Below are 72,089 nucleotides of genomic sequence, written 5' to 3' on the forward strand. Positions count from 1 at the left end.
GTTTGGATTGACCAGGACTCATTGTTAGCCATGGCTAAAATATAACTAGCTATAAAATTAGTCAACTAGTTGTTAGCCCTTACCTATTTGGATCCTCTGCTAAAAAATAGCTCATAGACAAAATTACCCTCCCTCCTAACTTTTCTCTCACCCGACTAGAGAGAGAATAGAGGATAGAGATGACTTATATATATATATATATATATATATATATATATATATATATATATATATATATATATATATATATATATATATATATATATATATATATATATTTGTAACACTTTTAGCCTTTGTTAGCTAGGTTTAAAGGACTAATGAACTAACAACTAGTTGAGACTTTGAATTAACTTTAGCTCACTCATTAGTCCTTATGTTTGGATCCTTAACGACAAGTTTACCAACTACGTACAGTTGTTGGCCCATGGGATTCAAACAGAATGTTCATTTTTACTTTGCTTAGGCCCTACTTAACGTATTCCTCATTGGACGAAGAATGCTCAATATCTCACGCGCGCTAATGTGCATGCCATGGATCGGATACTCTAGCTCGATTATACTGTACTCCTATCTATTATTATTCTAGTATGCACACGACCAATCACTGTTCATACCCGGCCAGCGAGGCGTTTGGGTGAAGTTTGAGATTTTGGCTACTGTAGCACTTTCGTTTTTATTTGGCAATTAGTATTCAATCATGGACTAATTAGGCTCAAAACGTTCGTCTCGCGATTTTCAACCAAACTGTGCAATTAGTTTTTTTTGTCTACATTTAATGCTCCATGCACGTATCGCATGGAGTACTAAATATAGACGAAAAAAACTAATTGCACAGTTCTCGGCGAAATCACGAGACGAATCTTTTAAGTCTAATTAGTCTATGAAAAGCCTTAAGTGCTACAGTAACCCACATGTGCTAATGCCCGATTAATTAGTATCATTAGATTCGTCTCGCAGTTTCCTGATGGGTTCTGTAATTTATTTTTTTATTAGTATCTAAAAACCCCTCCTGACATCCTTCCGACATATCCGATGTGACACCAAAAAATTTTCACCTCTCCAACTAAACACATCCTAAACATGGCCTGATTGGTAGCCCCCTAGAACAACGAAACGGCCTATCCGTCTGGCCCCGGGTCTGTCGGTCTGATGCATCGCTACTCCACACAGATAATATATTTATATATCATTGTTTATACTAGTCTGCTAGCTATCTCAATTACTGTACTCCTACCTAGTATCTGACCAATCACTGTTCAGAGTCGGCCCCCAACTTCAATTCCATCTGATGAAGGGGGTGTATGTTTAGAGCTACTAAATGATTTAGTTACTTTTAGTAACTCCAGAGTTACTGAAGAGAACTAAAGTCCTTTTAGTAGCTTTTAGTCATAGCGTTTGGTTAAAAAGTTATTAAAGTGACTAAAAGCTACTAAATTTAATAGCTACTAGATAAACCAAATAAGCCCGAAGATCAGCACACATGCATGACCTGGAGCTGTGTGCCTGCTGACAGATACTATTCCATCGGTAAAAATGCAGAATACAACTCAAAACTGGACTCTGCATGCATGGTTGCTTGCAGGTTACAATGGCGGTCGGCTAAAATTTAGCTTGTGCTCCGCATGATCCTTTTAATTTGCTGATGATGACGAAAAAAGGTCAACGGCAGGCAACACGCGAGCCTGCTCAGATGGACAGCACCCAACTGAGAGCTGCTTTGCTTTCCAGCCAGGCTACTTGACTTTAGTGGATATGAGGTTGATGCGCCATGGTGGTAGCCCTAGTCAAAAAATAATTGACACATTCATTCAATTTGCATAGTTTTCAATGCACCGCACCTCGTCTTTACTGTTAGGCCTTGTTCAGTTCTCCAAACTCCCAACTTTGACACTATGCAAAAAGAAGATTTTCCATCACATCAAACTTGCGGTACATGTGTGGAGTACTAAATGTAGATGAAATCAAAAACTAATTGCACAGTTTGGTTGAACTTTGCGAGACGAATTTTTGGAGTCTAATTAATCAATATTTGGACAATAATTCACAAATAAAAACGAAATTGCTACAGTGGTTGCTACAGTGTTTAGCGTCGCATCGCGCTGTGCAGACGCCGAGTCGGCCGCGAACTAAACGCGGCCTTAATATATTCTAGAATCTATGGCGCCTTGGATGGTCAGATTACAATGACTCTATTTGGCAAACAAAGGACACTCCAAACCCGTGCCTGGTTTGATCCGGTGGGGATGGTCCACAGGCTGGCTGTTGGCGTTCGTAAGCACGTTGCTTGATTTGACTGGTTTGATTCGTGACTTGGCTTTTTTTGGCGCATGAAATTCGTCACCAGGTCTGCTCCAATTTTCAGCAGGATGTACCGGTCCCTGTTGCCTGCTTTACCTGCACTGTAGGGACGGCGACGGACGGCCAAATTAACGCACGATACTCCTACCTTAATCTTGTCTTTGATACATTCACCAAGCCACGTTTAGTTTGTGTTGCCATTGCTCTCTTTTTTCTTGTGCGGCGCCGGCGCCCGGCATGGCATCACTCACTGACGCCCAAATAAAATACTCCCCCTTACCAAAAAAAACACACACACTTGATGTTTTAGTTTTATCCTAAGTTTTTTTTAAAGCTTGACTAAATTTATAGAGAAGATATCAATACTTATGACACAAATATGTATGCGATGAAAATATATCCATGCATGGCAAATCCAATATTGGTTATTTGGTAATATAAAGCTAATGTTTATTTTGTATAAGCTTGGTCAAATAAATCATAGATAGTTTGACATTAAATCTTTTCAGGACAGAGGGAGTAGCATGTTGCCTTTTTTCCTATTTTGTTTTGGAATGGTTATATACATAATGCATAGTTCAACTTAATTTGCATGATAAAGGGAATGCCTTTCTTAATTAACCACATGCACTTGAAGACCAAATAGTTGCTGAAAAGATCTCTATAGCCACCAGGCATGGATCTCTAGAAGCTTATGATGACTTTTTTCTTCCGTGTAAAAATCGAGTTGATTGCTTGGCCGGCACTGCAAGCATATGAAAAATGAAAATTGGATTGATTGAGAGTTGTTTGCTTGCTGTTTCGACCGAATTTCTTCCTCTGCATGCATATATGCGGACGGTCTGTCTGCTTTATTTGTGCGCGCATATTTGGCTCGTGGAGAAGGAAGAAAATTAAGGAGGAATGGCAGAACGAAGGGAATGAACAAGAAATTAATTGAGAAGTAGAAAATTGTGTACCTACGGTTTTCAATCCCCCACCAGGCCACCACCACGACGACTATCTGTCTCGGCGAGATCCGATCGAGCTTTCGTGGCAAATGGGGCACGCGCGCACTTTATTATTACCTCTAATTTGTCCGAGTCCCTTGCACGCACGCACGTACGGCCCAACTAACCAAGTCTCTAGGGACGTGCTGGCGACTGGCCGTCGACGGCCGTTTCCGCGCGCCCCTAGACAGCCTTCCCCATGTTCGCTAATTTGTCCTGTCCTATATGCGCATCGCGCTATCGTCGTGGCCGTACGACTCGCTCGCAATCCGTCACGTCCGCCTCGATTCGACTCCCCCATCCCCGCACCCCGCATTCATCCGTTCGCCCAGCCCCGAAGGCGTACCCCCGTCCCGTCGTGCCCCTGACCGTCGGCCCCTAGCGTGCCACGCGCCACGTTCGCCGCCCATCGGCTCGCCGCGCCCCATTTCCCGGCCCCCGTGCCGTGCCACCATCACTCCCCCGTACCCCTGACTCTTCGAACAGCATGAAACACGTGCAAAACATAAAACACTTGAATGCAACGTACGTCTGAAAATAGATGAAACATCTGGAATATACAATTGCAATATATATGTAAAAACATATGCAATATTCAGACATAACACTTGTAACTTGCAACATGAAAACACTTGTTGTAACTGAAGACCGGAACAAATGAAACATTTCGAACATACTATTGCAACATATGCAACATCCAAATCAAAACACTTGCAACATATGTCTGGAACAGATGAACATTTTGAACAAACTCCTGCGACATGTCTCTGAAAAACTTGCAACATGTGCAACATCCACGATCCACTTTTGCAACATCCATATGAAACAAATGCAACGTATATCTGAAACGTCTGAAACACTTGAAACATATATTTGCAACATAGAGGGGGGAGCCTGTGCCGATCAATTCCGGCTGTCAGAGTGGGAGCTGGTGGCGAGTGGTGGCGCGCGAGTGCCACTAGCATTCAGCAACAGCGGTGCGCGCGAGCAACACTGCCACCTGCGCCACCAGCACCAGGCTTGGGTCGGCTGGGCGGCGCGCGTGACGGGGCGCGAGTGAGCAGTGATGGATGGGGCTGCACGGCAGCAGCGAGGGAAGTGCACGTCCGCGTCTAGGACGGACTGTCATGAGACGCTGCGACAGGGGAGGAGGAAGCGGAAGGAATAAGGATGGGTGTTTTTTTTAATAAACTCGTGAACAGAGTGAGCTATGGGGTAAAAACGCAAGCAACCAGGTCCGACGATTTACCCGTGTCGGATGTAAGAGGCGTAGCGTAACGGAAGCCTCCATCTCATCTCTCGATGACTTTTTTTTTACGCGTACGTCGTTCGTCGGGCAACTAGTAGGCAGGCGCAGACGACGTGCGCGTCGTCGGGCTTTGGATCGGTGCCCTGCGGCCTGCGTCTGCGCGCGTGCCGCCGCCGCCGCCGAGCCCAAAATGCCGAAATGATCCACCGATCGAACGCGTCGTGCCGCGCCGTCTGAAATCGAAATAATCCCTTTCGACGACGGGACACGACCTTCCACGCAGAATCCAGGCACGGGATCCCGCGGTGTTTGGTAGAAAGATAGCACAAAGCTAGGAGAGCTAACGCGCGCGGCCGGCCGGAGCCCGGAGATCGAGTGCTGGCTCTGGCTGCCTGGCCTGTTTGCCTGCCTGGGATGTGAATGCGTACACGTTCGCGGTCCATCCGCATGCATGCACAGATGCAGAGATGGATATGGATGATAGATTTACGAAAGGAGGCCGACAAGAACAAGACGAGGGAGGGCTGGTGCAGTGCTTAATTAGGGGCTGTTCGGTTCCTACAGGAAAATTTTAGTCCCTGTCCCATCGGATGTTTGACACATGCATGGAGTATTAAATATAGATAAAAAAAAACTAATTGCATAGATTGTGACTAATTTACGAGACGAATTTTTTAAACCTAATTAGCCCATGATTTGATAATGTGGCGCTACAGTAATATATGTGCTAATGATGGATTAATTAGGCTTAATAAATTTGTCTCGTAAATTAGTCTCCATCTGTGTAATTAGTTTTATAATTAACTCATATTTAGTTCTTCTAAATAGCATCCGAACGTCCGATGTAATATGGACTAAAACTTAATCCGTGGAACCAAATACTCCTTTAACCTGCTGGATGGGGAAGAAGGAACAGCATCTAGGCCGGCTTCTGTTCTGATATCGTAGTCATGTAATAGCTGGGCCGTTATGTTTGCTGCTTTTTCAGAACCTTTGTGTTTGTCAGGTTTCTGTTCTCCAGGGGTTGAAGCGTGCTGCTTTTGCTTTTGAGTTGGAACTGGTAACCCCCCAGTATGTACGAACGACCCTGCTGAAAAAAGAAGCTGAAATACTGTTTCGACTAATTTATCGTGAGAGAAAATACTGTTCCAACTAAAAAAACCAGCTGAAAAAGACGGATCGAAGCAAACGGGGATATGGATGAATCCGTGTGCCTGTGTGTTGTGTCGTTGTCTCGGCCGCCAGCGTGCTAGCACACGTACAGTATCTGAATATAAGATCCTGCAGCCTGCATGCATGCACGCGGCGATTACTGTCCGTATAGCTGCTGCGTGTTAGCACACGCAGTGAGTGTGAGTGGTTGTGTTTAGTTTCTTGATGTGACACTTGTCACACGCTCACGTACGTGCTAATGATGACACTGTCACACCTAATATAGTTAGGGCGTCCCAGCGGCATGAGTAAATAAATCGTCAGCTGAGGTGGAGGCTTAAAACAATAAACAAAAGGAAAAAACCGAGAGCGCAGGCACACCACGATCAGAGGTGTGAGAGGATGCTTCCTTAGGTAACGTGCGAGACTGGCGAGTGTCTCGGCGCTAGCGTTTTACTCTCTCCACTCACGGACCAATAGAAACTCGATCATCTCTCTGCTAGTGATTTCAGGACTGTTGGGGACGCCCTTAGAGCAAGTATAATAGTAGACTGTAAGCAGACTAAATGCTGAGGTGGAGGAGAGAGGAGAAGCGGGCTGTAAGCTTACAGTCGGTTTGGGCACAAGAACCAAGAAAGTCTGTGAGAGAGACAAGTGGGCCATGTATTAACTGTAAAGAGCTAACTATTATATGAGTGGGCTGAGAGAAGGCTACAAGAAACCTTACAGCCAGTAAGCCGACTGTATTATTAGCCTTGCTCTTATATAGCACGAGTAGAATGTTAGTGCCAGCACATGCTGTTAGGGTGTTTGAGCTATAGCTTTTAGGCTTTTGGTTCAAAAACTGGTTTTCTCACTATTGGCAATCAGTTTTTGACTTTTGTGTGTAATAAATTTTTAGTTTCTCATCGAACCAAAAGCCAGAGTTACCTTTGAACGTTTTGTCAGCTTTTAGTTCATTTTCTTATAAGCAAACTTTCGAGCTTTTCAAAAGCTAGCTCGACATTTAATTGTTTGTTTCATTTTCTGGCTGACTGAAGCTACCAAAAAATGGAAAGAAACATGCCCTTATATTCTATCCATCCACTACTGCTTCTCTTCATCTTCTATTATCCTTTTTGAACACTCCACTGAGTTTATTATATACATTATTTTGTATTTTGCCATGCTAGGTAAGAGTAATTTCTGTCTCTTTACTAGTACTATGTTTGTCAAAAAAGAATGCAATTTTAGATTTGATCAAAACTAAATCATTTTAAGTTTGACTAAGTTTACAAAAATAGTATCAACATAGAGAACTTTGAATAGATATACTGTGAAAATTTGTTTTATGACTAATCTAATGGTACCTATTTAATAGATAAATATTAGTATATTTTTTAATATCAATTTGGTAAAAAAAACTTGACATACTAAGATGCTGTTTCGTTTGGCCCTAGGACCGGCAACGACTATGTAATGGGCCGGAAACCAGTGCTATCCGTTACCATGCAACTGAAACCGCGATTTGTTTTGTTGGCACCTCGAAATGGTTTCTGTTTGCCTAAGCAGCGTACGTATGCTGGATGGAGATCAGAAGCCTTTATCGGCAAGGATACGGGAGAGAAGTTGGAGACCTAGAGTCGTCGGTGCATAGGACTCCAAACTCGCGAGAAGGAGTCGCTCGCTCCTGCACACCCTAATCGGATAACACCCCGGTAGTTGAGTGGTAATCGCATTGCACTTCCACCTATCCGATCCCTCCATTATCGATTCCGGCTTAGTCTAACCATATATAAAGTTACCTGATTCGATGACGGTGAGAAACATTGTGGGGGGGGGGGGGGGGGGGGGGGGGCAAAAACACCGAACCAAATAGCTCCTAACGGCATGCGTAGTGGTGGATCGACTCACCGAGGCCACGCATGCCCATATGTAGGATGCAACTGAGTCGATTCCATTTAATCTCCAGTGGTATACGACTCTTCTTGTGGGTCAACCAAGTTAAAAAAAACATTTCACTCCCTGAGAAGGACACTCGCGTGACGACCTTCATTCCCTTCCTCCTCCTCTTCTTGCGGCAAGAAGGTTATTTTATTTGGTATGAATCGGCTCATGTTTGGTGGTTGGTTCATGACACACTGCATGTATCGGTCTACTTTAGCGTTCTTTGAATCAACCTATGCCAAATAAAATAATCTCATGAGTCGCTTTAAAAATGCCACCGGAGAAACCCTAAGTACACTGATCTCACATGGGCATATGTGCCGCAGTGGATTCCGATTGATGCAAAGGATTCAAATACACGCATTGCAGCCTCCCATCTCGGTACAGAGAACACAGAATAGATATATTTAGGTATTCAGCGGAGGCCATATACACCTCTCTCTCTCTCTCTCTCTCTCTCTCTCTCTCTCTCTCTCTCTATATATATATATATATATATATAACCTATAATACGACGAATCAGTGCAGGTAAACTAAAAGGTGAGCAAGTATCTTATCATGTTGTAAAGCATGCATGCATTGACACGCCCAAGAAGGGATCTGCTTGCCGAGCTGGCTGTTCAATTTGTCGTCCATATCCCACTGTATTGCCCCGTGATTTCGTTGCGTCGTCGTCAATAAAAGAACTCGTGACGGCCGCCCGTGATTTCGTCCCTGCAAAAAGACTCGCAACTCTCTGGAATTCGGCCCGACAGTCGGCTCATCAGCAGGTTGCGTCGTCGTCAATAAAAGAACTCGTGACGGCCGTCCGTGATTTCGTCCCTGCAAAAAAGACTCGCAACTCTCTGGAATTCGGCCCGACGGTCGGCTCATCAGCAGGTTGCGTCGTCGTCAATAAAAGAACTCGTGACGGCCGCCGTCTGCTTCGCATTCGCATGATCTCCGTGCAGAGATGATGTGGAGAAAGGCAGCGGGAATGCATGCTGCTCATTTGGACGGCATGATTGCAGAGCTCGAAATGAGAGCAGCCTGTCTTTAAATATAGCTGCCGTCTTTTTGCTCTCTCCGGTCGTCAGGTTGGGGCACGCATGTTCTTATATATGGATTAAGAAGAAGCATGCACATGCAGAGCAGTTGCATCGAAAACAATTGCTTCAGTTCAGCTCACGAGATGTTAAAAGGGCACATGTTGGCAGCAATGCAGTGCAGGTGTGGCCGGTTTTCGGTCGGTTCTCCGGCCACCAGCGCAACAGTAGTGAAGACGCACACGCACGTACGGCATCTTGTAGGGTGTAGTAGGCCATAAATATCGCAACTCTGGAAACTAGCAGCAGCAGCAGCTACGATGTCTTGCACGTTTGCGAATGAGGCTATATCATAGTGCTTGGCAAAGAGCAAAACAATCCTTGCTCAAATTAGAGACCATCTGATCATATGATAGTTTGGCAGAGTTGTGAACAAAAAATCTGAAAAGGGCAGCCTGATATAAAACGTTTGCCTCGGTTGGACACAGAAGGAAGGACAAGGACGGAAGCCTGAGCTGAGCAAGGTAACCGAAAAAAACACGCATGCTGGAAAAGTGCAGATACCAGATACCAGTAACTTTCGATCATTGCACATTATCTTCGTTATGCAGCAACTACTTGGGTCCCTTTTTAACGTGGCACCCGGTTTTAACAACAAAACCAGTCACATATCATATGTGAGTCCAGAAAGTCAAATCTCATGTATAGCTACAAATAAGGATAATATTGAAAGACATTGCTCAATATATAACGTACTTAGTATAAAAAATATAATCTTAGATAGCAAACAGCGGAAAGGCAACTCCGATCTTCGGGTGAAGACTCCAATTCCACAAGGACAACTGACTGGTTGATCACAAGCCTAATTTCTCCAAACTCTAGCAATCTGGTACATCTGGGATTTTTTATCCAAATATTAAAAAATAAAGCAAGCGTAAGTACATGTCGTACTCAACAAATATAACATGGGTTCATGAGGCTTAAAAGGCTGATACTGGTTTAACTGTGATTAGCTTTTAATTGTCACAATTTTAGCAATTGAGTAGCAACAAGTTTATCACAAGCCCATAAACATATAATCAGGTAGACATGAATAATGAATAACATAAACAGTAATCATCAGTGAGCATCTTTATCATCAGTATCATCCGTGTTCATCAGCTATTCTGTAAATGTTCCAAGGCCGTTCGTGACCATGAGCACGGCTGATATACCAGTTTTACACTCTGTAGAGGTTGTACACTTTCATTGTGAGTCATGATTTACACTTTTGCCCGAGGTAGCTAATCTGTTGATCCACTTCCAAGGAAGATCGGCATGGTTCACTATGAAGCCTTTCAAAGGTTCGTCTAACAAGTTAGGGCCATTAGATTTACTCAGCAAACAGATATAGAGCCCCCTTTCCAATGGCACAATGATGCGCAGCCTATACACAAGGGGACAGAGGCCGCACTATACATGATTCGGCAAGCCATTCTTACGCTAATAAAGGTAACATCTAACAAGCTAGAAAAGGTCCTCATACTGAGCTAAAGCTAGAGCCATGTAGCCCTCACAGCTATACTGTAAGTCCCGGATAATTACTTACAGATAAGTCCTTAGGGAGAGGGATCTAGAGGACCATAAAAACAGCCAAGTGCTCTAGCCCCCCTTATTTCATGTTGTTAAAAATCATCTTTTAATGTTTATTGCATATACCATTAGTCAAGTTACAAGATCATGCCTTTAGTTGAGCACTAGCATCATACTACCCAATGCAATACCCCATAGGTGTCAAGGCACAAAGTGCAAAGTGCTAGAAAATCCTTAGTGGTAGTCAAGGTAGACACATGCAACATGAATTAAATGATTAAAGATGTATAGAACAACAAGGAAGATCCCATGCTATACTTACCTTAAACTTAGATTCTTCTTCAAGTCCAAAACTTCAAAGATCTGCTTCCTGATTCACCGCGTATAACTCACCGACTGGACAAGATCATAAAGCACCACACAAGCATCCATGCAATCATACACGAAGCAAACAATAGATCTAAATTAGAACAGTACACCAAACATAAAATCAAGATGAAAAGTTTGTAAAACGAATCTACGTCTCGCTACAAACACACATACGCGAAAAGCACTCTAATCGGAGCTACGGTGAAAAAGATACATCTACCGAAAAATCTACTTATAAAAGAAAATATAAAACTATTAGCTTCATGTTTTTTAACTATATAAAAACATATATAAGATATTTTATAGATAATATAAATTAAGTCAAATTTAGATCTGAATTATAAAACTAAAGTAAAACATATCATATTTTATTTATAAAATCCAGTTGCATAATTATTATTTAAATTAAAGTTTAAACCATGAAATTTCAGAAATAGGGACATGATAAACATTGTTACTAACGCGTAGATGTTGTTGCAATGAATCTAGCACAGCTTGAACGGATCAATTCGGAGCTAAAATGTAGAAGATATGAATTAAATAAGATTTCCTTTAATAAAATAATACATTAAATCTAACCTTGAATTTTAAAGTTTGAAAACATATCTAACAGTAGTATGAACATGTAGATTATAAAATTACGAACCTAACGCAAGTTGAACGGATCAAATCGGAGTTAAAACAGAGAAGTTATGGCTAAAACAAAATCAGTGGCAAATCTGTAAATAAGTGAAAATGTATTTTTGAAGTCAACCGAACAAAATACTTTTTTAAAAGAAGAAAACAAAGCCGGGAAAGACGCAATGGACCGCGGGTTAAGCCTCAACTAATTATAAGGGCTCTTTTGCAAAATTCCAAGACGAAGGGGTATCGACCATCCATGGACGTTGAATCTAAGATGAGCGGTGGAGATTAGATTGGGCGGATAAAAAAAACATGGCCGCCAGAATAGGAAGGGCGGCGCGGTGGGGCGCCATTGACGGCGACGAGCACCTGGCCGGTGAACATTAAAATGGCCCTAGAGGCCTCGGTTCGCCACGAGCATAACACAGGGAGCAAGCGGAGGACATGGCGAACCTGATGAGGGCATCGGGGTGGCCCGACGTGGCACGGCGGCGACGGGCTACGCGGCGGAGCGGCTTAGCAAATCCGGCGACAACGCGAGAGTGACAGAGAGCGAGAGAGAACAAGCGCACGGCTCAGGCGGCTTCCTTACCTTCACGTGAAGCAAGGTAGGCGGCTGGGCAAGTCGACGAAGCAACGCGACGGCGAACTGAACGGTGGCAGCAGCTACCTAGGATTTGTGGTGCTCACGGGCAGCGGCTATGGCACGGAGGTGGCTCCAAAGCGGCTAGATGAAGGCAGCGGGTTACGGCGCAGGCATCCAGGTTTTATAGGGCAGCTCGGTGTGTGGGTCACGTCAAGCCACGAGGAATCGGGGCGGAGGCGGAGACGAACTCGGCCACCGCGAAGAATCTGTGTCGGCGACAAGAGATAGGAGAAAGGACTGACGACTGGGCCTAGGGTGTCAGCGGGTAGGAGAGAGAAGGGACTCACGGCGTGCAGCGCGACTTGGGCCGAGTGGAGCTGGGCCGTGCGGAGCGGCGCGGGAGATGGGCAGCGCTGGAAGTGGGCCGAGGGAATGGGCCTGCGGTGGGGGAGGGAGAAAGAGAGGGGAGAACAGGTCGGCTGGGCTGAGCAGGGTCTCGGGCCAAAAAAGGGGAGGAGCGGGCTGAGCAGGCCTTTGGGCCAGGACTGAGAAAAGGAGATTTTTCCAATTTCCAACTTTTTTTCCTATTTCGTTTTCAAAACCAAATTCAAGCATGACCAAAGTCAAATTCAAATGGGGTTTCAAACACACTTTTCAATTCAAACAAAATGAACAATAAATTTTACATCTTTTTAAATTCTTTTATTTTCAAATTTTCTTTTCTTTTATTTCAAAACCATTTTTAATTTCTCTTGCAAAAGCAATTTAAACCATTTTGAATTTTCAATCAAAACCACTCAATCAAATACATCAAATGCAAGGGCATATATGCACAAATATGTTGCTAAACCTTATGATGAATTTTAATTTAATGAAAAATTTTATTTTCCTATATTTCATGAGCACAAAAATTCAAAAATAAATCATTTTAATCCTATTTTCAAAAGTGCAAATTTTAGGGTGTTATAATTCTACCCCCTTAAGATGAATCTCGTCCTCGAGATTCGGAAGACGTCTACTAATAGATAGGGTTACTCCGTCTCTGAATTCTTCTCTACTTCCTTGTGTAGCTTTGTCTTCTTGTTAAGGATTCCACCTTACTTTGCATATAATCACCTTACTCCAAGTAACTTACCAAACTGATTCCAAGATTCTGACAGGTACTCCAAACAATACTCAGTATCTCCAATCACTAGGCGACCTTTCCTATAATTCCAGTTCTCTTTCTTAAATATCCACCTTCCAACAGAGCCTGACGAATCTCTTGGTCAGAAGGAGATTCTACTACCAATCTTTAAAACATTAATGATTCTGGTCAAGTTGCTCGAACTTGGAATACAATTCTTAGTCCTTGGTGTCACCCGAACCTTCTTAGCACAACTCTCCTTTGCTTAGGACATCGGCCATGACTTTGCTCCTTGAGGTAATAGCACTTTTACAAGTCATAATCATTTTCATTCCAACGAGGATATCACAAACTCAAGACCAACTTAGTGAAGATGTCCTGCAGATTCTTGTGATCCTCCTATATGTCACTTTTACTTCCAAAAGACAATACTTCCATGCTTCACAATGGATAACTCCAGATAACATGTTAGGTAGTTCAACTCATGCTTCCTTAGTTGACTTAATGAATAAGCCACTACTTGTCTTCTTTCATAAGGACATATCCCACATCTTGACAAGGTGCATCCTAGTGGATATAAAGCTCTTGTCCTGATTTGGTAAAGCTAATACATAGGTTTTACTTCAACTTTTTTTTACTCCTTCAAACACTTACCTGAGGTTTCTTGATCCAAACTAACTTAAAAGCTTCTCCGGTAGCTTTATCAACATCTTGATGATCTTGAATAAACCTCCCTTGAACCTTTAATCAAACCTCATTAAAAACTCTGAGTTTCTCTCACATCTTTGGGTACCACCATGCTTCCGCTGCGTAAACTAGAACGTAGGATACTTCATCTTACAAATTCTTCCACTTGGCTACCCCCCTTAAGAAAAGATAAACTAGAGGACACCAAAGTATAGCTTGCACCTTCTTCTAGATGAGCTAACTAGTTTCACGACGTCCTGACATCCCAATGATACTCTTGTATATGAGCAGGAACAAGAAATCTAAAATTCCTCGCGGGATAGAAAATAGCAGTGCAGTAAAACAGCTGTAACTCTCATTCTGTTAATCCAATGAAGTTGTAGCTTATACCGTTGGAAATCTTATCAAATTATCCACAACTTCCTTATAGAACACTTTTCCAAATTCTGCGGTTAACTTGGTAGAAAACAGTGCACAAGAGAAACTACTCCTGGTTCCAAACAGCACAGATGCATCGCCTTGTGATTTTCGTGTCTCCATAACCAAAATATCTATCAGGCTAATTCTTGTGCTCAAAGAAAGATATTGAAGTCTACTATTGTCCAAAATTTTCTCATGATTTATGATTGTCCAAAATCAGAGATATAAGCCGAAGAGTGCAGACTGCTCCGAAAAGACCGGATAGAGAAAACAGAAGAAAACCATAACCCAACTATTTATTACACTAATCCTTATACCTTACGCCTATAAACTAAATGAAATTATGGGAACACCCAACAAGATCATTGTAATCATTACAAAGATTCAAAACAATCATAAGAATAATGACAATTCAGCAAGCAATAAAGGTGCACAGTTCAATCATTGACTCAACTTGCGATACTATCGTTTTTATTACATAAAGGGCACAAACTCCTATTCCTTATCTAAGGATCTTAGGTAGTCTAGCATGACTTCTTCATTCATCACTCTCACCAAATGTTTCTTTTGGGTTGGGTATCACTGACACTTTTTGGTGGCAGTACGGTAGTGATCTAACTCTGGTTACTTCCATGGTGTAACTATTGATTCTTCTATGGAAAAGATTTAATATAATGTCCTTCCTGCTGGCAATGATAACACTTTCTCTTAGCTAGATCCTTTGTGATGTCATACTCCACAAAATTGTTGCTTAGTGTGTTGTTAGCTTGCTGACTCTGAAGGTTCATCTTTGTTAGACTTGACCGCTTTTTAGCTCGTTTGATCTTTCAGGGTTGAAACTCCTTATAGGTGATCGTCCACCCATCTATGCATACCTTCTGTGGAAAGAGTGGAGTAATCTTAGCTTGAGAAACTTCTGACTCTTTAGAGTCTGAGCCTATCTGGCTAGGGATTAGAGCTGGATGTGGCAACGTAGTAGAACTCGAATGTTGATTGCTTCCCAATTCTGGCTCTGATGAGACCATCTTTCTCTTCTTATCTACATTAGCTTCACAACTTGGGTTCACCTTAACTTCCCTCTTATTTGACTTGTTCTGAAGATAGGGAAAACCATAATGTTTGCAGCATTGACATTGATACTGAACTTCGAGCATATTACTACCAGCACCTTCATTGGACTTCATTTTCTTCCAAGCTTCTACCACTTGTCTCTTCACTGATCCCTTTGGTGTGTTGGTTTGACCTTGTGGCAAGCACTATTGAGAACTCCCATATCGAGTCATTCCTTCAAGTACTTGTTGTTGCATAGCTACAAGCTTCTCCTTGTCGAATGCGCTTACGAACAACGTAGCTTGGTCCTCTTGACCTTTGATGCTGGAGGTCTCCTCATTATGACCCATCTATATAGATGAAGAGAGAAGGTTCAGAATAGAGACAAGGTTTTCATAACAGAACAGAGGCTGAGGTGAGCATAAATTTTAGAAAATAACAAGGTTGGGAAGAAAGCAAGAACTAAGCAAAGATGAAAGCATGCTTAAATGTCCAGTTCTATCTAGGCTTGCGTCCTACAGTCATCATTGTTCTAATACCACTTTGTAGCACCCGGTTTTAAGAACAAAATCAGATACACACCATATGTGAGCCCAGAAAGTCAAATATCACATATAGCTACAAATAAGGGTAATATCGAAAGACAATGCTCAATATATAACGTACTTAGTATAAAGAACATAACCTTAGATAGCAAACTGCGGAAAGACAACACTGATCTTCGGGTGAAGACTCTAATTTCACAGGGACAACTGACTGGTTGATCACAAGCCTAATTCCTCCAAACTTTAGCAATCTGGTACCCATCCGGGATTTTTATCCAAATAATTGAAAAATAAAGCAAGCGTAAGTATATGTCGTACTCAACAAATATAACATGGGGTTCATAAGGCTCAAAAGGCTAACACTGGTTTAACTACGTTTAGCTTTTAATTGTCACAATTTTAGCAATTGAGTAGCAACAAGTTTATCACAAGCCCATAAATACATGATCAGGTAAACATGAATAATGAATAGCATAAACAGTAATCATTAGTGAGCATCTTTATCATCAATATCATCCGTGTTCATCATCTATTCTGTAAATGTTCCAAGGCCGCTCGTGACCGTGAGCACGGCTGATATACCAGTTTTACACTCTACAGAGGTTGTACACTTTCACTGTGAGTCGTGATTTACCCTTTCGTCCGAGGTAGCTAATCTCTTGACCCACTTCCAAGGAAGGTCGGCAGGGTTCACTATGAAGCCTTTCAAAGGTTCATTTAATAAGTAAGGGCCATTAGATTCACTCGGCAAACAGATATAGAGCCCCCGGTTCCCGATGGCACAATGACGCGCAACCTATACACAAGGGGACAGAGGCCGCACTATACCCGATTCGGCAAGCCATTCTTACGCCAATAAAGGTAACGTCTAATAAGATAGAAAAGGTCCTCATACTGAGCTAAAGCCAGAGCCATGTAGCCCTCACAACTGTACTGTAAGTCCCAGGTGATCACTTACAGATAAGTCCTCAGGGAGAGGAATCTAGAGCACCATAAAAACAGTCCAATGCTCTAGCCCCATTGTTCCATGTTGCTAAAAAGCATCTTTTAATATTTATTGCATATACCATTAGTCAAGTTACAAGATCATGGCTTTAGTTGAGCACTAGCATCATACTACCCAATGCAATACCCTATAGGTGTCAAGGCATAAAGTGCAAAGTACTGGGAAATCCTTAGTGGTAGTCAAGGTAGACACATACGGCATGAATTAAATGATTAAAGATGTATAGGACAACAAGGAAGATCCCATGCTATACTTGCCTTAAACTTAGATCCTTCTTCAAGTCTAAAACTTTAAAGATCTGCTTCTTGATTCACCACGTATAACTCACCGACTGGACAAGATCATAAAGCACCACACAAGCATCCATGCAATCATACACGAAGCAAATAATAGATCTAAATTAGAACAGTACACCAAACATAAAATCAAGATGAAAAGTTTGTAAAACGAATCTACGTCTCGCTACGAACACACATACGCGAAAATCACTCTAATCGGAGCTACGGTGAAAAAGATACATCTACCAAAAAATCTACTTATAAAAGAAAATATAAAACTATTAGCTTCATATGTTTTAACTATATAAAAATATATATAAGATATTTTATATATAATATAAATTAAGTCAAATTTAGATCTGAATTATAAAACTAAAGTAAAACATATCATATCTTATTTATAAAATCTAGTTGCATAATTATTAGTTAAATTAAATTTTAAACTATGACATTTTAGAAATAGGGACATGGTAAACATTGTTACTAACACGTATATCTTGTTGCAATAAATCTAGCACAACTTGAACGGATCAATTCGGAGCTAAAACGTAGAAGATATGAATTAAACAAGATTTCCTTTAATAAAATAATAGATTAAATCTAACCTCAAATTTTAAAATTTGAAAACATATCTAACAGTAGTATGAACATGTAGATTATGAAATTATGAACATAACGCAAGTTGAACGGATCAAATCGGAGTTAAAACGAAGAAGTTATGGCTAAAACAAAATCAGTGTCAAATCTGTAAATAAGTGAAAATGTATTTTTGAAGTCAACCGAACAAAATACGCCTTTAAAAGAAGAAAACGAAGCCGGGAAAGACGTAATGGACCGTGGGTTAAGCCTCAACTAATTATAAGGGCTCTTTTGCAAAATTCCAAGACGAAGGGTATCGACCATCCATGGACGTTGAATCTAAGATGAGCGGTGGAGATTAGATCGGGCGGATAAAAAAAACATGGCCGCCGGAATAGGAAGGGCGGCGTGGTGGGGCACCATTGACGTCGACGAGCACCTCGCTGGCGAACATGGAAACGGCCCAAGAGGCCTCGGTTCACCACGAGCATAACACACGAAGCAAGCCGAGGAGATGGCGAACCCGATGAGGGCATCGGGGTGGCCCGACGTGGCACGGCGGCGACGGGCTACGCGGTGGAGCGGCTCGACAAATCCGGCGACGACGCGAGAGTGACAGAGAGCGAGAGAGAACAAGCGCGTGGCACATGCGGCTTCCTTATACTTTTATAATAATAAACCAATTTGAAGACATAAATGTAAATATTGTTCACTGTAAACTTAGTTAACTAGGACAACTTTAACAGCAACATAATATAAATTTGTCATTCGTGGTCGTTAAAATGGTAAAAAAAGAATATAAATTTGCAGCAACATATTAATCGCAAAGCAAGGTTCATATTATTTTGTTGACCATTTTAACGACATCAAATGACAACAAAACAATGAATTTGTAGCTGCAATTTGCATATACAAAGTATCTTTATCCGTTAACATATACGGGAGATATGATTTTTCTAAGACGACAAGATCTAGTATGCGATTAATATGCTGCTGAAATTTTAAATTATTATTTTTTACTATTTTAATGACCTCAAATGACAAAAACTAAAGCAACGAATTTGTAGATCTCATCGAGAGCTACAATTTTCATATAAAAGTCATCTTCATCCGAGGTCGTACGAAAAAGATATGATTTTATTTTTAAAAAAAATTAAGCCTTACTGCTAACATGTGGGACCCATTTGTCAGGTCTATACAAGCACTGAGTCAACATGCCACGTTAGCTAATGGGTCAGGCAAGGGCGTATTTGGATCTGGATGAGATCCGAACTAACTTCAGAAACAAAAAAAAAACTATCATTTTGAAACTTTGGAGAGCTGCACGACACCTAAAGACAACCTTGGTGCATTTCATTTTTCTTATGGTTATGGACACTGTGAACACAACGTACGTGGCCCCGGCCCAATTTCATCTCGAATGATAATTTTTGTCTTGATGGCAGTACCGTACCAAGATGATGTTGTGCACGTGGAAAATCTGACATGCTGCCAATTGGTTGTAATCCCTGTCAGAATGGATAAGACACAAGTGTCCATCGCTGACCCATTGTGTATCGGAGCATGCTATGCTATCATGCTACATGCAAGCATCAAGGTTTTGCGACAAACGAGACGAGCTATTTCTTTAACAAATGGCACGAGCATATAAAAGTAAGAGCAATTAAGTATTCTCCGCCGTACTTTGCGGACTACAGAGCAGTTTTTTTTAATTGCCAATATAAGCGATGAATCGAGGTGTTGAGCAATGCAACGTGTTCACTACTGATTGGTGCAAAAAGGTTTGCGACAAGGACAACCATGAACGATTGTTAAAAAGAAAGAGATATCCGAAGTGAAGCAAATTAAAGGACCGAGAACACTGCATTTTTGTATTAAACATATTTAACCTAGAACTAGATCATGAGAAACGGATAGCAAACCAGTGAGATAAATTCAGCCCAATTTCAGGCATAATCAGAATCATCTGACACGATAATCATTATCAAGCACTATTATTAGCAACTATCAATTAGGGAACCAATGAACCAAGTAAGTCACAGGTGATATATTTTTTTTGGCAGAAGTAAATCCAATTTTGATAGAAAATAAATAAGAGTACACTAAACCCACACGACACAGGAAATGTGGATAGTTTAGTAAACACATATCAAAACTAACTTTAGAAAACTTGTCCAAATATGATAACAACACACCTAACTATAAACCTAAAGGGACAATCAACGAAGGCCCTTAACTTCCAGGTCTTCACTATAAACCTTATAGCATTATTAACTAGAATTATTTATGTGTTGACAGTGTTGTCATGACAAGTAGGTTAATTAGATAAGTATGTGAAGTCATGTTTATTGGTTCTATGTGTCGATGTTTCTATCTTGTCTTTTGGTATGTCGATGATTATCGACATATTCTCATTCAAATTGTTCCTTTTTCGATTTTCAGTGAATCCTATTTCTGCTCCGTTTTCGGTCTTCCCGACTTCGTTTTTTTAGTTTTTATAATAAAAATATATAAGTGAAAATAGGAGAGGATTTATCCTGACCGACCTCGTTCATTTTCATCCCTACCAACAACTACTAGATAAGTTGGAAAACGAATAGTAAATTGGTTGCTTCAAACAAATTCCAGAATTAGCATCATCCGACAGGGTACGCAATATTATGAGGCACTGTTCAACGTGACATATGCACTTTTGAGGGACACAACAGTGGAAGCTATTGCTTTCACCGCCAAGGAATGAAGCTATTGCAACAGGACTACAGGAGACATGATTTCTCGTGCTTCCAATGCCAACACCAACACGCACTAAACTGGTCGGTACTGATTTAGAATTAAATTTGTGTGCAGAAACAGAGTCACGTTAGTGACACACTACAGTTTTATTTATTTATTTTTTTATCATTTTTTTTGTTGAAATAAAACATTCCGTATAGATCTCTCCTTTTTTTTACGATGAATCGGTACTTCCTCCGTACCAAATTATAAGATGTATGTTTTGTCTTTTTAAAATATATACTTTTTACTATACACTTAGATATACAATATATCTATATAAGAAAATAGCGTATCTATGAAAGCCAAACTGTCTTATAATTTGAAATAGAGGGGTTGACTTTTAGCTCTTATTAAAGCGAATGCAGTGGCTTATGTCTTAGTAAATACTATAATATAAAGATAATAGACATGTGGCTTAGCTTCCGTGCACTACTAGAGAACAGACTTTAGAACGATGTCCCAATTCGACATTAGCCTTGGCATTTTTTGCCCCCGGGACTAAAGGTTCCTTACCGGGACTAAAGGTTCCTGCCCAACGGTCGTCCGCGGGGCAGGGATCTTTAGTCTCGGCTGGTATTACCAACCGGGATTAAAGATAAACCTTTAGTCCCGGTTGGTAATACCAGCCGGGATTAAAGCTTTTAGTCCCGGTTTGGGTGATGCCCTGGGAATAAAGATTAATCTTTAGTCCCGGTTTGACCCCCTAACTGGGACTAATTATTCCGGCCTATAGACCAGCTCATTTCTTCCCCCCCGAGCCCGAGTCATTCCATTCAAACTCACTGCCTGTGTTCTTCAGCTTGCTGTTGTTCTTGCTCTCTCCCCCTCCATTGGTGTTGCTCTTCGATTTTGGAGGTAACAAACTTAATCCTCTTATGTTTTATCAGTAGCTTATCTCATTTTGCGATGTAGATGCATGTGTAACTTTATATGTTGGACTTTATTATGATTTTATGTCATTTTTAGCTCAAAATCATATGATGATTTGCATATATGTTTGGATAAACAAAAGTTAAATTAGTTCATCAAAATCACGCCTCGCTCGTCCTCGCTGGAGCACGCACCATGAAATGATGCCTTTTATTTTTTAGAATTAAATTTTCCATGAAATGAAAAACTTAGAAAATAGTTAGAAAATTATAGAAAATCCGTACTAGTTGAACTTGCGGACCGTGTTCATCTCGGCGAGCATGTTCTCTGTCGAGCGGTAACGGACGTCAAGGAGGAGCTTTGATTCTACGAGGGAGAGTGGCAACAGTCGTGGAAGACCGTGTTCCCTTCCTCGTAGAATTGGAGCTCTTCCTTGGCTAAGTATGGTGACGTCCGGTGGAGAAATGCTCGCCGAGATGATCACGTAAGCAAATTCAACTAGTACGGATGGTTATTTATTGAAACATGTTTTTGAGCTATGTGATTTCTATGTCATTTTTAGCTCAAAATCACATGATGATTTACAATAGTAAAATCACTTGATAGTTTGGTATTTTACTATTATACATAGTACATATTTTATGGTTTAGTTAGATAAATAAATAATTTTAGTTTTGTTTAAATATATTATTTTAGAAAATATGAAATTTATACTAGTTTGCAAAAATAAGTATAGAAAGTAGATGACAACTAGTACCGGATCCTCGGCCTCTCGTTCGGTTGCGAAACGACTAAGACCAGAACTCCCTCTCATTATCTACGGCAAATGTAAGCAGAAGATTGTGATGGAGTACCGAGTCAAGAGACAGGGACCCAACAAGGGTCGTGTTTTCTACAAGTGCCCGGATCGCGATGTGAGTTTCTTACGTATTTGATTATTATGGCTAATTAACCTGCTTTTTTTGAATATTTTTGACTAAATATTTTTTGGCTTTAATTTCAGTGGGAGGACAATGGATGCGATGGTTGGTACTGGGAGGAAGATTATGCTACATACGTGCAGAATTCGGGTGCGCTTGAGGTAGCGGCTGCTGATGATGAGGTAGTGAGCCAGCAGGAGAAGCTTATTAATATTCAACAGACGAATGATTTGTCTGTTTTAGTTGCGTACGGTCACGAAATAATTATGTTACTGAAGTGCATTGTAGTTTTAGTTTGTTTAGTGATAGTTGGGATTGCTTACGTTGTAGCCAGGCTTAGTTAATTAATCAACCGTGTGTGTGTCATCTATGTTGTGTAATAAAATACTTAATTATGTTTAAGGTTTTCATAATTTGTCGTGTAATGCAGATTATGTCACGCCATTGGATGTACAATACCGATCGTCGCTCCCAAGACTTTATTGAGGGTGTGCACTATTTCTTAGGTGTGGCCGAGACAAATAAGCGGGATGGTTTCATGTGCTGTCCATGTGCCATATGTAAGAATTTAAAGAAATATTCAAGCTCAATGAGTCTTCATTCACATTTGCTTAAGTCAGGTTTCATGTCAAACTATATATGTTGGACTAAGCATGGAGAAAGTGGGGTCATGATGGAAGAAGGTGAAGGAGAAGATTTAGACATTGATGACATTATTGCTCAGTATGGTGCCTTTGATGATACTACAATGGTAGGAGATGAAGAAGAGGTAGTGGCAGAAGATGATCTTGGTGATGCTCTTGGCGATGCCATTCATGATGCACAACAAGAATGCGAAAGTAAAAAAGAGAAAGTTAAGTTCGAGCGCATGCTTGAGGATCATAGGAAGTTGCTATAAACGACGACCGAAGAGGGGCAAAAAAAGTTGGGTACAACACTGGAATTGCTACAGTGGAAGGCAAAGAATGGTGTATCCGACAAGGCATTTGGGAATTTATTGAACCTCATAAAGAAGATGCTTCCGAAGCCAAATGAATTGCCCACCACTACGTACGAAGCAAAAAAGATTGTCTGCCCTTTGGAATTAAAAATCCAGAAGATACATGCATGTCCTAATGACTGCATCCTCTACCATGGCAATGAATATGAGAATTTGGATAAATGCCCGGTATGTAAAGCAGCGCGGTATAAGATCAGGCGCGATGATCCTAGTGACGTCGAGGGTGAACAACGTCTTAGAAAGAAAATCCCTACTAAGGTTATGTGGTATGCTCCTATAATACCACGCTTAAAACGTTTGTTCAGAAATAAAGACCATGCAAAGTTATTGCGGTGGCATAAAGAATACCGTAAGGTAGACAATATGCCGAGACACCCAGCTGATGGGTCCCAGTGGAGAGCGATAGACAGGGAATTTCCAGAGTTTGCAAATAAGGCTAGAAACTTAAGGTTCGCCTTAAGTATAGATGGTATGAATCCTTTTGGGGAGCAGAGCACTAGTCATAGCACTTGGCAGTTACTCTATGTATCTACAACCTTCCTCCATGGTTATGCATAAAGCGGAAGTTCATTATGATGCCGATCCTCATCCAAGGTCCGAGGCAACCTGGCAACGACATTGATGTCTATCTGAAGCCATTAGTTGAAGAACTTCTAGTTTTATGGAACAAACCAGGTGTACGTGTCTGGGATGAGTACAAACAAGAACACTTTGACCGACGAGCAATGTTGTTCGTAACAATCAATGATTGGCTTGCTTTAAGTAATCTTTCAGGTCAGACAAACAAAGGATATAATGCATGCACACATTGTTTTGATGACCTTGACAGTATATATTTGAAAAGATGTCGAAAGGTCGTGTACCTTGGCTATCGTCGATTCCTTCCTTTGAATCACCAAGTAAGAAAGAAAGGTAAGCATTTTAAAGGTAAGCTAGACCACCAGAAGAAGCCTCATAACTGAACCAAGGAAGATGTACTCGCAATGGTCAAGGATGTGAAAGTAATATTTGGAAAGGGACAAGGTAGTGAATCTGTTCCCAAAGATGCTAAGGAGTTCTTATGATCCAAGTTTCCAGGGAAGACTAAAGCTTGGATTAGGCGTCAGCATATGGAAAGTTTCAGTGGTTGGTTGCGAAAAGAATGTCAAGGCGATGACAATATTGATGAGCAACTGTATTTGTTAGCTAGGCAACCATCGTGGCATATCCTCACGTACCAAGGGTACGAGATAAATGGGAATACATTTTACACAGTTGCCCAAGATAAAAGGAGCACCAATCAAAATAGTGGTGTTCGCATAGATGGCACAGATCCAAATGGGAATATACAAACATATTATGGCCGCATAGAAGAGATATGAGAACTAGACTATGCACCTAATTTTAAAGTCCCTTTGTTCTAGTGCCAATGGGTGAAGCTGACCGGAGGAGGGGTAACAGTCGACAAAGAGTATGGAATGATAACAGTGGACCTCAACAATATTGGCTACAAAGATGAACCATTCGTCCTTGCTGCCGATGTGAGTCAGATGTTCTATGTGAAAGACATGTCTACAAAATCAAAGAGAGGAAAAAACGAAGACATCAACTCAATGATCAATGAGCCAAAGCGCCACATAGTTCTTTCTGGGAAAATGATCAATGACTAGTGTTTGATAAAACTTTCTCAAATGGGAAAATGAGCTATGTAACAATTGTAGATCTTGCTGAGATGATCAAACTTGGTATTCAGAGTTTTTTCATCTGAGGTCATTTATTGTCTCATTTGAGCAAGTTTGACCAAGTCAAATTTGGTCAAATGAAAAAACAACACTTTGACTCTAGTATTATGGACTCTAAATGATTTCAAATTGAAAAGTTTTGAATACCAAGTTTGTTAAACTCATCAATATCTACAATTGTTGTTTTGGTCAACTTTCCATTTGAGATAGTTTGGACGGTTCAAATTTGTGATTTTTAAATTTTGACGCCTACAAACTAGTTTTCGGAACCCTAGATTGTCTCAAATTGAAAAGTTTTGAATACCAAGTTTGTTCAGCTCATCAAGGTATACAATTTTTGTTTTGGTCAACTTTCCATTTGAGAAAGTTTAGACGGTTCAAATTTATGATTTTTAAATTTCGACGCATACAAACTAGTTTTCGGAACCCTAGATTGTCTCAAATTGAAAAGTTTTGAATATTAAGCTTGTTCAACTCATCAAGATCTACAATCCTTATATAAGCCATTTTTTTATTTGAAAAAGTTGTAGAACAAAAATACTATATTTTCTTTATTTTTATAGGTTCAACAAAAATTTCCTGTCATTTTGGTCAAAAAACCGAGAAAAAATTGAAACATTGACGTTACAATAATGTGATAATAAATTTCCTATCGAATAATATTAGTTTTATTAATTTTAAGTTACAAATATATTTTTGCATTAACAAAATACTTAGTATTAGTAACATTTATATTCTATATTCATAAAAGAAATTAAAAATTTTAGGTTACAAAATTTTCCTATTTACAATAAATAATTAGTTAATCAATAGTATTTTTTAAAATAAATATTGCAAAGTATTGAAGTTGCTATAGAATTAATTAGTATTAAACAAGGAGAACAAAATCAAAATCCCAGGCCTTTCCAATTACTCTGGCGGGCTGCCAAAATTTTCAGGCCTTCAGTCCCGGCCCAGGCCAGGAACCGGGACTAAAGGGTGGGCGGAATTACCCGCCTAAAAATACCTTTAGTCCCGGCTGGTAACACCAACCGGGACTAAAGCTCCTTTAGGTCCGGCTGGTAAGCCGAGCCGGGACTAAAGGGTTGGATCTTTAGTCCCGGTTCGGCTTACCAGCCGGGACTAAAGGAGCTTTAGTCCCGGTTGGTGTTATCAGTCGGGACTAAAGGGTCCCGGCCTATATATATCGAATGGTTCCTCTGTTCAGCTTCTACTTTTCGATCTACACGTCGATCTCGTCTCTGCCGCGCCCGGCCGCGTCGAGCTCTGCCGCGCCGTTGTCGTCGTCTACCCCCGCACGGCCTCGTCGTCGAGCCCCGCCCGGCGACCGTCGAGCTCGTCTCCGCCGTACGTCGTCCTCGCGCGAGGTACTCAGCTCGACCCTGTGGTCGGCCAGCACGCCCGCCATCCGCCCCTAGCCTGCTAGCTAGCTCGGCCATATTTTTTAGATAGTTTTTTTAGATAGTTTTTGATATATATGTTAGATTAAAATGTATTAAAATTTATTAGTAGTTTATTCTTAGTTTTTAGTTAGTTTTTTAGATAGTTTTTGATATATGTTAATTAGATTTAAATGTATTAAAATTTAATTAGTACTTTATTTAGATAGTTTTTTAGATAGTTTTTTATTATAGTTTTTGATATATTTAGTAATTATTATTCTATCTCTCTCTATATATGTGTTGGATTTAATTTTGATTTAGTAATTCTATCTATGTATATATGATAGGTTTAATTAGATTTAGTAATTAATTCTATCTAGATATATGTGTGTTATTTTATTTAATTGGATTTAGTAATTATATTCTATCTCTCTATATACATATGCACTTATTTCTATGTGTTGAGAGAGAGAGAGAAAATTGTATCATTCTATGTGTATATATACATGTACTTATTTCCATGTTTTTGGATTGAAAGTGTTTTTGATTCGATTCCAAAGCATATACCTTGTTATTGTTTATCCTTATGAAATATTATGTGTTATTATATTTAATTGGATTTAGTAATTCTATATGTGTTATCACATGTACTTATGTTATGTGCCATAGTAATTCTATCTGTGTGTTATCTTGAAGATACAAATGGCTGCTCCGGATGATAACTTGAATGATTGACATAATGGCGGATATTATCAACGCCGGCACCAATACGGATGTAGATGACACGAGTTAGTACTTTACTGATTATGAGGATATCCTGAATATCCCGGTGGTTGAAGATCAACAAATTGTCGCGCAAGAAAATACAGGCGAGGTATATTCAATTATCTATCATCTCTTATAGATGCATGCGTACGTATATTTGTTGTTAATCGTTGTGTTTCTACTCATGTAGTTGGTCTTTGGATCTACATCAACCACCGACAAGAGTAGGAAAGTCCGAGAGCCAAAAAAGCCATTAGAGGGCCATTTCATAATATCAGAATTCGACACCGACACCGGCAAACCATTGGGACCACATGCTCAGACATATATCAATCAATGTGGGTTCATTGTAAGGGATAGGATCCCAGTTAGTGCTCGTGAATGGAAGCAGAAGATATCCGCTCCTAATGTTAGTTTTGTATCTGATCGTGACAAGAACCTAGCTTGGAGAGATATCACTCAGCATTTCACATTACAAGCAGATGATGCTTTGAAGGAGCTAGTGAGGGATTGGACAATGAAGAAGATGGGCAACATTGTTCCAGAGTTGGAAGAAGACATTGTATAAAAAGTTTATCTTGAAGAATGAAACACCGGATTTCAATGCTAAGGCGTTTGTCAAGTTGGAGTCCCATTGGGATGACTTCATACAATACAAGACATCTCAAGAGAGTGAGGAACGTGTGATGAGGAATCAGCAGAATGCCTGACAGAAGCAATACCATCATCGCATGGGATCAGGTGGTTATAGAAGTGCTATTCCCAAGTGGCAGAACCTAGAAGTAGAGATTACTGCCAAGGGAATCATACCTAAAACAATAGAGAAGATCTGGCCTCAACGCGCGAAGAATTGGTTCTACGCTCATGGGGGAAGCCTAGACCCATACACTGGCAAGCTAATTTTCAGCCAAAAAATTGAGAGAGCAACACAGAGACTAGCTCGTGCTAGGGAAGAAGCTGATAGTGGTGTTTTCAAGCCCAACAGAGAGAAGGATGAATTGACATATGCCTTAGAGAATCCCGAACACGGTGGTCGAACAAGAGGCTATGGGGCGGTTCCGTGGCTACAAGCATTCCCAGCAGACAAGGATACCTATAGAAGCCGCCAGAGAAAGAAGGATGAGGAGGCAGACCGAATCCATGTATTGGAGCAATTTGTTAATGAGTCACGACAAGCATTGCTTGAATCACGTGAACGAGAAAAATCTCTTGAGGCAAGAATGCAGGAGGAGATCAAGAGGCAAGTGCAGCTAGCAATGAGTCAAATGCAATCGCAATCAACGCCGGGAGTCACCATTAGCCCCGTTGGTCAGATGAAAAGCAGTTGTGCTTCCACAGAGCTGCCAGTTATTCAAGATGACGCTGGGTTGCGCTTCCCTGTTGATGACATTACCGAGCCTCTAACAACATGTGAGCTGCACATTCCAGATGGTAATAATGCATCAATCATGGTGGCTGTCGGGGTTGTATCTCCAATAGACCGAATGAAGACACCAAGAATCCATGGGTCAGTTATTCAACCTGGATATGCTAGCGTCTCGGTTGATAGAGTGCTCAAAGGTTACAACAATGTTCCTCTTGACATTGAAGGCGGTGATGGGGAGAAGACACTAGGAGAAGCAGAGAAGACATTTATTCAATGGCGCAAACGCTTCATCATCATTCCTGGGGCGCCACCGCTTCCCCTACCTCACCCTAGGTACGAATGAAAGTGAATGAAATATTATTTTTCATTAATTTTATATTGGCTTCAAAAATAATTGACCCACAACTTGTTTTTGTAGCAGGGTCTCCCCCTAGCCTAGCCCAATCATTCATTCCCCATCTCATCACAGCGTCGCGGGGGGCGAGACGACTTCATCCCCACGGCGATCTCCAACTCCTACACTGGCCCCATCGCCTCCACAACGATCTCCAACTCCTACACTGGCCCCACCGCCTCCACAACAATCTCCAACGCCTCCACGCCGGACTCCAACACCGGCCTCATCGCCTCCACGCCGGTCTCCAACACCGCCCCCACCCCTTCCACAGCGACGCACTACAGAGACGTCTAAGGTCCCGGTGGCAAAGAAGACCCCGAAAAAAAGAGTTATTTCTCAAGAAATACTTCCTGAAAAGACTGATGAGCAAATAGCAGCTGAAGAAGACAAAAAAGTGAAAGATTTTTTTATGGATATCCAAAAGCAGAGACAAGCGAAGCTTAAGGAGAAGCCGTACTTTTACATACCACGAGATCTGCTGAGGCAGAAGGTCGAAGCTCACAAGAAAAAGATGCTTGAAGTTCGTAAGCCTCCGCCACTATCAGACTATGACCGCTCCCTCGTGAAGTCACATGATGCACATAAGAAAAGGAAAAGAGCATCAGGGAAGGATGTCCCACAGCTCGGACAATAGAAGCAACCAATGCAAAATCTTGTTGTTGCTAATGAATATGGTTCCGACATAGAAGTCTATCGACCAGACAACTCTGGAGAAATGTCGGTTTAAGACCTTAATGCTTTTTTTGAACTAATTGGTTTAACCTTGGATCAATTGACGGGCAAAGCTCCAATCCAGAACCTGGAAGTTGATACCTGGAAGACTTATAAATTTGGCAAAAGTCTGTACAACCCTGTGGCTCTGAATGAAATGGGTACGCAAATGTACTTGCTCAACAAGTGGTACATGTAGGCGTGTGGCAGGGGTGAGGAGTGGATCTTTGTCAGATTTAGAGACCATCATTACTTCCATGGCGATGACATCTTACATATTAGTTTCGAAGAATTGCATCCACTATACCACATGGACGCTCTAGACAAATCAATCATTAGCTCCTTTTGTTTGTAAGTGATTCTTACTTTTATTTAATAAACTCACTTCCATGCGTACGTGTATATAATTATCCTCACATGTAACTTATATTTATATACAGATTCCAGATGTCAGAGCTCCAAAGAATACAAGACACCAGTGTTGGCTTCATTGATCCTTATATCGTATTCAAAACCGATATTATTGTCAAGGAGCGGTGGGTATCTGAAGCACAGAAGAATATCATGAGGTTCTTCGTGAAGCAGCACGACAAGACAACAATACTTTTCCCGTACAACTTTGAGTAAGTGTTAATAATAATGTAGTCTACACATTTTATGTAATATCAATACAACTTATATGCATGTACGTGTGTGTATAAACCAATGCAAGTTTCACTGGATACTCATTGTCATTGAGTTAAACTCAAGTCGGTTAGTAATCTTGGACTCGTTGAGAAAAGAGCGGGCACTATACCAAGATATGATAGACATTATCCAGGGGTAATTTCGATCTCTCGCGCACAACTATTATTGAATAGACTTTGCCATAATTTATTAACGATCATACATTATTGGTCGCACAGGGTTTGGAAAGAGTTTATTCGGCAACACCGTAAGGATTGCAAGGCACCACTTAATGTAGTTGAAATACCAGTAAGTTGTACTATATATACTTCCCCACGTGTTTAATTACTATATCGTACTTCAATTTACGTGTGAGATGATGATAATAATCTTCTTCTCGTACAGTGGTGTTTACGGCAGCAACCAGGTAATAACTTGTGTGGATACTACGTTTGTGAATTTATCACTGCACACATAAGAAGAACTACTGAAGATGTCCTCAGAGTACGTATATATCAATTTTTTATTTATTTTTAAATGAATATATATATATGTATTAATACTTTTTCTTTTATTTCAAATGCAAGACTGAATGGTTGAAACAAAGGGTCATGCAAAAAGACCATCTGAAAGCAGTTCAAGAGTCAATAGTAGGATTTCTTCTAGAAAAAGTGCTAAATCCCAACGGCGAGTTCTACTTTGATCCTAAGGAATAAATGATGTAAATTAAATGTTTATTAATATCGTTATTTTCGAGAACAAGATTATGAAAGTATTGTATATATACATATATATATATCTATAATATATATAGTTTTATACTTTATTCGAATATAATAATGCTCGAGATGAGAATTAGATGTAATTATATGCGTGTGTATTTATATTAGCAGCGTAGAATATGTACATAAAAACATATTATATATTAAACAAATATGTGTAACTGAACTGAAAACAAATTAAACAAAAAAAAAAGAAAAAGAAAATGAATCTTTAGTCCCGGTTGGGGTTACCAACCGGGACTAAAGGGTGCGGCCACGTTTGCTCGGCTGGAGGGCCTTTAGTCCCGGCTCGATGACCCGGGACTGAAGGTTCTACTTTTAGTTTTGGGATCGTTGTCCCGGCGCGGTAACCGGGACTAAAGGCCGTTATCGCCCGGGACAACAAGTCCATCCTGTAGTAGTGGTGGCCTTCAAAATTAAAGTTGAACAAAAACTCTGAAAAAAGAGCTGTGAACAAATAGCCAACCAAACTAACCACTACCAGATCACAGTAACACTGTTAGAGGAGCTACCATCTTCCCTCAAATGGCTGACCAAGTTACGGACGCAAATATGTACTTTGCATGTTAATAAGGCAACCTCGCACGTATGCATGCCATGCTGCAAACTGTAATCAATAATCATGTCACTTTAACTGGTTATGTTCTTGTGTTGCAACTGCTTTGATACTTTATTAGTTCTTCTTTGTGGGTTCTTGCCACGCTAGCAATAGTATATACCAAGATGATCACACTGTGCACGTTGCAAGTCTCTGACATGTTGCTAAGCGGGAGTATCCGAAACACAAGTGTCAATTAGCTAGCGACGTGCTGCGTGCCGAGACTGCGTGTCGCTCTGATTCCATCAGTGATTCATCGTGTCGGAACAAGATGCCAGTTATAAACACACAATTTAGTGATGCTAATGCATGCAAACATGAACGCCACGTAAGTGATGATGACTCAGTTGGTCCTGACGCAGCAAAGTGCAGACAGGAACAGGACTACGTAGCTCCTGTATTAAACTGAGCACATGTCTCATCGGCCGCCGCATTTTCTGACCAGATAGATATCAGTTTTTCACTTGCTACCAATGCAATGCAACTTGTAAATTATCAGTTGAGAAATGAGATCTGTTTACTGCTAATGCATGTGACATAAGTACCATGTTCGCTTGATTGTTTCTGTGGCTTAAAAGCCGGCTGATGCTGTTTTATTGTGAGAAAAAAATACTATATCATGGCTGATACGATCAAGCGAACAGTGTGAAAAAATACTGTATCATGACTGATAAGCATGGCTGAAGAAGGTCTGGAACACGGACAGCCTAAAACTGATGCTGAAAAGGCAGAAATGGAAATGTAGACTTCAGTGAGGATAGACCATTACACGCATTAAAATATTTGGAAACAGGAAACTGATTCTCTTTCCAGCACGTCTAAGGCCTTCGCTTTGCATATACAACTTCAAAAAAATAAAAAAGATTGCTAACTGAATTCTCCTTTTGCCTTACGACTATTCAACTCGTATATAAGGAGAGACATGTAGTAAACTGATGAAATTGTCTCACAGGAATTCCAAAATTAGCATCATCTGACAAGGTACACGCATTATCAAGCACGGCTTAGTGTTACATGAGCTCCTGATGGTTACATGTAAGATGAAAAGAAGCTATCACTTTTACCATCGCTAGCTATGCTGCACCGTTGCAACTGCAACCAGAATTGCAGATGCTGCCATACTACCACCAACATGCACTAAACTTGCCGGTACTGTTCTGCAGCTAAATTTGTGTGCAGAAACACTAGTGACGCACTGCAGGTTTTCAGCTGGCTTTTTTTTGTATGTACACTAGCTTGGATATATCAGTTCTAAATTGGTGTTAGCAGTACGATTAGCAGATGGTGCAAGCAAATACTTTCTTGCTTTTTATCTGATTAGCAGCAGATGGTGTTAGCAGTACGATTAGCCAGAAGAGGTGCTTGCTCTGCCTCCTCATCAGGCTGGCCTGAAACAGCAATTTCGGAGCATTTGTCCTCTCTTTCTGGAGTAAGCGTCCAAGCGAAGCATAAGGAGATTGCCTGTAAATGTATTTAGCATTAGAAAAGCTCCCATGTTTAGATATCCAGTTGTAAAGCCATATTAACCATACTGCAGAGGAGAAAAGGTTCTAACCAAGAAGAAACCAGCCATAAGGAAACTGAATCCTCTGCAGTTGAAGGGGGCTTCGGGTGAAATGAAGTAAGCTGAAAGACAGGCATGGAAAAGGATAAGACCCGAATACACTCAATATAGAATGGAGCGTGTAGAGTCAGTCCATAGGATTAGGAATTATGAATTTGTAAAATAGTGCTAACAAGTCAGTGGGCTCATGTATAGAGGTGCCATGGATTGCATGGTTCCGACGAACCCTTGTGCCTTTCCCTGTGAATTTGTTTGTTTTTTTTTAAAAAACAATACTATGCCAGTAAGACAGAAGATTAGGCTAAAAGGTTTCATTCTTCAATTACCAAAACAAAACAAAGACAGGTAGCGTCTGTATGGGTACCTGGTCAGTTGAAAGTGCTTCCCCAGAAATTATTGCATAGGTCTGCAGATATGCATATTTATGACGCAAGTAAGTGTACAAGTATCACTTGAATGCAGAGAGGATATGATGCATGAATTGGTGCTGCAAAAGTTTCAGCCAGTTCCTTCCTTCAGATAATTTTTAACCATGAAACTCTGTAGATTTGCATATTTTCCACATGCATGCACAAATAGCATTGGAACACACTGAATATGTAACTGACGAATTTGATACTGAGACAGTTTTAGTCATAGAACATCCTTCTGTGAAATTGTAACCACGAATTTTTTGTTCCATACCACAACTCAACCAAAATACAAGATTGACTTACAGCTGGTTTGGCCAGAACACAGATGACACCCAGCGTAGAGCAAATGTAAGGCACCTGCAAAACAGATGCAAGTTACACAAAACAAATTTTTGCAATTGTACCACATAAACCCATCACAATGCATCTCCAAGCTCAAATACATACCCACCAAGCCCATGCAACACCATAAAGAAAAGCCTGCAGAACAATTTTTCCACAGAAATCGATAAACTGAATTTTGCAATAGTATACCTTAGATTGAAAACATAGCAAAGGATCCCGGAGCAATAACTCACATAGGCAATTGATGTGAGTATTGAAATGCATAATACTCCTTTTCCATCAATTATGCGGCTAAGAAGAGGGAGGACCAAAATCTGCAATTTAGAAACAGTATCGAAGCTGCAAATCTAACAAATGATACTAAGCCATTAAAAATTATGGTGGCCAACGGGGTACTAGTTAAAACTAAAATTTTCACCTGGGAAAAGATCGAACCAATATCTACCACCATTAGAATTTCTGAGAACTGATCCTTGTCAAAGCCAAATACTGACTTCAGGTAGTACTGAAAAAATGAAATCAAGTGCACAATTCTTTTAAACACTGTCGTGAAGCTTTTTAGAGAACGTACTATGCACGTGTTTCATTAAGAGGAGGGGATGTGACCCTCAAAAGTACAGAACAAAACAGAACACTGTCATGAAGTAGAAAGCAAGAAAATAATTACCAGAAGGACATCACTGATGCCCATCATTCCCAATTCATAGAAGAAAGAAATGACTGAGATTCGCCTAAGTGTTTCACTATAAACACAATAAAACAAGGAAGTTTAACAAAAATTGCATTAGCAGATGCAAACCACCGGCTGACTTGAAAACTAATTGATTGTCATTGTAAAGTTTCCGAGCATGAATAGATAAATAAGTACTGCCTTATTCTTAATGGAATCAGTAAGTCTGCTTCTCGTTCCTGTAGTCCCTTCATGAATGATTGAATGAAGGAAGAAGTTTCACTTAAACTCTGACAGAACTTTCATGATAGATATTTATGAACTCATATAAAACTTTATACATACTTTTTTGTTAAAAAAACGCCACATAGAAAAATACCTTTGCAAATATTTCTGGGACAAGTCATTATTATTGTTAATCGTTCAAATACAAGTTTATTATCAATATTTATTCCATGAGAACTAGGAGGGTGATCTAAACTTCTTATAGGATTTGACATGAAATTTCATGAATTACTTGAGTATTCAACTTCTTTAATTATAAAGTCAACTCTGACAGAAGCCTTACCTATTTTTGATTATACTAATGTTCTCCTTCATAGAGTTCCAGCGTTGCTGTCTCACCTCAATGCCGAGGTAGTAGGAGAGCGCTCCGAAATCGCTCATTTTGAAACGAGCAGCCATCTCACGCTTGAAGTCGTCAATGTCCTCCGCCGCGCTCAAGTGACGATCAAGTCATCCACATACACGTCGAAGACGAGCTCCTTCTTCCCCGTCGCCGCGTGTAGAGCGCGTGCTCCGTAGCGCAGCGAGTGAACCCAAGCTCGCCCAAGGTGGCGTCGAGCTTGGTGTTCCACGCCCAAGGGGCTACCGCAGCCCGTAGAGCGTGTTGCACAGCTTGAGCACCTTGTGCTCAGCGCCCTTGACGGCGAAGGCTAGAGCTTGCTTGACGAAGACCGTCTCTGTGAGCTCGCCGTTGAGGAACGCAGACTTGACGTCGAGGTGGTAGACGCGCCAATCCTTCGCTGCTGCCATGGCCAATAGCAGACGAATGGACTCCATTCGCGCCACCAGAGCAAAGACTTCCTCGAAGTCGATGCCCTCACGTTGCACGAAGCCACGGGCGATGAGCCGAGCCTTGTACTTGAGAATGGCGCCGCGCTCGTCCTACTTCACCTTGTAGACCCACTTCAAGCCGATTGGCTTGCAGCCCACCGGTGGATCTACCAGCTCCCATGTGCCATTGTCCTCGATGGCCTTCATCTCTTCCAACACCGCCTGTCGCCAATTGTCATCGCGTTTAGCCACTGCAAAATGTCGATGGCTCCTTGGCACTAATAAGGAGCAGCTCTGGATCATCGAGCACCCGACTCGTCAGGCCTGTGGCCCCTACATTGCCGACGATGTCGTCTAGCCTACGGAACCACACCTCCTCGCCATCGTGGAAGGCATCCATGAACTTGCTAATGTCGCTTGGAGGGGAGGTGAACTCGATCGGTGGTCCCCAGCCTCCCTGTTCTGCCGGAGTGGTCGGCATCGCTGTTGGACCGCTCGGCACCACTGCCGGAGTGGTCGGCATTGCTGCTGGTCCACTCGGCACCACTCCTAGAGTGGTCGGATCTACTGCTGGAGCAGTCGGCACCACTCTTGGAGTGGTCGGCACTGCTGTTGAAGTGCTCGGCACCCCCTCTAGAGTGTTCGGCATTGCTGCTGGACCGATCGGCACCTCTTCTCCAGCGTCTCCACCACCGTGGATGACTATCTGTTCGACGACAAAGGTGCTGCTCAAGCTGCTAGCTTCCCCTGTGCCTAGACCCTCCTAGTCCTAGACCGCCATCTCATCGAACACCACATCCCTAGAGATCACCACCTTACCTCCCTTGGGATCATAGAGCCGATACGCCTTGGTGCCCTCCTCGTAGCCCAGGAGCACCATCGGCGTGCTCCTGTCTTCCAGCTTGCCGAGGTGAGGCTTGGTGTTCTTCACATGGTCGACGCAGCCAAATGTCCTGAGGAAGGATACATTCAGCTTGCGTGCATGCCAAGCCTCGAACGACGTCTTGCACTTCAGGGCCTTGGTGGGCACGCGATTGAGGATGAACACCGCCTCTCCCCAGAACTTTGCCGACAAGCTTTTGGCCTTCATCATCGACCTCGCCATGCCGACCACCGTCTGGTTCCGCCGCTCCACCACGCCATTCTGCTACGGCGTGTACGGCGCGGTGTGGTGACACATCACCCCTTGATCCGCGCAGTACGCAGCAAACTCCACCGAGGTGAACTCGCTGCCGTGATCCGTCCTTAGCATGCGTAGCTTCTTCCCACACGCGTCTTGAACCTCTTGATCGCCTCCGACGCCTCGCCCTTGCTCGTCAGGAGCTACAACCACATGTAGCGGCTACATTCATCCACGAGCAGAATGAAGTACTTGCGCCCATCGTGCATTGCCGGCGTGATCGCCCAGCAGAGGTTACCATGGACCAGCTCGAGGGCGTCAGCCATGCGGTACTTCGCCGTTTTCGGGAATGGCAGCCTTCTTTGCTTCCTGGCCAGGCAGCTGTCACATAGCTCGCCGGCGTCCTCGATGTGAAGCAGCCTAGTCACCATCTTCTCCAGCCGACCAAGAGCGTCAAAACTGAGATGGCCATACCGGGCATGCCATGGCTCCTCCGTGCGCCGTGCAGCCAAGCAGATGGGCTGCTCTACCTTTAAGTCATGCAGGTACAGCCGGTTTCGAGACCTCTTCACCTTAGCAAGAAGCCACTGCTTCCGGTCCCAGATCCTGAGGACGATGTCCTTGATCAGTTCCTCGCAGCCACGCTCATCTAGCTGACCAATGCTGATGATGCTTGAACGTAGCTGTAGGATGTAATATACATTCGTCAGCACGCTGTGCTCGCCGTTCTGGCACCTGAAGATGATGGTGCCGCGCTCTCAGATCGCCACCCTTGAGCCGTCACCGAACTTCACCATGCAGGTCACGTTGCCGTCGAGCTCGGAGAAGGCTGCCTTGGAGCCCATCATGTGGTTGCTGACGCCGGAGTCCAGGTACCATTGCTGCTCTTGCTCACCGCCCACACGTCCGAGGTGGATTTGGGCGTGCGGTTCGTCGAGGTTGACAGCCTTCAGAGCCTTCCCATGCTCCTCCACCGCCGTCACCTCTCCCTTCTCCCTGGCCTCAACGTCGTGCAGTGCACAGAACATAGCCATCAGGAGAGTGGCCTCATCATCATCATCAGCCTACACCAGATGAGCCTCAGCCTCTTCTCCTGCTTGCGATTTGGGCACTCCTTTGCCCAATGGCCTGTCTTCCCGCAACGTCGACAGACGTTGGGGTCGACCTTCTTCTTCTTCTCCGAAGAAGCCTTGCCGCGGCGCTTGCCATCGCCACCGCGGCTGGAGGAGGCTTCCCCAGACTTCTTCTCCTTCATCCGGGCAGCCCACTCCTCCTCTGTCATCAGCAACTTGCCGCTGTCCATTGTTGCTGTGGCCTGCTCCATGCGCTCGTCCACCGCCCATAGACAACCTATCACATCCTCAATGGTGAGGGTGGACAAGTCCAACATTGTCTCTATGGAGAGAGCGATTTGGATGTACTTCACCAGTACGGAGTGGAGGTACTTGGAGACCGCCTCTTCTTCGTTGATGGTGACGCTGTGGCTCCTCAGCTTGCTGATGAGCGACTGCAGGCGGAGGGAGAAGTCCTTCGCCGACTCACCATCCTTGAACTTGAGGGTGGCGTACTCCTGCTTCAGCAGCTGGGCCGTCGTCTTCTTTGCGCGGTCGGAGCCGACGCGCATCACTACAATGGCCTCCCATGTCTCCTTAGCAGAGTTCTTCGCCCCCAACGGCTCCCTGTACTCCGCCAGCACAGCAGCGAGGATAGCCTCCAACGCTGACATATCGTCTTCTTCGTTGTCGGTGCCCTTGTCAATGGCATTCCAGAGCCGTCGGGCTCTGAGCTTGACCTTCATGATCACCGCTCACTTGCCATACTTGGTGCGAGTCAGCGTCGGCCAACTGGTGCCGCTGACCTCCCGCACCATGCGCACGACGACCTCCTGTCGTGGCTGGGCAGCCACAGCAGCGCCGCTGCTGTCGTCCATCTCTGAACCGTCCGTCATTGCCAACGGTTAGTCCGGCGACGACGCTTGTACGACTTTGATACCACTTATTGGTCCCTCGGTTGCCCTGCACAGGTAAGCAGTAAGCTTACCAGCACACTCACTCACTATGGCTAGAGGTAGAAGAAGATAATCACACTCACTCACTATGGCTAGAGGTAGAAGAAGATATTAAGAACAGCTCACACACACAGAGCACAAGCCCAGCGCTGGTCGAAAGCTCTGCTTCTGGATGTGGCAAATTGAACTGATTTGCTGTATTGCCTTGGCATAGCATATATACAGGTGCTTGGTACCTCTACCAGGTACGTAGTTGTTGGTGAGTACACCAACTACCTACTCCTAAGATACAAGGCTTAGCTCAGCCATCTCTTCACTACATGGCTGAAGTAAACCATTCCTACTCCCTTACTGCAATAGCAGCAGGGACTGAACAGCTGAGCCGACCAGTTCCAACTCCTAATCAGGGAGTGGACAGCTTAGCCGACTAGTTCAAATGGGGAGCAACAGATTATGTCTTACAAAACTGACAAAACAACTGATACCTGAAAAACCATGGTCTGAACTTATAAACTGAAACTTGCAAAGAAGAATAAAATAATTAACAATACGATGCAACTAAACATAAATAACTCAAAATAGTGATACCTGAAAAATCCAACTCTCAGGAAGAAACCTTGAACAGATATTTCCTAAAGCGTGTGAAGCAGAGAAAATTCCTGTCAGGAAACCAAAGGCAGCTGCCCTCTTTGATGGTTCAACCACATCCGCCTAATTTACGAGAACATTTTAGACTGTCAGATTGTGTATGTTTATTCACAAACAACGAAACAAATGTATAGTGGTACACTTCCGTCTGTTTGTATCAGATATATTCAATTATTCACAAACAGTGCCACTTGAAGAATCTTATTGTCTTTCAAGTATCAAATATTGTTGATTTTTTTGTAGTTTATTCTTTTAGTTACTTAATTAGTGACATTGAAAACATAAGGTAACTAGGTTCCATCTAGTCACCAACTTCAGTCAAGGCAATAGTTCATGTAAAAAGAAAAGAAAAATGATTTTACCTTAGAAAAAAAAAGATGCATTAGCAGACTTCACTTGACAATACGGGAGCAGTTCAACCACTGACATGCCATTTTTTTTCTACAATGGAGAAAAAGTTGAAACTATTTCTCACCGTGTATGTAACTGCAAAAAATATTATGGTTCCTTGGCCGATCATGTATGAGAAAGTACGCATAACAAGGTAGACATGCACAGTAGTCCTTGAATTTTTCCATGCAAGCAGAGCTGCAGGCATGAACACCAATTAACATCCACATCAAATGGTCAAATGGTTTAACGCAAAAAATTCCTATGGACAAATTAACACTTTACTGAAAGGAACAGGCATAGACGTGCTCCATGGTCAAATTGAAACTGAATCCATATGCATTGTCTAATGTGACTAGTAGTGTGGCCTATAAATTGAAGGGATCACATTAGTAGCTGAGACAACAAATCGGAAAATTACCAAATGGTATTATGGAGGTGGAGGCAGAGAGGAGGAGGATAGGCTTGCGGCCATATTCATCTGCTAGCTGACCTATCAGAGTGAGCCCTATAGTCCTGAAAATGCCCCCAACCTGCAATCAGTTATAAGGTGAGCAAACATGCGCTCAATTACGTTGAACTGAAACTTGATTTCCAGGAAAAACAAATAACCAGCACAGATGAATTTGTTTATCCTGTTTCAATGTTTACTTGTTTAGCTGAATTATTGTACTTGGCTCAAAGAAACACTATATGCTTCAGGAAACAAACAGATTTCCTATACCAACTGTTCTGATGCCAAAGCAGAAACATCCCTCAATGGTCACCACGTAATTCTGATAGCATAATTTCACCAACTTAATCAATCTATGTGACAGATGCATGGTCGTTTTAGTAACTAACTACAAAGAGAACACTGGTACGGAAGGATGTGTACTCAGGCGATATAGATAGACAGATTCCCCTAAAAAAAGATAGACAAATTCCAGACAAACTGAAAAGTACTATTCGCCGATTTGTTTCAAGAGAAAAATACTGTTCATTCGTTGAAAAAGTACGGCTGATAAGACAAGCGAACATGGCCCAGTGGTGCTCAATTAAAGCCACAAGTACGGCTGTAAAAGAAGTCCTAACATATATCCAAGATTTACATACGCTCTGCAGTAAGATCTGTATATGGTATTGCTCCTTTGACATTTTGTTGATCACTTGTGGCTTTTGGCAAGATTCGTAAGGCAGCTTAATGTGTTTCGCTTTCACTCGTGTTGCGTTAGCACTTTCTTTTCCTAGAGAAACCAAGTTGTTATAATGGAAACAATAGTGCACAAACCAAAATCGTATAGAGACATACATACCGAGGACTGAAGGCCGGTGAGGTAGATAGCCTCAGAGCAGGGCGTCGAGGCAGAGCTGGTAGCAGTGAGGGTGAGGGGGCAGAGCGCGGTGGTGACCTTGTCGACGAGTGCAGGCACGATCATCTCCTCGGCGACCCCGTACAGCGCCATCCCTACCAGGAGGTGCAGCAACGGCCTCATCACAACTCTCATCTCGTCGCCTCCAAGGCAACCCATCTCCAGATGTCCTTCCCTTCCCTTGAACGTAGCAGGTGGAGCTAAAAAGGACAGAGGGGGTCGAGTGCCATGTCGAGCAGGCAGTAAAGTAAATTCAGGTGATGGATTGAGATCAAATGGACCTTCAGTTGACTTTTACTTGCTGTACCCTCTCGCGCGCGTGACCTCCCTTCGGGCGCCACAGTCTCCGACCGCCCGCCGCCGACGAGGGCCGGTACACGGAGACTGGACCTTACAAGTTACAAGGAGGAGGGTGAGCTGTGGCGCTGCCGCCAGAGCTGACGGAGAAGAAATTCGGTGTCCGGGGAGGCGGAGGAAAGGGACGAGCCGACGAGGCGCAGGAGGAGGCAGGCGGCGCCGGACGCGAGGACGGCAGGGAGGTGGCGCGTAGGGGAGGCGGGAGCCGGGAACGGGGCTTGGCGGTATTTTTATTTGTTTTTCTTTTCTTTTTTTTTTCCATTGGTGCACCGTGAGTCCGTGACGGATGCTTACGTCATGTCCGGAGCTGCTCAGCTTGTGGTAGCGCCGGAACGTCCGTTTTCCGCGCTTCAGCCCTGTTGGCTCGAACTTACGCTTTTTCCTCTCGTAACAAATTAGCTCCGACCAGAAACCATCAGCTGAACAACCCAAATAGGTCCGCGCTGTGCCGAACATCACCAGCATCAAGAAGAGGAGGAGGGGGTGGCGGATGCCCAGCCGACGTTGAAAGGAGGAGACACCGAGGCGAGGCAGCGGAAAGCGAGGAGAGAGATGCAATACCCGATTTACTTTTGAAACATCCAGATGCAACACTTGCAACATACGTTTGAAGACAGATGAAACACACATGCATCTGAAACACTTGCAAAAACAAATGAAATACACTGAGAAACCATCATAAGACATACACAACATGAAGACAAAGCACTTGTAACATATGTGAAACATATGCAACATCCAAATAAACACATTTGCAACATATGTCTGAAAAACAGATAAAACATTAAGAACCGAAGCTTGCAACATACGTGTAAAACCATTGCAACATATGCAACATCATAATCTACTTTTGCATCATCCGCATGAAACACTTGCAACGTACCTATGAAATATCTGAACACTTAGAAACATACGCTTCCAACATGCGTTTTCACCCTTCTTCCGTATGACGCAGCGCAGAGCGGGGAATGGGCAAGCGGAGGGCAGTTCCGTCGTGACCCCTTCTCGAGGCGAGCGGAGGGGGCGGCGGGGATAGTCCACTGGCAAGCTTTGCCCTCACTACGGGCTATCGCTGTCGCAGGTGGGTGGAGAGGAAGGCGGGGACATGCCAGCAATGGGCGTAGGCCGCCGCCGAGCTCTGCCGGGAGGAAGGGGACGGCCTCAGGCGTAGGCGGCTGCCGACGAGCTCTGGTAGGGCGGGGTTGGGAAGAAGGGGTCGGCAGGGAGCTCTGATCGGGTAGGGGACAGGAAGAAGGCCAGCGGAGGCGCCGCGGGGGATGGCACGGGATGGAGGCGCCACAGGGAGTGGGACGAGCGGATGGCCACATGTGAGTTTTTTTGAGAGCGTGTACGGATGGGGCGGACACCCGTGGCGTATCATTATCGATTCTAAGTTCCATTCTAGGTTGTAAGTTGTTTTTTTAGGTTACTATGTAAGTAGACATAATATATAACTAGGTGTATTGCTAAAGCTATGTGCATAAAAAAACTAGAACAACTTATAATTTAGAAGAGAGAGAGTAGAAGGAGATCCAGGATGTCCCTAATTCCTACCGCACAGTAGCCATCTTGCTTGCAGGTCTCTCAAGCATGGCCCTCCGCCCCGACTTGCACGCAAATCCCAAGCGCCTGAGGAGTACGGGAGCCCGACCCACGTGTTGTAGCTCACTAATATCAACCCTGGTCACGATGCTCGCCTTCTAAGCTCCGTCACCGTTGTAACTTGAGATGAAGATTGTTTTTTGCGAGGTATGGGAGGAGCACGAGGAGGATTAACTAACTTGCAACGTACTAGGGACGAGTTCTTCATCATCTTGCTCTAAAGTTATCCACTCCTAGCTAGAGCCATTGTTTCACAATATGAATCCATCACTCCATGCAAAGCAACTACATTTATATACTGGGGATGCTAATAATTGATTTGGGTTCTAAATTCATTTGCAGAAATGAAGTACATGATTAGACCATTCAATCATTACAGGTTTACAGCTGACTTCTAGTGTATGTACGAAATCTATTATATATGAACCCTATATTGGATTTGACGGCTAATTTAGCTAATGTGATGAGTAGAGGCACTATTGACTTCCATTTGGTTGAAAGCTCTTGTTCAATTTCGTGGATTCATGGTTTTGGCCATCAAGATAATAGTGGTGCTTGCAATGCTTCCTCATCAGGGTCATTTGAATTTGGAACTTCTCGGGATTTATCCTTTCTTTTGGGATGAAGTGTCCAAGCAAAGCATAAGGACGTAGCCTGTATAAATATTTAGCAAAGAAGGGATCTATTGGTGGTTCATATTCCAGAATCCAAACATATAAATATATTGCATCACTTTATTATCGCATTTCAATCATACTAGGAGAGCAAAAGAACCCACCAGGACCAAAGCAGCCATAAGGAAACTGAAACCTTTGCAATTGAAGGGGGCTTCCTGTGAAATGAAGTAAGCTGAAACAGAGGAGCCAATAAAAAAGGTGTGATCAAATACAGAATGTAGTGTGTAAGGTCCCTAAGAAATTAAATGCTGGAATTTTCCAAGTTGATACAAAAGGTGATTGCTCACATGTTAGTGGGTTCATTAAAAGTGGTGCCAACATTCTAGCCACAGACTCTACGGTTGCGATAAGACCTTGTGCCTTCCCCTGAGAGAAACAACTGGTTGATAATACATAATTTTTTTTCTCGAACAGATAACACAGAATATCAGAGTATGCACATAAAACGTTTCAAGATTGAATTAACAAAAAAGCCATGTTAAGTGGCGTATGGACATGTACCTGATCAGTTGCGAGTACTTCCAAAGAAATGATAGCATAAATCTGCATATTTGCATATTTCAATGCTAGTAAGTATGCAATAATGAAATATCACTGGAAAATTTGGAATGCACTGAAAATATTGAATTTGGAACTGAAAATATTGAACCCCTAAGCCAGCACACGGCCCTCTTCTCATCTCTCGTCAGGTTGTAGCTCGCGCCCGGAAGGTCGACTTTCCCGCTCTACGTCGCCGGTGTCGGGTGAATTTCGGTCATAATGTCCTGGTTGACAAGATCTATCTGTGACTTCAGACCCTCCTTCGTCTTAGTCTTGATGTCTAGCAGGACGCCAATGGAGTTTTGAAGACATTCTTCTCGAGGTGCATGCAGTCGATGGCATGGGGCGTATCTAGTTCCTTCCAGTACGACAGGTACTTGAAGAAACATGACTGCTTCTTGAAAGGAACGGGGGCGATAGGTGGTTCCTCCATCTTATCCCGCTTCCTCTTCTTCCTTGTTGTGATCCCATCTTCCTCTTTCTTCTCCTTTTCGAACTCAACGTCTATGCCCTTCACCATGTCAAACACCTTTTGCCCGTACCTCGTCCTTTCCGGCTCGTCAATTTGAGGCTCGTCCTGGTTGTTGAAGTACTTATTCATCGTAGCTGTCCAGTACCTGTGCTTTTTGACGAGGAATCGCATATGCCTCATGTACACCATCTTCTTAGACGCATTAATGTAAGTGTAGCAGGTACCGTCAATGCAAACTACGCAACCTGACTTACCTTTGATCTGCCCCGACAGTGAAAAAAGACCAGGGTAATCGGTGATGGTGACAAAGATTATGGCTTTTAGAGTGAACTCTTTCTTTTGGGATGCATCCATCATCTTGACCCCTTCTTCCCATAGTATCTTCATGTCCTTTAAAAGGTCCTAATGGCTAGATAGGGGTGAATAGCCTATAAAAATTTCTATAACAACACTACGCAAAGCGGTTAGACAAATATGAGACGAAGCGAATGTTGCGCTAGCCTACTAAGAATGTAAGCCACCTACTATAATTCTAGTTGCTATTGTCTATAAGCACTCAAAGGCTATGTCACTACATTAAATTAGTGAGCTCTCAAACACTAATTAAAGAGCCTCACTAACCACTAACACGACTCTTGCTTGCCCTCAAAACTATCTACACTAAAGGGCCAAGCTACACTAAGAAATGCGCGGGAAGGAAGGAGTGTTATACCGCCGTGTAGAGGAATGAGCCAATCACCAAAGGGGCCAATCAATCACAAGAATGAATACCAATGAAGACCAATCACCTCGGGATCAAATGATGACACAATGATTTTTTACCATGGTTGACTTGCTTGTCGGCAAGCTAGTCCTCGTTGTGGCGATTCACTCACTTGGAGGTTCACGCGCTAATTGGTATCACACACCAAACTCTCAATAGGGTGCCGCACAACCAATACAAGATGAGGATCACACAAGCCACACGCAATCTACTAGAGTTGCCTTTCGTGATCTCCTACGGGGAAGGCACAAGAATCCCTCACAATGTCAACGATCGGAGCCGGCAACAATCACCAGTAGCCGCTCAACGATCCACCAATCACCGGGGCGTCTAGGTGTCGGCAAACACCAAGAGTAACAAGAACTCCACCAGTCCAAATCGCCCAACTAGTGCCACAAGATGCTAGAACACTAAGTAATGCACTAGAGGCTCTCCAATCTCACTCAAGATGATGAAATCAAGTGTGCAAGTGAGTGAAGTGGTGTGCTCAGCTCTCAATGGGTGTATGCAGCTGTTAGAAGTGCCAAGAGAGTGGCCAAGGCCGGCCACTAGCTCTATTTATAAGTCCACAAGCAAATAGAGCCGTTAACCCTTTGGAGCAGCTTTCTGTGAGGGCACCGGACACGGCAGTGCCTGGCACCGGACATGCCGGTGCTCCTCCCAACGGTCGCTTTTCAACGGCTATAAACTAGCCGTTGGGGCACCGAACAGGGTGGCGGTGGCACCGCCCTTAGGGTGCCGGTGACCACCTGGCCATCTGCTCGAATACCCCCTTCTCTAGACTTTTATGGCGGTGCACCGCCATCAGGGCGACGGTGCCTGCGGTGGTGCCCAACAACCCTTCCCTTGCTCTCTGGATAAAAGAGGCGGTGCCACCGCCCCACCAACAGCGGTGATCAGGCGGTGCACCGCCCTCTCCATGGCGGTGAACACCGGACGCACCGGTGCCCGCGCCTCCACTGCTGCTCTCGGCCAGAGTCCAGGTGGGCACCGCCCTCTAGGGGTGGCGGTGCCACCGGACAGGGTGGCGGTGCTCCCCAGGGCAACCCGCGGCTCTCGGCTTCCTAGCCGGTCACCGCCACAGGGGTGGCGGTACACTGGACAAGGGGTGGCAATGCCCCAGTGGCAGCACCCCAAGCCGAGTTTCGCCTCCGTTTCTTCACCTTTCTCACCACCTTTGCAAATGTGCTAACACTCCAAGTGTTTCACCATCACGTGCAAGTGTGTTAGCATTTTCACAAATATTTTTCAAAGGTTATTCACTTCTCACCGATTGTGCACTAGGCCTAAAATGCAATGCAAGTATTTCAACATTTAGTGGCACTAGATGATCGAGTTGTCCGATAAGAACTCCTCTCTTAATAGTACGACCATCTATCCTAAATGTGATCACACTCTCTATAGTGTCTCGATCACCGAAAACAAAATACCAAAAGGGATTATGGTGGTGAAGGCAGTGAGGAGGAGGAGAGAGGCTTCCGACCATATTCATCGGCTAGCTGGCCTATGAAAGGAAATCCTATAATTCTGAAAATCCGTGCTACCTGCACTTGAGCAAAAGAGATGATCAGACAAGTATTCATTGCCTTAAGGAAATGCCCCCACTTAGGGGCACATATCTTATTTTGTGATTAATGGAAACATAGTAAGTTGCATGAACATATTTTTGCTAAGAATAATGTGAAAGGTTAGGTTTCATGGATGCATCAAGAGTAGAGCCACCGAAACCAGCATGACAAATCAGGTGAGTAAAGCCTCCAACATCTGAGTTTGTAGCCTTCCAATTTGAGATGTGCAGTTCAGATTCGTCTAACAAACTTTGTAAGTCCGATTGGGTTGACCGAACGGGCCAGAGACCTACGGGCTACGGTGACCATGTCCACAAAAATGGTGCTGGCCCCAGAGCCCGATGCCCAGAAACAGAGGTCCACATCTCAAAAGAAGAAGAACAAGAAGAAAGAAACAGAAACAGAGATCATCCCCTACCTTGCACACCAATCGTAGCACAGAAGTGGCAATAAGAAACCATCCTGGAATTTAGAAATCTACCGCAGCTGACTAGATACATGAGATCGAGAATTTGAGATTTGGAAACATACCGAGGACTCCAAGCCGGTGAGGTAGATGGCCTCCGGGCATGATCTGCTGTCGTCGGCGGTGCAGAGCACAGCGGTGACCTTGTCGACGAGCGCCGGCACGGTCATCGCCCCGGCGACCAAGTAGAGCACCAGCCCCACGATCAGGTGCAACACCGGCGGCCTCATCCCCACCTCGCCGCCTCCAAAAGCTCTCATCTCCTTCCACTCCGGCCGTCCGCCCGGGCCCGGACTCTTCTTGGCAGGATGTCTGTTGCCGGTTGGTTTCAACTTGCAAGCCGGTAGGCAACAACAGGGTGTGAGAGCACTTCGTATCAGGCACCATCATATCAGCTTCACTTAAAAAAGTTTTCTAAAAGGAGAGAAAATGATAAGGTGACGTGAGCTGTGAAAATGATAGGCCAGAAATATCAGATCAAATGATAGTAGAATACGTATCCCATATTGTAGCTTTTTTTTTTTTTTTTTTTTGCGCTCAATCAATATCACATCTCCTTACGGATACTTATTCTGACCTTTTGCTCGTTTATTTGGGCCCTCTTGTCATGGTTCTTTTCAGTCCTACTATGTTCTCCTGTTGCAGTCATGATCGCTCGTAGCTTTCAGACTGTGGAAATTACTGAAAAGAAAACTTGTGCGGGTAGCTAATATGACAACAGGGGCAGCAACAGCAGGTTTGCAAGGGAACAAGTTGCCTAATAATACAAAAGAGATCTAAGCATAGTCCCAACCAAGAAACTATCATGGTTTCTATGGCTATTAATTAGAGTGCCAACCAGAGGTGAAGCCTGCTCAAAATAGACCCCGGTGCACACTCTATATATCGAATATAAAGGAACGTATACAATTTTAAAGGAAAAATACTTGGAAAATTTGAGGAATATATTAGCAAACTTTTGCTTTACCATGGTGCACCCGAGGAAGCCAATGTAGCTTCGCCCCTAGTGCCAACTAAACAAAATGATGATGTATATTGTATCATTAGATTTAATAAGAAAGAGAGGAGGAAGTAATTTCTTATACAAGAAACTATATGTCTACATGAAAACCAAGATAGAATAAGATGTGATAAGTGGATGATAGGAGAAAGATCAGATCAAACAATAGTTCTCCTTTCCAACTTTAATTGTTGTTCTCTCTTCATCTTAATGGTGAATTGAGGTGTTCTAGGTGCACTAACCTCAGTAGTGTCCCTCCCAGCCAAGCATTGGTGAGTTTCAATGTTTGTCTACTAACATGAGATAGTCTGTTTTTCTCGATTTGCGGTAGCGATTGATACTGTTTACACCAAAATTTGGGAAGAAGAACGCGGGAACTCGAAACTTCCAAGATTGAGTCATCAAGGAATCGATTGCATAAGTATCGATATCAGCTGATTCGGATGCGGCACTGGAATCAGCTCTCTTCGGATGACATCAGCAGATAACGCCAATAAGCTACGGTTGGCGTCGGGAAAGACATGTCGGACTCTACAAAAGAGAAAGATTAGGGTCCAAGTTATCTTAAATTAGGAATGCTTTCTCTTAATACCAAAAGTTGTAATGAATCGTACTTGAGTAGGATTCATGCTTAGGTTCCGGATATAAATATCGGACCCCGTCTATTGTAAAAGGACATCCAATCAATCAATACCAATTACTTTTTTTTGCTTCACGCCAACCCTTAGGAGTAGGAGTAGTGTAGATCTCGGCGATTTCTTCAACAAGCAGGGCTACATCGGTCCGGTCGACCTCCGGCTTGTCTGTAAGTACCGTCATGGCTTATACTTCTGTTCGTAAGGCTGCATCGGTTAAGTTCGACCTCCACTGCGAGCTCTAGCGTAAGCTAGTTATCGATCCTTATCTAGTTCAAGTACGGCTGCATCGTTTAGGTTCGACCTCCACTGCTCGAATTAGATTAAGGTCAAGTTATCGACTCTATCTAAGGGTGACATCCTTCTGGTAGATTCATTAAGTTACCGATCTTGCTGATGTTCTTATTGTCATTAGTTTTCAGCAATATCAACCTGCCCGATCGAGATAGATCTAGATCGGCCTCACATCCTTTTAATCCATCGTTTATTTTGTTATATTGCGACGGTTCTTACTTTAAACGACGGATTATGTTTCATCGGTCGTTCTGCTTCGATCTTGGTCATGCATAGTACGCGGTCAAGGCATGCCTGATCTTGAGAAGGTTTACTAGCTAGTTGAATCTAGTCCATAGCTCGCTATTATGGATGTATCGATCCGGTCGATCCCCACTGTTAGTACTTTAGATCGGAGGATGCTAGCTGGTAGATTTGTTTTCGACCGGGCATGACCCTGGCTGTTTGCTATGCCCGCATCGGCTAAATAGCCGATCGTCTGTGCTTTAACGCCTACAGTGTGTCTCCATGATCCTGTCAAATGTGAATAGATCTGTTTATTTTAAATGGTTGATTTGTTGTCTTTATCATGGCTGCCATTGACCCATTCGAACCCCACTGTTAAAGATAATAGGTTAGGTCTGATGAGTTCATAGATCTGTACATGTTAAATAGTCGATTGTTCATATGTTGTACTCCATTTTCTACCTGAATCGGCTATTTCAGCTAATTCGCTTGTGCTTTCACACAAGCGAAATGTCTTTCAGAAAACCTATCAATGTATAGACGGTTTTATAGATTCTTCGATTTAGTTTGTTATTATCATCATAGCTGTCATCGATCCGGTCGAACCTCCTTATTGATAGTAACAGATTAGATTCAGAGCGTTTGTAGATCCATTTGTACTAGACAGTCGATTTGTTCGTATGTTATATCATTTCTCGTTAGATTCATCGGCTCAATGTTTTACACTGGTAATATCCACCTAGCTAATGATTTTACTTACATCTGCGTGCACTATACTTATCATCATAAAATCAATCGCAACCGACGAGCTTTTACAGTCCTTAATAGCTGATTTCTTCGCGTATCGGCTGTTTAGTCAATTTTTTCTGTCTGGCTGCTCCTAAAGCGGCATACTTGAAACTGTCTGGGCAAGACCGGCATGTTCTACCTTAAATTACTCATAAACTTTCTCTCCTTGTCAATTGCAGATCAAATTGACTGGCACGCCCTCGGGAGGAATTCACAGGATCGGTTGGTCCTGCGTTGAAGTCAAGCGGATCTCCAGCCTTGCTCCATCAAGCAGATCCTTCTGGCTTGCTGTGTGCCAGGCGCATTGATACATTTTTGTGCCGACACACGTTCTGCCACGCCCAGTGGGACCCCACAATTGTCATGGCAACTCACAACAACAGTGACATCCTTATGGTGCCTTATGAAGACCTACCCAATAAGGATAAAGATGTTATCAATAAAGCTATAGAAAAATTTCAGAACAAGTGTTTGTTGTCCTATAGCAAGACACGCGACAATAAAGTTGTTCAAAAGTGTCCACTACCAGGAGTTTTGTTGCATGGGCAGTCAGATACAGACGAAGCTGATGACAGACGTTTCTTCATAGATGTTGTAAACAAATCTGTTCATGATGCCATGTTGCACCATAATGCAACTTTCTTGAACACATTCCACAATACCATGAAAGAGGTGTTTCATGGATTTCCAATTGATCAGGTTGGACCGGCCTTTTACAATATTCCACATCCGTTGACTCAAGGGACTAATCAAGCCGGTACTATCCATCAAGAAGCAGCACTAACTAGTAATGATGATGTCCAGGCAGTTCAGAGCTCATCTGAGCAGGTTCAAGGTACCACTACCAATCAAGTACAAAATAATCCTAGATCAGCAGTGCAGTATGTGCAACAGCCAACGGGACAAGTTCAGAACTAACTGGTTAATTTTGGCACATCAAGCCAGATACCATCGTCGGCTCAAAAAATAGCGCCATCAGTGCAAAGGATTCGTAGAGATACAGATCCCAGCATCTACAACCAGAGACTTCAAGCAACAAACCAACAAAGAGCCCAATAGATAGAGATTCCACAAGGATATCATTATGACACAGATTACAATACCTTTCATATAATTCCAAATCCAGGGTATTAAGGTACCTAAAATCTTAATCCACAGATGGGTTAGCAATTGCAAAGAAATCCAGATTCGAATGCTGATGAGTTGTTGCTTAGAGTGACCGAGATGATAAAGAATCAGTTTGGTTTGAAGCCAAAAGGGCAGACCTTCTCATACAAACGCCCATATCTAGAGTGGTATGATTTGGTCGCTCTTCCTACAAATTATAGGCTCCCGGAGTTTGCTAAGTTCACTAGCCAAGATAGCACAAGCATAATAGAACATGCCAGTCGGTATCTTACATAGTTGGGCAAAGCATCCATTGAAGAGGTCCATCGAGTTCGTTTCTTCTCCTTGTCCCTGTTAGGACCAGCCTTCACTTGGTTTTCATCATTACTAGTCAATTCCATTGCCAATTGGGCTGACCTAGAGAAGAAGTTTTATACATATTTTTATACTAGGACAGAAGAAAAGAAAATTACTGATTTGACGACCATAAGGCAGAGAACTAATGAATCGGGCACCGAGTTTCTTCAGAGATTCCAAGAGACCAGAAATTTGTGCTTCTCATTGAACTTGACCAATGATCGGCTAGCTGCTTTGGCCATTCAAGGAATGTTGCCAACGTGGAGAGAGAAGCTATTGGGGCAAGAGTTTGACCATTTAGGTCAGTTGGCTCAATGAGTGGCAGCGCTCAATAGCCAATTCTAGAATATGCGCAGAGATACTCGATTCCAGAAGAGTGCCGCAATTGTCGAAGTCTATAATCCATATTCAGTTGATAACGGCGATGAGGACGACGAAGAAGAAGAGATTGCTGCGGCCAAATGAAATTGGGGTAAGAAGACAGTAATGGTGCCAAACCCTTGGGGAAAAGGAGTTGAAGAAAGTTATGATTTCGATGTCATAAAATCAGACAAACTCTTCGATTTTTTTGTTTGAGAAAGGACAGATCAAGTTGCCCGTCAATCATGTTATGTTACCTCCTGATCAGTTGAAGAATAAGAAGTTCTGCAAATTTTATAACGTCACTTCTCATTCTACTAATGAGTGCAGAATTTTCCGGCAACAAATACAGAGGGCTATTCAGCAAGGGAAACTCAAATTTGATATACCTCGGAAGATGAAAGTCGATGATAATCCTTTCCCAAGAGATCAGAATATGGTTGATGCTAGGTTGCTCAAAGGGAAGACCAAAGTCCTAACATCAACTAGGGCCAAAGAATCCGGAACCATCGACCCGAAGATGCAAATATCGGCTGATGAGTATAGAGAGATTAAAAGACGTTGTGACCAACAGAAGAGCCGATACGAGCAGGGAGAGACATCAAGGGATGGGGCAATAAGGCCGTGTGTCACATCTTAGATTTTGTTGAATAAATGGCAACGGTAGAAGGAAAAGGATTATCAGTGTTGGCTAGAAGAGAAAGAATACCAGCGTCAATAGGAGAAAGAGAGGTATGAAAGAAAGCAAGCTGAATCACTTTGGAATCGTCTTTTCTTCAGACATTGTTGGAATAAAGGTTTGAAATTGCCTACTAAAAATAATTGCCCAGAGCGCAGTGAGCAATATTGGGAGTTTAGACAATCTCAAGCCAACCGTCGGTCTATTCATGCTCAAGAAGAGTATCATCATAATAATATGGATCGACGCTTAAAAACCAAAAGTGTTCATGATCGGCTTGGGAAGCGAGTTGTTGATCAAAATTGGACTGATTATGAAGAAGCAAATGATGAGGAAAGGTATGTTTGGTAGGAAGGACAATGGTGTCCAGGAGGATTGACAAGAAGCCAAAAAAGAAGGGTACAACGCCTAAGGAACAGAGAGCTAGAACAGGCTCAGGTGGCTAGTAGACCTCAAGTGTGGCGTGCTAAACAAACAGCCGATAGGGGTAAACCATCGGCTAATATTCAAATGGCTTTTCTATTGCCATCCGAATTTAGAGCTCCAGCAGACCAAGAAGTCTATTCAGATTTTGATGAATCGGAGTATGAGGAAATAGTTGCCAAGTTGTCAGTGATACAGCAAGCTATATTCGATAAGCCAGTCAAGCATCGGCACTTAAAGGCTTTATATGTAAAAGGTTTTGTTGATGGGAAGCCGATGAGCAAAACGTTGGTGGACGGAGGAGCTTCTGTTAATCTTATGCCTTACACTACTTTTTGCAAGCTTGGCAAGGGACCAGGAGATTTGATTGAGACCGACATGATGCTTAAGGATTTTGGGGGTAATGCATCTAAGACCACGGGGGCAATGAACATCGAATTGACAATCGAAAGTAAGACTTTTCTCACCACATTCTTCATCATTGATGGAAAAGGTCTATACAGTTTACTCCTTGGTCATGACTAGATTCATGCAAATTGTTGTGTACCATCAACCATGCATCAATGTTTGATTCAGTGGCATGGAGATGATATTGAGCTAGTTCACGCTGATGAATCTATGAGTATCGCAACAGCCGATCCAATATATTGGGAACTAGAAGACTTCGAGTGTTTTTCTGGCAAGCTATGGAAAGGAGGCTTCATTAAGATCAATGATGAAAGCCAACAGCCGATCCAAGCAATCAGCTCTGAGAGTTTGTTTTAATGGATAATCTAATAGATGGTATAGGTGGTAAGCTAGGGCATGGCTTCACGTCGGTCGGTGAATTGAAGGAGATAGACATTGGTCTTGGAGATAGGCCTAGGCTGACGTATGTGAGTGCTAAATCGAATCCTGAGTACAAGCCAGAGTTGGTAGATTTATTAAAGGAAATTTAAAGATTGTTTTGCTTAATGAGATGCTGGCCTAGATCGGTCAATTGTTTAATTTTTGATCTGAAGAGTTCTGGTGCAACCTATCAAGAAGCGATCGATGAGAAATGTTTGAAGGAATATTATCCTAGCATTTGGATCAATACTTGATAGCCGATTTATTCAGTCATTGGCTCTAATAGCCGGTACCAGAAGGGTATCGCCTTTAGCTCAAAATTAACCCAAAAAGGGGGAAAAGCCGATACGAGATGTATCGCCTATAGAGCAAAAACAAACACAGAAACAATTATGATGTAAACAAAGACATTGTAGAAGTACGCTGAGATACGATCATGGAAAAATAGAAGATTTTATTCATTGATTAGTTTTCCCTAAATACAAACTAATCAAAGACATTGTTTATCACATCCTGAGCGGATGTGATGTCCACAATGGCCTTCGCTGCATCGACGAATTCCTCGATCAACTCCTCGTGCTCTTTGGGGCCGTCACCCATCGGGAAACTGGTCTCCATGGTATAGAGCTCGTACCCAGTCTAGACATGTGCCGTGGCTAGTGCCACCGATGTGCCACGAAGGACGCCATGAAGGGCAATCTCCTGGACACGGGCCAGGATGTCGTGGAGGCAGGCGTTGATGAGGGGGCCCCGAGCGTTGATGGCCGCCGTAGCCACGTTCTCCGCCAGTTGGAGGGTCTGCAACTGCACTGTCAGGGCTGGCGATCACAGAAACAAAGAAGATATCAAGGCAAAGACAATGGAAATCAAAATAGAGGTGTTTTTGAAGTCCATCTTACCCGCCACCATGGCGTCGGACTCGGCCAGCCACGCCTGAGCAGCGCTGGCTTCTTCCTTGGCGGCGTGAAGGGTGGCTTGAGAGGCCCTGAGGCGGATCTCAAGCTGTCCATTTTCTCGAGTTGCCTCAGAATAATGGTCCTGGGCTGCCCTCCACTCCTGGAGGAAATGCCGAGCGTCCTCACCGTTGTAGGAGTCGGAGGAGTCCGACGATGAATCCGGTGTGGAGGCGGCATTGGACACAGCATTGGAGGGCTCACCAGCCCTAGGAGGAAGTGGACGAAGGCTGTCATTCAAGACGAACCTATAAACAAGTTAGAGAAGTCCATTGCCATGAGCAGAAGATATCGATCTCACCTCATACGGCGAAGGCGCTGGCTCATCGGTAGGTTCTTCTCCGGAACCTCCTCCTCCGCGTGCTTGCCCCTGTTATCCTCGCCAGCCATAAGGTTGATTGGATCTACGAAAATAGGGAAGAAAACCGCTACAGAGTTTGCGAGGGCGAAGAAGTGCAAAGGAACAGGAGCAGTTGCGAGTATAGATGTGTTCGAGGCCGAAGCCCTCGGCTGGTATTTATAGCCACGGAGCGAGGTGGTAGATATCTCAGGACGTGCAAAAGGCAACTACAATTAATAGAAGGCGAAGCACCACCCCACTAGTACCGAAGAGAATGCGGCGTTAATAACTGATGACAGAAGATTGAGGAGTTTTTCTTAATGAAGGCCGTGTTTTTAGACTTAATCGGATTAAGGTCAGAGGTCTAGGATCGGCTATTTTCAAATTGGCTCTTTAGCTGAGACAAGAAATACAATAGATCAACAGAAAATATGGTTATCATTGGTTCCACACAAGATACATGTTAGTATGCAGATTACAAGTTTAGAACATCATGGATTGCTTTCAATGCTTCTAGCCGGATATCATCGACTTCTGCGATTTGTTGCTTGTCTTCTTCAGCTGATCCAGGAATGTCTTCAAGGCTGCTGCAGATGGCCCTACCTTCTCTGACCTTGGTCAATAGTTCCTATTTCTTCTGCTTAATGGCATTGGGTATTTGAGCCAGATTAGACTTATGGCGATCAATGGCAGCCTTCACGTTCTCCAGTTCCTTCTCAAGTTCTGCATGCTTGGTTTCTAATTGGTTCAGCTCTGGATCGATCTTGAGGGAGGAGTTCTTCAAATTATTGATCAGCTATGTCAGCTCTTTAGCCTCTTGTCTGCTGGAGTTCTTGGCTAATAAAGCTTCACGATTAGACAAGTTCCTCTGAGCCTTTTTCACCTTTGGGGCTTGATCTTCGATGATGGATAAAGGTGACAAGACTCTAGTAAGAACTGGGGATGAATTATCCTTAATAGTAAGAAGACTCTTTGCATTCAATCCGTGTCTTGGACCAAATCGGCTATATTCTTCTCAAGCATTGGTAATATGTCCCTTAGCCAATTTCTGGTCTCTTCTGATAAAGCTTCTTTAGAAGAGGTGGCTGATGAGCTGATTTCATCTTTATCTAGATACTCTTTTCAAGATTGAAAGAGTAGCTCGGAGCTAGAAAATTAAGTATCTATATATAAAAAAATCTTGTTAGGAGGATTGAATCAGTTGATAATAAGATAAATGGTGAAGTAAATATGGTACCTTTTCTGGGATAGCTTCTATCGAGGAAGAAGGAACGGCTGATGATGCACCAATGGTATCTGGTTGAATCGGCTCTGAACTTTCAGCATTGGTATCTGTAAATATCAAGAGAGATTTTTCAATTCATATTCGTTGCAAGAGGGTAAAATAGATATAGGATTTTCCTACCATTAATCGTTTGCTGAACTAGAGATTCAACAGTCTGGATGACAACACCAACAGGATCATTTTCAATGAGTGGACTGTCAGACTCCTCTTGCATGGATGTTTCCTCAGGGAGTATCTGGCGTGATGAATAGTCAGATGAAGGGTGAAAATTGAATAAAATTAAAAGTTTGGAGGAGATACCTTGGCAACATCAGGAAGTGAAGTGGGAGAATTCTCATCTTCTGTTGTCCTAGAAGCATCAGTTGTTTTAACCGAAATTGGCTCCTTTTGAGGATCAGCCGATGAAGGTTTAGTTGATGCTGAATTAAACGCCTGGGACAACAGTTCCGCACCCAGAGCAGATTGGGATACAATGGTTGATAACTGTGAAGAAAGGGGATTAGAAGTTGAATATTATTTTGAGGAAAGGATGAATCGTTTTACCTGGGCAGTTGATGGTCTCGTTTTGCGAAGTCTTTTCCCAGTAATGGTTTTCTGGGTTGTCCCTTGGGCTGCCTTGCGTTTTGAGGATTGATACATTACAATGGTAGAGGCAGCTTGAGTTTTTATCAGTTTCTTCAGTGTGGGTGCAGTTGATCCCATTCTTGAGGCTGGACATGGTGGATGATACTCTATAGGACGCCCCTTCCTGTCCAAGCTTGTGGGATTGAATTTGGTGTCCTGAAAAGGCCTGTTAGAACAGTTGGCATGGGAATTTATTGAATAATTTTTCTGAAAAAAGGAATGGTAAGTTACCTCACTGTCGGAAGTAAAATGTCCATCCAGAGCTATGCATCTAGGATGGACTGACCCACAGAAGAGATGGGAGTGCCATTCTTGCCACCTGGAGTCAAAAAGGTTGGGAGAGAAGTTGACTCTTGTCCAGTCACACAAACAAAAGGAAGGAAGATCTGATCCTAGTTGAAAGACTCTGGAGGTTTCCATTACTTCACTGATATCTTCTCTTGGCTTCAGTGTATTCTTGAAGAACAGTTGAAGAGGCAATTGACCAAGACCAAACTACCGAGCTACAAAAGAAGGGTTGTAAAACTCATAGGTTGGGAGGTTGCCTGGAAGAAAGGAACCAGTAGACATTTTGTCGCGGCCATGATGAAATTCGGCTGGGAGGACGCAAGGTTTGATAAAGGAATTGAAGATTACAGCCGCCGTTTCATCTGAGCAGCCTGATTCAAATCGGAATTTGAATGGGAAGCCCAACTCATTGTTCTCATCCTCATCATAGGGTAGCCAAATCAAAATATCTGCATCAAACCTTCTATAAAACTTCTTGAAGAGATGGCCAATATCGACGACAATTGTTATAGCCGATGCAGCTTCACCATAGTTCATGCACTGACGGGTTCTTTCTTCTTCGCCTCTGTATTTCTCATCAAAGTTGGAGGAGGGAAAGCTCAAATTTTGGAGATTTGGCCTTACAATCTTGTGCATATACAAATTTAACCACATTTATATTAACCACCAAGGGCCACAGATGGTGTGCACTGCTTCATTCTTCAATAGCTGAGCGGCCACCTAATGCATCAAATGGTAAACCGATCCCAACATATACTTTCCAAGAGGAATTTCAATGCCTACTGCCAGATGCTCTGCCATGAGTTTATGATTGTAAGTCGGACCACAAGATGACCTATAGAAGATGAATCTTTCTAACCACATGTTCAGAAAAGCCACATATTATCTTTCGCTAATAGTTGATCCATCTCCAATATGGTTCAGAATGTAGCTTGCTCATCCTGTGCAGTCTGCTATTTTGGCTAATTTCTTGGATCCGGCACTTAAGAAGTCATAAGGTTGCATTGATCCTGTTATTCTAAGGCCGGTAAACATATAAACATCGGCCAAAGTGATGGTCATTGGGTCGTGACAAAAAACGAAAGTATTTAGGGTGTTAGACCAGAAATAAGATGCAGAAATTAGGAGTGAATCATTCCTCTCCATTCCAGACAACGAGAGTGTCAAGCATTGATTCAAGTAAAAAATCTCCCAATCTCCAGCCTTTTTTCCCGACACCCTTCGAAACCAATCTCTCCACCCCCTAGGCATTTTGGGCTAGTTTCTAAAGGGAGTTTTGGTGTTCCAGGAGGACAAATCCACTATAGATTGTTTGAAGGGGATTCGGTTGGTTTCTTGATGAATAAAGTCAGATGGATCAGGGTCACTCATAGGCCCAAGATAATAGACATTGGGAGCAACAGCAGATGGAATCAAAATTTCGTTCCTCATTTCCTAGAAACTAGATAAAATAAATTTGAGAAGAAAGGAAATGCAGGGTAATGGCTGATACTTGGAAAACAGGAGCTTGAAACCATACCTCGGGGACGTGGTCGTTGGTAGCCATTGCAGCCAAAATAGATCTGAATTTGAGGAAGGTTGCTTGAATAACAGCTTGATAGAGCAGATGATTTGCTAGGGTTGAGGTCTTGGCGATGGTGGCGTCGACTGTTGAGATTTGCTCAAGAAAGAAGGGGAAAGCGAATAGACTGAGTGAGTTGGAAATGATACTGATGGGATATTATATAAAACTCGAACCGAGAAGTTAGGAGTCATGCGTATGTCTCGGAATAAACGGGTGCGACATGGTGAACAGGTAAATAGGAATTTTAGAATAAAATCATTTTTATCCCAAAATTGGGGGCATGTGTTTACACCAAAATTTGGGAAGAAGAACGCGGGAACTCGAAACTTCCAAGATTTAGTCATCAAAGAATCGATTGCATAAGGATCGATATCAGCTGATTCAGATGCGGCACTAGAATCAGCTCTCTTCAGATGACATCAGTAGATAACGCCAATGAGCTACGGTTGGCGTCGGGAAAGACATGTCGGACTCTACAAAAAGGGAAAGATTAGGGTCCAAATTATCTTAAATTAGGAATGTTTTCTCTTAATACCAAAAGTTGTAATGAATTGTACTTGAGTAGGATTTATGCTTAGGTTCCGGGTATAAATATCGGACCTCGTCTATTGTAAAAGGACATCTAATCAATCAATACCAATTACTTTTTTTGGCTTCATGCCAACTCTTAGGAGTAGGAGTAGTGTAGATCTCGGCGATTTCTTCAACAAACAGGGCTGCATCGGTCCGGTCGACTTCCGGCTTGTCTGTAAGTACTGTCATGGCTTATACTTCTGCTCATAAGGCTGCATCGGTTAAGTTCGAGCTCCACTACGAGCTCTAGCATAAGTTAGTTATCGATCCTTATGTAGTTCAAGTACGGTTGTATCGGTTAGGTTCGACCTCCACTGCTCGAATTAGAATAAGGTCAAGTTATCGGCTCTACCTAAGGGTGACATCCTTATGGTAGATTCATTAAGTTACCGATCTTGCTGATGTTCTTATTGTCATTAGTTTTCAGCAATATCAACCTGCCCGATCGAGATCGATCTAGATCGGCCTCACATCCTTTTAATCCATCGTTTATTTTGTTACATTGCGACGGTTCTTACTTTAAACGACGGATTATGTTTCATCGGCCATTCTGCTTTGATCTTGGTCGTGCGTAGTACACGGTCAAGGCATGCCTGATCTTGAGAAGGTTTACTAGCTAGGTAAATCTGGTCCATAGCTCGCTTTTATGGATGTATCGATCCGGTCGATCTCCACTGTTAGTACTTTAGATCGGAGGATGCTAGCTGGTAGATTTACTTTCGACCGGGCATGACCCTGGCTGTTTGCTATGCCCGCATCGGCTAAATAGCCAATCGTCTGTGCTTTAACGCCTCCAGTGTGTCTCCATGATTCTGTTAAATGTGAATAGATCTGTTTATTTTAAAGGGTTGATTTGTTGTCTTTATCTTGGCTACCATCGATCCGGTCGAACCCCACTTTTAAAGATAACATGTTAGGTCTGATGAGTTCATAGATCTGTCCATGTTAAATAGTCGATTGTTCATATGTTGTAGTCCATTTTCTACTTGAATCGGCTATTTCAGCGGATTCGCTTGTGCTTTCACACATATAGCATGTCTTTCAGAAAACATGTCAATGTATAGACGATTTTATGGATTCTTCGGTTTAGTTTGTTATTATCATCATAGCTGCCATCGATCTGGTCGAACCTCACTGTTGATAGTAACAGATTAGATTCAGAGCGCGTTTGTAGATCCATTTGTACTAGACAATCGATTTGTTCGCATGTTATATATTTTCTCGTTAGATTCATCGGCTCAATGCTTTACATTGGTAATATCCACCTAGCTGATGATTTTAGTTACATCTGCGTGCATTGTACTTGTCATCATAAAATCAATCGCAACCCATGAGCTTTTACAGTCCTTAATAGCCGATTTCTTCGCGTATCGGTTGTTTAGTCGATTTTTTCCGTCTGGCTGCTCCCAAAGCGGCACACTTGAAACTATATGGGTAAGATCGGCATGTTCCACCTTAAATTACCGATAAACTTTCTCTCCTTGTCAATTGCAGGTCAAATTGACTAGCACGTCCTCGGGAGGAATTTGCAAGATCGGCTGGTCCTGCGTTGAAGTCAAGCGGATCTCCAGCCTTGCTCCATCATGTAGATCCTTCTGACTTGCTGTGTGCCAGACGCATTGACACGTTTTTGCGCTGACAGGTACATGTTCGAGTGCTTAGTTTTGACCAACATTTATGTCAATATGTTTTTTGGCAACTCCGCTAGGTGCGAAGAAATATTCATGGCCAATGGCCAATGGCGATGATGTTACCTATGTTAACCCTAAGAATGTGGTCCATCCCATGGTCGGACAATGTAACTTCCTGAGGAGATCTATCAATAACTGGTGGAGCGGAGGTAGGCAACTAATTAGCCTTGACAACCTCTATTTCCTTAGATTGTTAATTAAGAGTCGTAATATTTTTCATTCAAGGATTACCTCATAAATATCTTCTCCATCATCACTTGAAGATGAAGGGTTGTCACTTATATCGCTTACAATGTTACCTTTTGCCATGAAGCATTTTTGTGATGACATTGTGAAAAGTCTTCTTGGGGCCAATGGTGGTGAAGTCTTTGTTTGATTCATCGATTGAGCTTGAACTTGTGTCTTCACCACTCATCTACTCTTGAAATACATGGGAATAAGCATGTTGGTTCTTCCTTCCTTCTTCTTCTTGTCCTTAATCTTGTTCTTGATGTTGTGCACATGTATGCTGCAGCCTGCAATTGTGTACCACCCACTTGTACAAGATCTTCACATGCGTGTCCATCTTTGTTGTGTGGTTGCCGATTGCTCCTGGGCACTCTTCATCACACTGGAGAAGCTTGATGCATCACCACCACTTTTATCCCCTTCTTCTTCTTCACTTGAATGCTTATAGATCAAGAGTACATACTAGGGGGAGGTGAATATGCGGTTTTAACTAAAATCACAAACGCTATGCAAAATTTATTAGTAACACAAGAGAGCCCCAAATTCTATTTTTGCTAAGTTAGGTGAAGGTTTACAATCTAGGGTGACATGTAATAATTTAATGTCTAGGAATGTAAAGTACTCAAAGTAAACTATAATAATGTAAATTGAGCACATAGCACAAGAGATAACCGATCGCGAGACAAGACTTTTATCCCATGGTATCAATGCTTGCTGGTCTATTTCACATTGAGGTGGATTCAATGTTCAACTGCTCCTCTATCAAGACACCGATTGATCTTGAGCTGATTGGAACCAAAGAACCGCTCTAGGGAGGTGAGCACAAAACCTCTCGCAACTAACTCTAGGACACCTTCACAATCTTTTTTGAAGTGCTCCACGGATCCATGATCTCTAAGATGTCTAGGAGGCGACATCTTCCGAGAGTAACAAGTTGATGTCACTTGCGTGAAGACTTGCTAGTGCCACAAAGCTCAAACTTTTTTTTTTTTTGCGCAACAGCTCAAACTTTTTTTTTATAACTACAAAGCTCAAACTTTGATGCTATCCCACGTGAAGCGTATGAGAGAGACTGAGGTGGAAGAAGGCTCAAGTACGTGCATGTCAAAAAAAACTTTCCAAATGGCCAAAAAGATCTCCCTCATGACCCTAATTTCGAGGCCTATGTAAAGTAATACTCCCTCTGATTTTAAATATACAATGTTTAGACAGAGAGCATGAATTTGACCATGCATCGTCATCTGCATGCGTCCAACAAGTCATCGGTGCAACGACTGGTAGTTCGCTTTGCAGATACCAAGCTCATCAGTCCAACCTTGCCACGGACAGTGGCAACTCTGCTTCGTCAACTGTATTCACAATCCTGAGCTAACCATGCATTAAGCCCAACGAGAGAATTCCTCATGTGCCCTGAATGTTATCAAAATACTTTGCAGACCACTAGAAAAGTTTCTGCGACATATATACCATCACTATAATTTTTCAGTTCTTTCTAAGCCACCAGCATTATTCAAAGTCCATGAAGTATCTGTTAAGGGTAAAAGGATCATTGTCCCTTCATTCACGATCATGTCAAAGAAGTTTTTCAGTTCGGTATTTGCCACTACGCCAAAAGATATGGCATTACTAATCAGCAACGCACCTCAAACAGGTGGGTCCTACGTGGAAGAAAATTTTTATTCCGTACCTTTTCTTCCTACTCTACGTGGGGCCTGCCTATACTAAACCGATCGACGGATGATGGTGGAGAGAGGCAATGGTGCTGACGGCAGTGGCATAAAGAGAACTATAAAACTGAAGGGACGATACAAATGTCACACAAAGAATTTCTAGTAACCTGTAGAGTATTTTTGTACATTCTAAGTCAATAGTGGTGCTTGCAGTCCTTCCTCATTACACTCGTCTGAACTTGGAACTTCTGTGCATTGGTCCCTGCCTTTTGGATTCAGCATCCAAGCAAAGCATAAAGATGTTGCCTGAAAAAAATTGTAGCATCACAATACATCTCTTAGTTCACATTCTATTTCTAAATGTATCCTTCATTGCTACATGTCTACCATATCAAGATAACGAAAGAGACTAACCAAGACAAAACTAGCCACTAGGAAACTGAAACCTTTGTAATTGAAAGGGGCTTCCTCTGAAATGAAGTAAGCTGAAACAGAGGTGCAGGATAGAATGACATCAAAATAAGAGGAATCAGTGTACAGGGTCAGGGTCCACGTGCATTATAGGAAATTGCCTAATTGGTACAAGATAAAGGGTTGCTCACAGGTTAGTGGGTTCATAAACAGAGGTGCCAGCAATATAGCTACAGATTGTACAGTCGCAATGAAACTTTGTGCCTTCCCCTATGGAAGTAAATAAATAAATTGATGACACATAAGATTAGACAAAGGTTTTAGGATTGATTTGCAGATAGAACCAAGACCGGTGGTGTCTGTATGTGTATACCTGGTCAGTTGAGATTACTTCCCTCGAAACGATTGCATGGATCTGTATATGTCTCAGCATGATAGTAAGAGCATAATTAATCACATATCACATAGAGTTTGTTTATGAGGAAAAAACAGTTAGTGGCTAACTGCCTCCCTTATATAATAATTATGAACTGTGAAATTTGATGTTACAGTTATTAGAGGATAGATATATAGGATTGACTTACAGCTGGTCTGGCCATCACAAAGATGACACCCAATAAAGAGCTAAAGTAAGGAACCTGCAATATAGGTACAAGGAAAATGCAGGAGACTGTCATAGTTGTACCTACTAAACCCTGATTTGTGTGCATAGTTTTGCTTAGAATTGCACTTGCTTGAAGCAAGTATGTGCTTAAATACATACCCACCAAGCCCATGCAACACCATAAAGCAAAGCCTGAAAAAATAGATTCCTTACATCAATATACCAAAATTTGTAATTTTTTTTGCTGAGATAGTGAAAATATATATAAATGTCTCGGTGCAATAACTCACATAGGCAATGGATGCCAAGATCGAGACGCATATGATTCCTTTTTCACCAATAATGTGGTTCATTAGGGGAAGGACCAAAATCTATAATTTCAGTAACATTGTCACAAAACATAATAATAATCAACCTAACACAAACACTGAAAAATATATGGATCTTAATTAAAATGGTTCAGGACTTTTAATGTAGCACCTGAGAAAAGATGGAACCAATGTCTACCACCATCAAAATTTCTGAAAATTGATTCTTGTCAAAGCCAAATACAGACTTCAAGTAATACTGCCAAAAGTGAGGTGATATAAATGATAAACAATCTTTAGATTTGTCTATAATTCAAGCCACACAATTTCAAACATCATATCATATAGTACAAGTTATAGAAGTTGTTACCAATCGGACATCAATAATGCCACTCATGCCCAATTTATTGAAGAAGTCAACATATACTATTTGCCTAAGTGATTCACTACAAAGAAAACAACACAAGAAAATTCATGAAGAATTATATTAGCTATTGTAGCTAACTTCAAAACTTGCTAGTCAGGGGGCATCAAAGTTTCCATACATGGGAAGTAGGATTCTATTAACTCTCTTTAATTAATGAGGCAATTATACTATTTATTCCTTTAGTCCCTTCAACAATGAAGGAAAATGTTTCAGTTAAATCCTGACAAGAAACCTTCATGATATATCTTTGTACTCATATTAAATTTATGCATGCTTAATTTATTGGGAAAGACTGCGTAAGCAAAATACCCTTGCAAGTTTTAACTAGTGACATTATGATAATCCTATTTATGCTGTCGGAAATGCAAATGCGAATGTGTCATTCCGATTTCTTCACAACCAATAGGAAGGATAATTAAATGCTTTAGAGTTTACATGAATTCTCAAAAATCTCTTAGTCGATTCACTTCTATATACAGAAGATTACCTATTTTTAAATAGAGTAATGTTCGCTTTGATAGATTCCCAACGCTGTTGTGCACCCCTGGTAACCAAAGATGACAATGATGAATGACGATAAGATGAAGATGCTAGAGCTCTTGGATGTGTCTCCACAAGATATATTTTCATATAGAGAACCGAACAGATCAACAAAACAACGGACACCTGTGAAACCGTGTTTACAACTTATATATTACTAAATAATCAACAATGCTGATGCAATCACACATATTATTTCAACTAATAATGATACCTGAAAAATCCAATTCTTGGGTAGAAACCTTGAGAAAACATCTCCCAAAGCACTCGAGGCAGAAATAATTCCTGTTATGAAGCCAATTGCAGTTGCTCTCTTTGACGGCTCAACCACATCCGCCTATGATATCAGTGTTGTGTTCTAATGTTGGTAAATGATAGCTCTGAGGATCTTATTTATGACTTCGATTAATAAAACTAAATAAATAAATAACATTAAAATAAACTATTGAACCATAGGGTAATTCAAGTATTGCCTCGTCACCCACACTAGGTACAACAATGAGCATTCAAAAAAATTTGTTGGTGTTGTTGGCCTGTTGTAGAAAATCATGTACATGCATGTAGCAAATACATGAGTGAACCGAGCGATAGCATGGTTGGTAAAGCCTCCAATTGAGAGGTCTGGTTAACATGGGCTTGAAGCCAGGTGCTTGCATGTCATTTAATAATCCTCTTCTCGCTCTTCACCTTTCTACTTAGTTTTGTGGGACATATTGAGTTGATTCACCACCACCTCATTCTTCATAAGTTAACAATTAGAACCATTTTGCCAAATTTAGTTCGTTGGACTCATGGTGCACCACCACCTTATCTAGAATGGTGTGACTCCTCACCAAACAGCTCCTAAGTAAATATCTTAAGGGTTCGATATAATACTCTCTTAGATCTAGGTAGGGGCGTCTGTCGCCATAACCAAATGGCTTTTAATACTAGTTTAACCAGTGACACACACCACATTTTGCTACAAAGATGAGAAAAAATGATGTAATTCTAACCGTGTATGCAACTGAAATGATGAACAATGTTCCTTGGCCAATCAAGAATGAAAGGGTGCGCAGAATAAGGTAGACATACACAACAGTCCTTGAATTATTACATGCAAGCACAGCTGCATGCATAAACAAAAAAATTAGTATTTAGTGCAAATGGTGCAATAAGTATGCATAGACAAAAAACAGTACCATGCATGCTTAGAGTGAATGGTATGGCCTACACACTGAAGGAGAGACACATAAAGAGCAAAAAACAAGACAGTGCAAATTACCAAAAGGTATTATGGAGGTGGAGGCAGTTAAGAGGAGAAGAGGCTTCCGACCATATTCGTCAGCTAGCTGGCCCATTAGAGGGAATCCTATTATCTTAAAAATCGCCCCTACCTGTACTCATCAAACAAACAATAAACAGCATGTGTTACTTCTCTCACACAAAAAAAATTATTATCCTTAAATAAAAAGATCGACTGATATAATAGACATTTTTATCCTTATTTTCTAGAAATTATACATGAGATTTGTTATTCACATAAAGGGAAAAAATAGGCATTCCTTTCATCCCAGAGTATAATGGATTTTCTAGAGGTGGACCGGCTCGAAACTATTTGGAGAGGCGGATAGAGCCACCCGTACCAAAAAAAAAAGAGTCACCACTAAAAAAATGTTTCTATAATAGTGTTCAAAACTCATGGTTCACGTGTCACACATAGTTGCAAGTACCATTCATGTGAGATGAAAATTGGGAGGAGCTGTTACATAGTTGTTGAAGGTTGCGTAGTGTGTGGTTTTTAGACTTAAGGAGACTATTATGTGTTAGTTGGGGTTGGAAAACCATACTTTTACCCTGAACTTTTTACTTTATTTCCAATATAATAATGCCGTAATAGAAACATAATCCTGAAACACCGATGGTAGAGTTTCACCAAATCACTCATAGCATGTACTGTAAACAAAATTGCACTATTTATGTTGTGTCGTTTCACTAACCTGGATTCCGGCCGGTACCGCGGTACACGTTATATTACACAGTAGGTAGGATGTGTAAGGTGCAATCGGATCATTTGTTTTTTTTAGGCTCGATGAGGGATTCCAGCGCGGATGGCACCATGGCACCGTCGACTTGTGGGCCACCTAGTATAGCACCAACTAGCGGAGCATCACAGTGGTCCTGTGCGAGTGGGAGCATGGTAGGTGACTCTTGAAAAGATCCTCCTCACTCCCCTGCGTGGCTGCGTCGTCTCAGGCTCTATCTCCTCCGCCTTGTGTGAGCGAGGGAGAGGAAAGAGAAGACTATAGAAGAAGATGAGACAAAATATCTCTTTCTCACTCACTCATCTCATCTACGGCTTGCAACTGCAGGCTGAAGGCTGCTGGCGACCATCACACGGCCACGGGCCACGACCGGAGTGCAAAGAAGAAACGCAGAAAGCTGGATAGGTCATAGATAGATACCGAGGACTGAAGGCCGGTTAGGTAGATGGCCTCCGGGCACGACCCGCTGCCGGCGGGGCAGAGCGCGGCGGTGATCTTGTCGACGAGCGCCGGCACGGCCATCTCCTCCGCCGCTTCGTACAGCACCATCCCCACCAAGAGGTGCAGCAGCGGCCTCATCACAACGCTCACCCCTTCTCCGAGAATTCCCATATCTTCTTCGTCTGTGCTCCTCCTTTGGCTCCTCTGCTCTGCTCTGAACTCTGAAGTAGTCTACCGTTTCCGCGATTTGCTAACTGCAAAACTTTTGGCTGGAGGCTATCTCCAACCACAACACCTAAAATAAACACTCTAAAATATAAGATCTATTCGTGCTTTGGGTAGCGCTATAGGCAAAATGTTCAATACATATTCGACATCTTCTCCAACAATAAGATCTAAAAGAGAATCATTTCTGCAAATGAGTTTCTAGGAGAGAGAATGCCTATATTTAGGTTGTATCTCTCAGACAACCTAAAATAGGTCTCACGTATAGGTAATATGTTGAAAGCTAATTTTGAGTCTCTTGCTAACTATTTTATGTTTAGATGTTCGTATGGTTCTGGTTGGAGATCGTCTTATATCAACACAAGCGAGTGGCGCAGGGAGCAGGTGTAGGGCCTGTGAAAATGATGGGCTACGGGTAATGCGCCCTCAGCCTGACCCGCATGAATGATTAGTTCTTTTTTTTTTCTTTCAGAAAAAATACCTAATCAAGACTCCGAATATAAAATACTCATAGGGCGGCACAGCATCCGTAGCGTACCCACGGCGTAGTCAACGGCATCTCCATGTAGCGGCGTGTCCCATGTTGCATTGCATCAGGTGTCCTCTAGCCTAGGTGATATTTGAAACGTCACCCACACGGCCACACCTTATATCGGGAAAAAAAAGAAACAAAAAAAAGTCACCCACTTATATGGGCTTCATTTTCACATATGGTCTTCATCATCAAACAAGGCTTGGGGTCATTATGGGCTTCATTTTCACATATCTCACCCAACAATGGGTGGACAAGGCAAAGATTATGTTTTATAATTGCATAGGTTGGTAATTAGATGTAAATTTAGGTGATGTTGTTTCTCATAAAGGAAGCATGTCGAAATATGAGTACTCTTTAAACTCTTATATATGGGTGTCCATAAACATTGTGGAAGTGGTATTTATTCCAGTCCAAATTAAACAATGGTTACCAAATTAGTTCTTGTGCTATCTTCATTTATTTTCTATCTCAATACACATACAGATACTGCAAGGGCAGAGCTATATCTCAAAACATTCAAGATGGGCATTGCAGTTTGAGGAGAGATATAGGATGGTAACCTCCAAATAATGCTATATTTGAGCATAGTAATTATTGTTTGCTGCAAAGAAATCTTAAAGACTAGGAGGTCATAGCACTTATTTCTTCACTGCTTAAGATATTGGATTTATTGTTATACAATTATAGTATTCATTTTTGAAAATAGTAGAAGACTACTATCAATAAATATATATCATATTGTTTTAGTTAAAATATATTTATTTATCAAAAGCAACAAGTGGATATAGTATTAATATTTTTTTACTTTAATTGATATATGAATCATTAAGAGAACATTTCTCATGATCATTGAAACATAAAATATGTATTCATCAACCATGCATGCATGTACACTTGATCTTAATGGGCGCAACATGTATTTGTACTTTAAAGTTTTTATATATTAACAGTAATAAAATTAGGTAACTTAGAAACATATATAGGTTAATTTATGGTTTTTAAACTTTTTTTCATAATAGCATACCTTAGCAATTTAATTATAGATACCGGGCGATATTTTAATTTGTTTTAGTAACGATAGAAGTGGAATTCTAGGTGTAAATTTAAGGGTTATGTTGGGGGGAGGTACCCGGCACCGCTCCTCCCCTAACCCTCGACCTGGTGTTGGCTCAACTAACCCGCCCTCGTCCTGGACACCACCCCCGCAACGAGGGTGCCCTTGATCAGCTTTTTTCATCTATGTGTGCAGGAGGCACGATCGAAGGTCAGCTGCGTCGGAGGAGCGTGGCGAGAAGGTCGCAAGACAGTGACGGTGAACAAACCCTCACTGGGGGCGCGCGAAGGTCGTTACCTACCGTGGGAAGGAACCGTCCCGTCAGCAATTGGACCCAGGAGTGGTTGGCTGAGGAAAGGAGATTACCGCCGTATCCCTGACTCTTGTATAGCATTTACTGGCTAGGGTCTAACCCTAATGTAATTCCACCGCGTCTCTAGGTATGGCCTATAAATGCCCGGACTGGTCGTGTAAGAAACAGGTTGAACTTTTTCAGACAAATTAATGGGCATTTAATCCGCAATTTTCCATCTCCTCGGTTTCCTATACCCTTTCTTATCCCTTCGCGTCAGTCTAGTCATTCACCTATGAGAAACCCTTGGCCTCTCCCCCCGTGTCCTTCAGCGAGGGCGAGAGGCTAGGAGTGACAACACAGTTGGCGCCGTCCGTGGGGACCCCAGTCCACCACTCCTCGAAAATAATGACAACAACAAGAAGAAACACTGTTGACATTTCTTAGCGTCGCTACTAACAACATAATTTTAAATCTAGTCCCTAGCAACAACGCTAGCAATGCTTGTTGGTATTTAGTAATGTGTCACTTGCTTTTAAATAGCCACTTATTATAAACTTATATCTCCTAATTTTACTAGGTTGTCATCCCTAGTAATGATATCAGAGATACTTATTGGTACTACATAGCATTACTACTAGAATAATACTAAGCAGTTCTTTATTAATTATGTGACTAGGAAGAATAGATATGAATATATATATATATATATTTATATGAAAGGAATCTTCAAGCGCACAGATAATATACCATTGTAGCATTTTACCCGAGAGTATTCCAGGTATCGTTATTTATATTTTTACTATAGGGAAGGTCTAGTATGGACATGTATCGATAGCTTATACTATTGAAGGAGAAGTAAACCATAACCAATATTCTACTCATAACATGGGTAAGTCATAGGATAAGATATATATATATATATATATATATATATATATATATATATATATATATATATATATATATATATATGATAAGTATTGGTCAATGATAACAAATCACTCAGAGTACTCCTTTCTATGGTATTAGCATGGTCAGGTAGAATATTAGAGGAATAATTCCAAAGTCATTCTTAATTACAAGTCAAAGCATACATTGATTAGTGCAATTATACCTAGTAATCATTGCTAAGATCATCGTCGTATCTACATATAAGGGATATTACTAAGGAAGATTAAGAACAGAGCTTGCTCTTCCTTTGTAACCGAACCCTACGTGCGCCTATATTCGGGGAGTGGGCAAAAAAGGACTCAACAAGAGTGTCACATCCGCGATCTATCACATGACCTAGAATATATGGTGTATCCATAGGTAAACAACGTATAAGCACCACGCTTACACAATGTCGACCACCACCCATGGATCCTTAGAGTGAGCGCTATACGAACTTATGCATGAACATAATGATAATCCAACTATACTAAGCATATAATCAAAGTAGACCATGAACATTATAACAAAGAACATAAATAAGATGAATACTGATATTGTCATAACAATTGTAACTAGCATATAAAAGTAAGGGTTTTTTTGATCCACGCCATCACAATTTTGCAAGTTTGGATACACCATTACAATTCGTCTATTTGGAGAACTGTCATTATAATTCCATCTCTCACTCATCCATTCCATTTTGTACGCCTCTAGCGTATATGGGCCCATCGTCAAGCACGTATGGGTACATCAACGCATACGAACATTAAGTCCTCCACCTCCTCCATTGGAACCAGCGTGCCCATGGTGGACGAGCGCTCGCTACCTGTGCGTGAGTGGCGGCCTTTGCGCCATACAGAACCTCTGCTTTGTCTCGCCATGGATGCCGCGCTTGGCGCTGCTCCTGACCCCATCTACCGTCGCACGAACG

The 72,089-nt window shown here is 42.3% G+C and overlaps 3 protein-coding genes and 1 long non-coding RNA gene across 7 annotated transcripts; 1 reads left to right on the plus strand and 3 right to left on the minus strand.

The window, feature by feature from the left end:
• The first annotated feature begins 21,052 nt into the window (after positions 1-21,052).
• On the plus strand, positions 21,053-29,992 carry LOC136504611 (uncharacterized). Its single transcript, XR_010770931.1, has 3 exons — positions 21,053-21,114; positions 29,591-29,742; positions 29,832-29,992. It is a non-coding gene; the product is annotated as an uncharacterized lncRNA (long non-coding RNA).
• Positions 29,993-32,394: 2,402 nt separating this feature from the next.
• On the minus strand, positions 32,395-41,978 carry LOC136506039 (uncharacterized). Of its 4 annotated transcripts, none has more exons than XM_066501165.1 (13): positions 41,285-41,978; positions 40,947-41,203; positions 40,073-40,184; positions 39,737-39,849; positions 39,202-39,324; positions 34,178-34,264; positions 33,993-34,073; positions 33,862-33,894; positions 33,718-33,771; positions 33,366-33,407; positions 33,175-33,241; positions 32,993-33,063; positions 32,395-32,898 (listed from the first exon to the last, which is right to left on the minus strand). In XM_066501165.1, the coding sequence occupies exons 2-13, from the start codon at positions 41,160-41,162 to the stop codon at positions 32,755-32,757; spliced, it is 1,143 nt and encodes a 380-aa protein (XP_066357262.1). In that variant the 5' UTR covers positions 41,163-41,203; positions 41,285-41,978; the 3' UTR covers positions 32,395-32,754. The 4 variants fall into 4 exon arrangements, with proteins under 4 accessions (XP_066357262.1, XP_066357263.1, XP_066357265.1 ...); XM_066501166.1 differs by having other exon boundaries at positions 40,947-41,393; positions 41,487-41,977; XM_066501168.1 differs by lacking the exon at positions 41,285-41,978 and adding an exon at positions 40,747-40,877 and having other exon boundaries at positions 40,947-41,069.
• A 1,147-nt stretch (positions 41,979-43,125) lies between these two features.
• Positions 43,126-47,800, minus strand: LOC136506041 (uncharacterized). Its single transcript, XM_066501169.1, has 5 exons — positions 47,514-47,800; positions 44,141-44,182; positions 43,927-44,005; positions 43,741-43,811; positions 43,126-43,616 (listed from the first exon to the last, which is right to left on the minus strand). Exons 1-5 carry the CDS (start codon positions 47,706-47,708, stop codon positions 43,500-43,502), a joined length of 504 nt encoding a protein of 167 aa, XP_066357266.1. The 5' UTR covers positions 47,709-47,800; the 3' UTR covers positions 43,126-43,499.
• A 15,550-nt stretch (positions 47,801-63,350) lies between these two features.
• Positions 63,351-68,376, minus strand: LOC136506038 (uncharacterized). Its single transcript, XM_066501164.1, has 14 exons — positions 68,096-68,376; positions 66,916-67,027; positions 66,647-66,759; positions 65,866-65,988; positions 65,599-65,777; positions 65,055-65,130; positions 64,857-64,943; positions 64,667-64,747; positions 64,536-64,568; positions 64,357-64,410; positions 64,146-64,187; positions 63,964-64,042; positions 63,776-63,846; positions 63,351-63,667 (listed from the first exon to the last, which is right to left on the minus strand). Exons 1-14 carry the CDS (start codon positions 68,285-68,287, stop codon positions 63,551-63,553), a joined length of 1,359 nt encoding a protein of 452 aa, XP_066357261.1. The 5' UTR covers positions 68,288-68,376; the 3' UTR covers positions 63,351-63,550.
• Between the last annotated feature and the right edge of the window lie 3,713 nt (positions 68,377-72,089).

This window comes from Miscanthus floridulus, chromosome 14 (assembly GCF_019320115.1).
Source record: "Miscanthus floridulus cultivar M001 chromosome 14, ASM1932011v1, whole genome shotgun sequence".
Classification (NCBI taxonomy): domain Eukaryota; kingdom Viridiplantae; phylum Streptophyta; class Magnoliopsida; order Poales; family Poaceae; genus Miscanthus; species Miscanthus floridulus.

Bases quoted from the DNA above. Each gene is read 5' to 3' on its own strand.
- LOC136506039 (XM_066501165.1), bottom strand. From the start codon at position 41,162: ATGGGTTGCCTTGGAGGCGACGAGATGAGAGTTGTGATGAGGCCGTTG. The intron at 34,074-34,177 runs GTGAAAATTTTA...TCTAAATTGCAG, and splicing joins TTGGTTCGATCTTTTCCCAG to ATTTTGGTCCTCCCTCTTCT. The intron at 33,895-33,992 runs GTGAGTTATTGC...ATTGTTCTGCAG, and splicing joins TACTCACATCAATTGCCTAT to GCTTTTCTTTATGGTGTTGC.
- LOC136506041 (XM_066501169.1), bottom strand. From the start codon at position 47,708: ATGAGAGCTTTTGGAGGCGGCGAGGTGGGGATGAGGCCGCCGGTGTTG. The intron at 43,812-43,926 runs GTGAGCAATCAC...CCTCTGTTTCAG, and splicing joins TTTAATGAACCCACTAACAT to CTTACTTCATTTCACAGGAA. The intron at 43,617-43,740 runs GTGGGTTCTTTT...ATATTTATACAG, and splicing joins TTATGGCTGCTTTGGTCCTG to GCTACGTCCTTATGCTTTGC.
- LOC136506038 (XM_066501164.1), bottom strand. From the start codon at position 68,287: ATGGGAATTCTCGGAGAAGGGGTGAGCGTTGTGATGAGGCCGCTGCTG. The intron at 65,778-65,865 runs GTATCATTATTA...ACGGTTTCACAG, and splicing joins CCAAGAATTGGATTTTTCAG to GTGTCCGTTGTTTTGTTGAT. The intron at 64,748-64,856 runs GTGCTACATTAA...CTGAAATTATAG, and splicing joins TTGGTTCCATCTTTTCTCAG to ATTTTGGTCCTTCCCCTAAT.